This window comes from Heptranchias perlo, chromosome 11, assembly GCF_035084215.1.
Source record: "Heptranchias perlo isolate sHepPer1 chromosome 11, sHepPer1.hap1, whole genome shotgun sequence".
In the NCBI taxonomy this organism is placed as follows: Eukaryota; Metazoa; Chordata; class Chondrichthyes; order Hexanchiformes; family Hexanchidae; genus Heptranchias; species Heptranchias perlo.
The window spans coordinates 13832499-13904587 of record NC_090335.1 but is presented as its reverse complement, the minus strand read 5'-3'; positions in this window follow the sequence as shown (position 1 = coordinate 13904587).

Below are 72089 nucleotides of genomic sequence, written 5' to 3'. Positions count from 1 at the left end.
AGAAGGAACGCACACGGGAGTCACAAGGAACGCACACTGCAGTCACAAGGAACGCACACTGCAGTCACAAGGAACGCACACTGCAGTCACAAGGAACACACATGACAGTCACAAGGAACGCACCTGACATTCACAAAGAACGCACACGGCAGTCACAAGGAACGCACACAGCAGTCACAAGGAACGCACCTGACAGTCACAAGGAACGCACACGGCAGTCACAAGGAACGCACACGGCAGTCACAAGGAACGCACATGACAGTCACAAGGAACGCACACGGCAGTCACAAGGAACGCACATGACAGTCACACAGAACGCACACGGCAGTCACAAGGAACGCACACTGCAGTCACAAGGAACGCACACTGCAGTCACAAGGAACGCACTCTGCAGTCACAAGGAACGCACTCTGCAGTCACAAGGAACGCACACGTCAGTCACAAGGAACGCACTCTGCAGTCACACAGAACGCACACGGCAGTCACAAGGAACGCACACTGCAGTCACAAGGAACGCACACTGCAGTCACAAGGAACGCACACGGCAGTCACAAGGAACGCACACGGCAGTCACAAGGAACGCACACGGCAGTCACAAGGAACGCACACTGCAGTCACACAGAACGCACACGGCAGTCACAAGGAACGCACTCTGCAGTCACACAGAACGCACACGGCAGTCACAAGGAACGCACACTGCAGTCACACAGAACGCACACGGCAGTCACAAGGAACGCACTCTGCAGTCACAAGGAACGCACACGGCAGTCACAAGGAATGCACATGACAGTCACAAGGAACGCGCACGGCAGTCACAAGGAACGCACATGACAGTCACAAGGAACGCACACGGCAGTCACAAGGAACACACACTGCAGTCACAAGGAACGCACTCTGCAGTCACAAGGAACGCACACGGCAGTCACACAGAACGCACACTGCAGTCACAAGGAACACACACTGCAGTCACAAGGAACGCACACGGCAGTCACAAGGAACGCACATGACAGTCACAAGGAACGCACACGGCAGTCACAAGGAACGCACATGACAGTCACACAGAACGCACACGGCAGTCACAAGGAACGCACACTGCAGTCACAAGGAACGCACACTGCAGTCACAAGGAACGCACTCTGCAGTCACACGGAACGCACACGGCAGTCACACGGAACGCACACTGCAGTCACAAGGAACGCACATGACAGTCACAAGGAACGCACTCTGCAGTCACAAGGAACGCACACGGCAGTCACACGGAACGCACACTGCAGTCACAAGGAACGCACATGACAGTCACAAGGAACGCACATGACAGTCACAAGGAACGCACATGACAGTCACAAGGAACGCACTCTGGAGTCACAAGGAACGCACATGACAGTCACAAGGAACGCACATGACAGTCACAAGTAACGCACTCTGCAGTCAGAAGGAACGCACACGGGAGTCACAAGGAACGCACACTGCAGTCACAAGGAACGCACACTGCAGTCACAAGGAACGCACTCTGCAGTCACAAGGAACGCACTCTGCAGTCACAAGGAACGCACATGACAGTCACAAGGAACGCACTCTGCAGTCACAAGGAACGCACACTGCAGTCACAAGGAACGCACATGACAGTCACAAGGAACGCACACTGCAGTCACAAGGAACGCACATGACAGTCACAAGGAACGCACTCTGCAGTCACAAGGAACGCACACGGCAGTCACACGGAACGCACACTGCAGTCACAAGGAACGCACTCTGGAGTCACAAGGAACGCACTCTGGAGTCACAAGGAACGCACACTGCAGTCACAAGGAACGCACACTGCAGTCACAAGGAACGCACATGACAGTCACAAGGAACGCACATGACAGTCACAAGGAACGCACTCTGCAGTCACAAGGAACGCACTCTGGAGTCACAAGGAACGCACACTGCAGTCACAAGGAACGCACACAGCAGTCACAAGGAACGCACATGACAGTCACAAGGAACGCACATGACAGTCACAAGGAACGCACATGACAGTCACAAGGAACGCACTCTGGAGTCACAAGGAACGCACATGACAGTCACAAGGAACGCACACTGCAGTCACAAGGAACGCACTCTGCAGTCACAAGGAACGCACTCTGCAGACTCTGCAGTCACATGGAACGCACATGACAGTCACAAGAAACGCACATGACAGTCACAAGTAACGCACTCTGCAGTCAGAAGGAACGCACACGGGAGTCACAAGGAACGCACACTGCAGTCACAAGGAACGCACACTGCAGTCACAAGGAACGCACTCTGCAGTCACAAGGAACGCACTCTGCAGTCACAAGGAACGCACATGACAGTCACAAGGAACGCACTCTGCAGTCACAAGGAACGCACACTGCAGTCACAAGGAACGCACATGACAGTCACAAGGAACGCACACTGCAGTCACAAGGAACGCACATGACAGTCACAAGGAACGCACTCTGCAGTCACAAGGAACGCACACTGCAGTCACAAGGAACGCACATGACAGTCACAAGGAACGCACACTGCAGTCACAAGGAACGCACATGACAGTCACAAGGAACGCACTCTGCAGTCACAAGGAACGCACACGGCAGTCACACGGAACGCACACTGCAGTCACAAGGAACGCACATGACAGTCACAAGGAACGCACTCTGCAGTCACAAGGAACGCACACTGCAGTCACAAGGAACGCACATGACAGTCACAAGGAACGCACTCTGCAGTCACAAGGAACGCACACTGCAGTCACAAGGAACGCACTCTGCAGTCACAAGGAACGCACACTGCAGTCACAAGGAACGCACTCTGCAGTCATAAGGAACGCACACTGCAGTCACAAGGAACGCACACTGCAGTCACAAGGAACGCACACTGCAGTCACAAGGAACGCACATGACAGTCACAGGGAACGCACTCTGCAGTCACAAGGAATGCACTCTGGAGTCACAAGGAACGCACACTGCAGTCACAAGGAACGCACACTGCAGTCACAAGGAACGCACACTGCAGTCACAAGGAACGCACTCTGGAGTCACAAGGAACGCACTCTGCAGTCACAAGGAACGCACACTGCAGTCACAAGGAACGCACATGACAGTCACAAGGAACGCACATGACAGTCACAAGGAACGCACTCTGCAGTCACAAGGAACGCACACTGCAGTCACAAGGAACGCACACTGCAGTCACAAGGAATGCTCATGACAGACACAAGGAACGCACATGACAGTCACAAGGAACGCACATGACAGTCACAAGGAACGCACATGACAGTCACAAGGAACGCACTCTGCAGTCACAAGGAACGCACTCTGGAGTCACAAGGAACGCACTCTGCAGTCACAAGGAACGCACATGACAGTCACAAGGAACGCACATGACAGTCACAAGGAACGCACTCTGCAGTCACAAGGAACGCACTCTGGAGTCACAAGGAACGCACACTGCAGTCACAAGGAACGCACACTGCAGTCACAAAGAACGCACACGGCAGTCACAAGGAACGCACACTGCAGTCACAAGGAACGCACACTGCAGTCACAAGGAACGCACACGGCAGTCACAAGGAACGCACACGGCAGTCACAAGGAACGCACACTGCAGTCACAAGGAACGCACATGACAGTCACAAGGAACGCACACGGCAGTCACAAGGAACGCACATGACAGTCACACAGAACGCACACGGCAGTCACAAGGAACGCACACTGCAGTCACAAGGAACGCACACTGCAGTCACAAGGAACGCACACTGCAGTCACAAGGAACGCACACTGCAGTCACAAGGAACGCACACGGCAGTCACAAGGAACGCACACGGCAGTCACAAGGAACGCACACGGCAGTCACAAGGAACGCACATGACAGTCACAAGGAACGCACACGGCAGTCACAAGGAACGCACATGACAGTCACACAGAACGCACACGGCAGTCACAAGGAACGCACACGGCAGTCACAAGGAACGCACACTGCAGTCACAAGGAACGCACACTGCAGTCACAAGGAACGCACACTGCAGTCACAAGGAACGCACACTGCAGTCACAAGGAACGCACACTGCAGTCACAAGGAACGCACTCTGCAGTCACAAGGAACGCACTCTGCAGTCATAAGGAACGCACACTGCAGTCACAAGGAACGCACATGACAGTCACAAGGAACGCACTCTGCAGTCACAAGGAACGCACACTGCAGTCACAAGGAACGCACTCTGCAGTCACACGGAACGCACACGGCAGTCACAAGGAACGCACACTGCAGTCACAAGGAACGCACTCTGCAGTCACAAGGAACGCACTCTGCAGTCACAAGGAACGCACACGGCAGTCACAAGGAACGCACACGACAGTCACAAGGAACGCACACGACAGTCACAAGGAACGCACTCTGGAGTCACAAGGAACGCACTCTGGAGTCACAAGGAACGCACACTGCAGTCACAAGGAACGCACACTGCAGTCACAAGGAACGCACATGACAGTCACAAGGAACGCACATGACAGTCACAAGGAACGCACTCTGCAGTCACAAGGAACGCACTCTGGAGTCACAAGGAACGCACACTGCAGTCACAAGGAACGCACACAGCAGTCACAAGGAACGCACATGACAGTCACAAGGAACGCACATGACAGTCACAAGGAACGCACATGACAGTCACAAGGAACGCACTCTGGAGTCACAAGGAACGCACATGACAGTCACAAGGAACGCACTCTGCAGTCACAAGGAACGCACTCTGCAGTCACAAGGAACGCACACTGCAGTCACAAGGAACGCACACGACAGTCACAAGGAACGCACATGACAGTCACAAGGAACGCACATGACAGTCACAAGTAACGCACTCTGCAGTCAGAAGGAACGCACACGGGAGTCACAAGGAACGCACACTGCAGTCACAAGGAACGCACACTGCAGTCACAAGGAACGCACTCTGCAGTCACAAGGAACGCACACGACAGTCACAAGGAACGCACATGACAGTCACAAGGAACGCACACTGCAGTCACAAGGAACGCACACTGCAGTCACAAGGAACGCACTCTGCAGTCACAAGGAACGCACTCTGCAGTCACAAGGAACGCACATGACAGTCACAAGGAACGCACACTGCAGTCACAAGGAACGCACTCTGCAGTCACAAGGAACGCACACTGCAGTCACAAGGAACGCACATGACAGTCACAGGGAACGCACTCTGCAGTCACAAGGAACGCACTCTGGAGTCACAAGGAACGCACACTGCAGTCACAAGGAACGCACACTGCAGTCACAAGGAACGTACCTGACATTCACAAAGAACGCACACGGCAGTCACAAGGAACGCACACTGCAGTCACAAGGAACGCACCTGACATTCACAAAGAACGCACACGGCAGTCACAAGGAACGCACACTGCAGTCACAAGGAACGCACACTGCAGTCACAAGGAACGCACACGGCAGTCACAAGGAACGCACACGGCAGTCACAAGGAACGCACCTGACAGTCACAAGGAACGCACACGGCAGTCACAAGGAACGCACACGGCAGTCACAAGGAACGCACATGACAGTCACAAGGAATGCACACGGCAGTCACAAGGAACGCACATGACAGTCACACAGAACGCACACGGCAGTCACAAGGAACGCACACTGCAGTCACAAGTAACGCACTCTGCAGTCACAAGGAACGCACTCTGCAGTCACACGGAACGCACACTGCAGTCACAAGGAACGCACTCTGCAGTCACAAGGAACGCACACGGCAGTCACAAGGAACGCACTCTGCAGTCACACAGAACGCACACGGCAGTCACAAGGAACGCACACTGCAGTCACAAGGAACGCACTCTGCAGTCACACAGAACGCACACGGCAGTCACAAGGAACGGACACTGCAGTCACAAGGAACGCACACGGCAGTCACAAGGAACGCACACGGCAGTCACAAGGAACGCACTCTGCAGTCACACAGAACGCACACGGCAGTCACAACGAACGCACACTGCAGTCACACAGAACGCACACGGCAGTCACAAGGAACGCACTCTGCAGTCACAAAGAACGCACACGGCAGTCACAAGGAACGCACTCTGCAGTCACAAGGAACACACACTGCAGTCACAAGGAACGCACACGGCAGTCACAAGGAACGCACATGACAGTCACAAGGAACGCACACGGCAGTCACAAGGAACGCACATGACAGTCACACAGAACGCACACGGCAGTCACAAGGAACGCACACGGCAGTCACAAGGAACGCACACTGCAGTCACAAGGAACGCACACTGCAGTCACAAGGAACGCACTCTGCAGTCACACGGAACGCAAACGGCAGTCACACGGAACGCACACTGCAGTCACAAGGAACGCACATGACAGTCACAAGGAACGCACATGACAGTCACAAGGAACGCACTCTGCAGTCACAAGGAACGCACATGACAGTCACAAGGAACGCACACTGCAGTCACAAGGAACGCACATGACAGTCACAAGGAACGCACTCTGCACTCACAAGGAACGCACATGACAGTCACAAGGAACGCACTCTGCAGTCACAAGGAACGCACACTGCAGTCACAAGGAACGCACATGACAGTCACACAGAACGCACACTGCAGTCACAAGGAACACACACTGCAGTCACAAGGAACGCACACGGCAGTCACAAGGAACGCACATGACAGTCACAAGGAACGCACACGGCAGTCACAAGGAACGCACATGACAGTCACACAGAACGCACACGGCAGTCACAAGGAACGCACACGGCAGTCACAAGGAACGCACACTGCAGTCACAAGGAACGCACTCTGCAGTCACACGGAACGCACACTGCAGTCACAAGGAACGCACATGACAGTCACAAGGAACGCACACTGCAGTCACAAGGAACGCACATGACAGTCACAAGGAACGCACTCTGCAGTCACAAGGAACGCACATGACAGTCACAAGGAACGCACTCTGCAGTCACAAGGAACGCACACTGCAGTCACAAGGAACGCACATGACAGTCACAAGGAACGCACTCTGCAGTCACAAGGAATGCACACTGCAGTCACAAGGAACGCACTCTGCAGTCACAAGGAACGCACTCTGCAGTCACAAGGAACGCACTCTGCAGTCACAAGGAACGCACTCTGCAGTCACAAGGAACGCACACTGCAGTCACAAGGAACGCACATGACAGTCACAGGGAACGCACTCTGCAGTCACAAGGAACGCACTCTGGAGTCACAAGGAACGCACTCTGCAGTCACAAGGAACGCACACTGCAGTCACAAGGAACGCACATGACAGTCACAAGGAACGCACATGACAGTCACAAGGAACGCACTCTGGAGTCACAAGGAACGCACATGACAGTCACAAGGAACGCACACTGCAGTCACAAGGAACGCACTCTGCAGTCACAAGGAACGCACTCTGCAGTCACAAGGAACGCACATGACAGTCACAAGGAACGCACATGACAGTCACAAGGAACGCACACTGCAGTCACAAGGAACGCACACTGCAGTCACAAGGAACGCACTCTGCAGTCACAAGGAACGCACTCTGCAGTCACAAGGAACGCACATGACAGTCACAAGGAACGCACACTGCAGTCACAAGGAACGCACTCTGCAGTCACAAGGAACGCACACTGCAGTCACAAGGAACGCACATGACAGTCACAGGGAACGCACTCTGCAGTCACAAGGAACGCACTCTGGAGTCACAAGGAACGCACACTGCAGTCACAAGGAACGCACACTGCAGTCACAAGGAACGCACCTGACATTCACAAAGAACGCACACGGCAGTCACAAGGAACGCACACTGCAGTCACAAGGAACGCACCTGACATTCACAAAGAACGCACACGGCAGTCACAAGGAACGCACACTGCAGTCACAAGGAACGCACACTGCAGTCACAAGGAACGCACACGGCAGTCACAAGGAACGCACACGGCAGTCACAAGGAACGCACCTGACAGTCACAAGGAACGCACACGGCAGTCACAAGGAACGCACATGACAGTCACAAGGAACGCACACTGCAGTCACAAGGAACGCACTCTGCAGTCACAAGGAACGCACTCTGCAGTCACACGGAACGCACACTGCAGTCACAAGGAACGCACTCTGCAGTCACAAGGAACGCACACGGCAGTCACAAGGAACGCACTCTGCAGTCACACAGAACGCACACGGCAGTCACAAGGAACGCACACTGCAGTCACAAGGAACGCACTCTGCAGTCACACAGAACGCACACGGCAGTCACAAGGAACGCAAACTGCAGTCACAAGGAACGCACACGGCAGTCACAAGGAACGCACACGGCAGTCACAAGGAACGCACTCTGCAGTCACACAGAACGCACACGGCAGTCACAAGGAACGCACACTGCAGTCACACAGAACGCACACGGCAGTCACAAGGAACGCACTCTGCAGTCACAAAGAACGCACACGGCAGTCACAAGGAACGCACATGACAGTCACACAGAACGCACACTGCAGTCACAAGGAACACACACTGCAGTCACAAGGAACGCACACGGCAGTCACAAGGAACGCACATGACAGTCACAAGGAACGCACACGGCAGTCACAAGGAACGCACATGACAGTCACACAGAACGCACACGGCAGTCACAAGGAACGCACACGGCAGTCACAAGGAACGCACACTGCAGTCACAAGGAACGCACACTGCAGTCACAAGGAACGCACTCTGCAGTCACACGGAACGCACACGGCAGTCACACGGAACGCACACTGCAGTCACAAGGAACGCACATGACAGTCACAAGGAACGCACACTGCAGTCACAAGGAACGCACATGACAGTCACAAGGAACGCACTCTGCAGTCACAAGGAACGCACATGACAGTCACAAGGAACGCACTCTGCAGTCACAAGGAACGCACACTGCAGTCACAAGGAACGCACATGACAGTCACAAGGAACGCACTCTGCAGTCACAAGGAATGCACACTGCAGTCACAAGGAACGCACTCTGCAGTCACAAGGAACGCACTCTGCAGTCACAAGGAACGCACTCTCCAGTCACAAGGAACGCACTCTGCAGTCACAAGGAACGCACTCTGCAGTCACAAGGAGCGCACTCTGCAGTCACAAGGAACGCACACTGCAGTCACAAGGAACGCACATGACAGTCACAGGGAACGCACTCTGCAGTCACAAGGAATGCACTCTAGAGTCACAAGGAACGCACACTGCAGTCACAAGGAACGCACACTGCAGTCACAAGGAACGCACATGACAGTCACAAGGAACGCACATGACAGTCACAAGGAACGCACACTGCAGTCACAAGGAACGCACTCTGCAGTCACAAGGAACGCACTCTGCAGTCACAAGGAATGCACTCTGCAGACTCTGCAGTCACAAGGAACGCACATGACAGTCACAAGGAACGCACATGACAGTCACAAGGAACGCACTCTGCAGTCACAAGGAACGCACAGGACAGTCACAAGGAACGCACACGGCAGTCACAAGGAACGCACACGGCAGTCACAAGGAACGCACACTGCAGTCACAAGGAACGCACTCTGCAGTCACAAGGAACGCACTCTGCAGTCACAAGGAACGCACTCTGCAGACTCTGCAGTCACAAGGAACGCACATGACAGTCACAAGGAACGCACATGACAGTCACAAGGAACGCACTCTGCAGTCACAAGGAACGCACAGGACAGTCACAAGGAACGCACACGGCAGTCACAAGGAACGCACACGGCAGTCACAAGGAACGCACACTGCAGTCACAAGGAACGCACTCTGCAGTCACAAGGAACGCACTCTGCAGTCACAAGGAACGCACATGACAGTCACAAGGAACGCACACTGCAGTCACAAGGAACGCACACGGCAGTCACAAGGAACGCACACTGCAGTCACAAGGCACGCACTCTGCAGTCACAAGGAACGCACATGACAGTCACAAGGAACGCACACTGCAGTCACAAGGAACGCACACTGCAGTCACAAGGAACGCACTCTGCAGTCACAAGGAACGCACTCTGCAGTCACAAGGAACGCACATGACAGTCACAAGGAACGCACATGACAGTCACAAGGAACGCACTCTGCAGTCACAAGGAACGCATATGACAGTCACAAGGAACGCACACGACAGTCACAAGGAACGCACATGACAGTCACAAGGAACGCACACGACAGTCACAAGGAACGCACACTGCAGTCACAAGGAACGCACACTGCAGTCACAAGGAACGCACACTGCAGTCAGAAGGAACGCACACTGCAGTCACAAGGAACGCACACTGCAGTCACAAGGAATGCTCATGACAGTCACAAGGAATGCACACGGCAGTCACAAGGAACGCACTCTGCAGTCACAAAGAACGCACACGTCAGTCACAAGGAACGCACATGACAATCACAAGGAACGCACTCTGCAGTCACAAGGAACGCACTCTGCAGTCACAAGGAAAGCACATGACAGTCACAAGGAACGCACACTGCAGTCACAAGGAACGCACTCTGCAGTCACAAGGAACGCACATGACAGTCACAAGGAACGCACTCTGCAGTCACAAGGAAAGCACATGACAGTCACAAGGAACGCACACTGCAGTCACAAGGAACGCACTCTGCAGTCACAAGGAACGCACATGACAGTCACAAGGAACGCACTCTGCAGTCACAAGGAACGCACTCTGCAGTCACAAGGAAAGCACATGACAGTCACAAGGAACGCACACTGCAGTCACAAGGAACGCACTCTGCAGTCACAAGGAACGCACATGACAGTCACAAGGAACGCACACTGCAGTCACAAGGAACGCACACTGCAGTCACAAGGAACGCACATGACAGTCACAAGGAACGCACACTGCAGTCACAAGGAACGCACATGACAGTCACAAGGAACGCACTCTGCAGTCACAAGGAACGCACTCTGCAGTCACAAGGAACGCACATGACAGTCACAAGGAACGCACTCTGCAGTCACAAGGAACGCACACTGCAGTCACAAGGAACGCACTCTGCAGTCACAAGGAACGCACTCTGCAGTCACAAGGAACGCACTCTGCAGTCACAAGGAACGCACACTGCAGTCACAAGGAACGCACACTGCAGTCACAAGGAACGCACTCTGCAGTCACAAGGAACGCACATGACAGTCACAAGGAACGCACTCTGCAGTCACAAGGAACGCACATGACAGTCACACAGAACGCACACGGCAGTCACAAGGAACGCACTCTGCAGTCACAAGGAACGCACACGGCAGTCACAAGGAACGCACTCTGCAGTCACAAGGAACGCACTCTGCAGTCACAAGGAACGCACATGACAGTCACAAGGAACGCACTCTGCAGTCACAAGGAACGCACACTGCACTCACAAGGAACGCACACTGCAGTCACAAGGAACGCACATGACAGTCACAAGGAACGCACACTGCAGTCACAAGGAACGCACACTGCAGTCACAAGGAACGCACATGACAGTCACAAGGAACGCACTCTGCAGTCACAAGGAACGCACTCTGCAGTCACAAGGAACGCACTCTGCAGTCACAAGGAACGCACTCTGCAGTCACAAGGAACGCACACTGCAGTCACAAGGAACGCACACTGCAGTCACAAGGAACGCACATGACAGTCACAAGGAACGCACACTGCAGTCACAAGGAACGCACACTGCAGTCACAAGGAACGCACACTGCAGTCACAAGGAACGCACATGACAGTCACAAGGAACGCACTCTGCAGTCACAAGGAACGCACTCTGCAGTCACAAGGAACGCACACTGCAGTCACAAGGAACGCACATGACAGTCACAAGGAACGCACACTGCAGTCACAAGGAACGCACTCTGCAGTCACAAGGAACGCACACTGCAGTCACAAGGAACGCACACTGCAGTCACAAGGAACGCACTCTGCAGTCACAAGGAACGCACATGACAGTCACAAGGAACGCACTCTGCAGTCACAAGGAACGCACATGACAGTCACACAGAACGCACATGACAGTCACAAGGAACGCACACGGCAGTCACAAGGAACGCACACGGCAGTCACAAGGAACGCACTCTGCAGTCACAAGGAACGCACTCTGCAGTCACAAGGAACGCACATGACAGTCACAAGGAACGCACTCTGCAGTCACAAGGAACGCACACTGCACTCACAAGGAACGCACACTGCAGTCACAAGGAACGCACATGACAGTCACAAGGAACGCACACTGCAGTCACAAGGAACGCACACTGCAGTCACAAGGAACGCACATGACAGTCACAAGGAACGCACTCTGCAGTCACAAGGAACGCACTCTGCAGTCACAAGGAACGCACTCTGCAGTCACAAGGAACGCACTCTGCAGTCACAAGGAACGCACTCTGCAGTCACAAGGAACGCACACTGCAGTCACAAGGAACGCACACTGCAGTCACAAGGAACGCACATGACAGTCACAAGGAACGCACACTGCAGTCACAAGGAACGCACACTGCAGTCACAAGGAACGCACACTGCAGTCACAAGGAACGCACATGACAGTCACAAGGAACGCACTCTGCAGTCACAAGGAACGCACTCTGCAGTCACAAGGAACGCACACTGCAGTCACAAGGAACGCACATGACAGTCACAAGGAACGCACACTGCAGTCACAAGGAACGCACATGACAGTCGCAAGGAACGCACTCTGCAGTCACAAGGAACGCACATGACAGTCACAAGGAACGCACTCTGCAGTCACAAGGAACGCACATGACAGTCACAAGGAACGCACTCTGCAGTCACAAGGAACGCACACTGCAGTCACAAGGAACGCACTCTGCAGTCACAAGGAACGCACTCTGCAGTCACAAGGAACGCACTCTGCAGTCACAAGGAACGCACATGACAGTCACAAGGAACGCACATGACAGTCACAAGGAACGCACTCTGCAGTCACAAGGAACGCACACTGCAGTCACAAGGAACGCACATGACAGTCACAGGGAACGCACTCTGCAGTCACAAGGAATGCACTCTGGAGTCACAAGGAACGCACACTGCAGTCACAAGGAACGCACACTGCAGTCACAAGGAACGCACATGACAGTCACAAGGAACGCACATGACAGTCACAAGGAACGCACTCTGGAGTCACAAGGAACGCACATGACAGTCACAAGGAACGCACACTGCAGTCACAAGGAACGCACTCTGCAGTCACAAGGAACGCACTCTGCAGACTCTGCAGTCACAAGGAACGCACATGACAGTCACAAGGAACGCACATGACAGTCACAAGGAACGCACTCTGCAGTCACAAGAAACGCACAGGACAGTCACAAGGAACGCACACGGCAGTCACAAGGAACGCACTCTGCAGTCACAAGGAACGCACATGACAGTCACAAGGAACGCACACTGCAGTCACAAGGAACGCACACTGCAGTCACAAGGAACGCACTCTGCAGTCACAAGGAACGCACTCTGCAGTCACAAGGAACGCACTCTGCAGTCACAAGGAACGCACTCTGCAGTCACAAGGAACGCACTCTGCAGTCACAAGGAACGCATATGACAGTCACAAGGAACGCTCACGACAGTCACAAGGAACGCACATGACAGTCACAAGGAACGCACACGACAGTCACAAGGAACGCACACTGCAGTCACAAGGAACGCACACTGCAGTCAGAAGGAACGCACACTGCAGTCACAAGGAATGCTCATGACAGTCACAAGGAACGCACACTGCAGTCACAAGGAATGCTCATGACAGTCACAAGGAACGCACACTGCAGTCACAAGGAACGCACACTGCAGTCACAAGGAATGCTCATGACAATCACAAGGAACGCACACTGCAGTCACAAGGAACGCACACTGCAGTCACAAGGAACGCACATGACAGTCACAAGGAACGCACACGGCAGTCACAAGGAACGCACATGACAGTCACAAGGAACGCACACTGCAGTCACAAGGAACGCACTCTGCAGTCACAAGGAACGCACACTGCAGTCACAAGGAACGCACTCTGCAGTCACAAGGAACGCACACTGCAGTCACAAGGAACGCACTCTGCAGTCACAAGGAACGCACATGACAATCACAAGGAACGCACTCTGCAGTCACAAGGAACGCACACTGCAGTCACAAGGAACGCACATGACAGTCACAAGGAACGCACTCTGCAGTCACAAGGAACGCACATGACAGTCACAAGGAACGCACTCTGCAGTCACAAGGAACGCACATGACAGTCACAAGGAACGCACACTGCAGTCACAAGGAACGCACATGACAGTCACAAGGAACGCACTCTGCAGTCACAAGGAACGCACATGACAGTCACAAGGAACGCACTCTGCAGTCACAAGGAACGCACACTGCAGTCACAAGGAACGCACACTGCAGTCACAAGGAACGCACTCTGCAGTCACAAGGAACGCACTCTGCAGTCACAAGGAACGCACATGACAGTCACAAGGAACGCACTCTGCAGTCACAAGGAACGCACATGACAGTCACAAGGAACGCACTCTGCAGTCACAAGGAACGCACATGACAGTCACAAGGAACGCACTCTGCAGTCACAAGGAACGCACACTGCAGTCACAAGGAACGCACATGACAGTCACAAGGAACGCACTCTGCAGTCACAAGGAACGCACATGACAGTCACAAGGAACGCACTCTGCAGTCACAAGGAACGCACTCTGCAGTCACAAGGAACGCACTCTGCAGTCACAAGGAACGCACACTGCAGTCACAAGGAACGCACACTGCAGTCACAAGGAACGCACTCTGCAGTCACAAGGAACGCACATGACAGTCACAAGGAACGCACTCTGCAGTCACAAGGAACGCACATGACAGTCACACAGAACGCACATGACAGTCACAAGGAACGCACACGGCAGTCACAAGGAACGCACTCTGCAGTCACAAGGAACGCACTCTGCAGTCACAAGGAACGCACATGACAGTCACAAGGAACGCACTCTGCAGTCACAAGGAACGCACATGACAGTCACAAGGAACGCACACTGCAGTCACAAGGAACGCACACTGCAGTCACAAGGAACGCACATGACAGTCACAAGGAACGCACTCTGCAGTCACAAGGAACGCACATGACAGTCACAAGGAACGCACACTGCAGTCACAAGGAACGCACTCTGCAGTCACAAGGAACGCACTCTGCAGTCACAAGGAACGCACACTGCAGTCACAAGGAACGCACACTGCAGTCACAAGGAACGCACATGACAGTCACAAGGAACGCACTCTGCAGTCACAAGGAACGCACTCTGCAGTCACAAGGAACGCACACTGCAGTCACAAGGAACGCACACTGCAGTCACAAGGAACGCACACTGCAGTCACAAGGAACGCACATGACAGTCACAAGGAACGCACTCTGCAGTCACAAGGAACGCACTCTCCAGTCACAAGGAACGCACACTGCAGTCACAAGGAACGCACACTGCAGTCACAAGGAACGCACATGACAGTCACAAGGAACGCACTCTGCAGTCACAAGGAACGCACACTGCACTCACAAGGAACGCACACTGCAGTCACAAGGAACGCACATGACAGTCACAAGGAACGCACACGGCAGTCACAAGGAACGCACACTGCACTCACAAGGAACGCACACTGCAGTCACAAGGAACGCACATGACAGTCACAAGGAACGCACACTGCAGTCACAAGGAACGCACATGACAGTCACAAGGAACGCACACGGCAGTCACAAGGAACGCACACTGCAGTCACAAGGAACGCACATGACAGTCACAAGGAACGCACACTGCAGTCACAAGGAACGCACATGACAGTCACAAGGAACGCACTCTGCAGTCACAAGGAACGCACACTGCAGTCACAAGGAAAGCACACTGCAGTCACAAGGAACGCACATGACAGTCACAAGGAACGCGCACTGCAGTCACAAGGAACGCACATGACAGTCACAAGGAACGCACACTGCAGTCAAACATCACGCAAGAAGAAGAGAGCCTCATAGACTGAAGAGCTGATCAACCTCCAGGCCAAATGAGCAAGATCCTTGGTTTAAGGTTGTATATATTACATGATTTGCCTGATGTGTGTATGAATTGTAAAGTCATTCCATAATAATGTTGCGAATTATTAAATGTATAACAGGATTTCACAGGGGAAAGTCTTATGTATGGTTTGATTTTGCTTCATGAATGCTCGTATGAATTATAACCTTAAATAATTACTTTTGATTAACGAAACTACCGTGAGTGAGGGTGACTTTCTTTGCTTGACTATTTGTCCTGTTCCAAGAATCACAGGAAATAAGGCATACCCTAAAAATGGTGGAATGCTTCTCTCTCAGTTTCTAACAGAATCTAGTTGGTTGTTTATCAAAATTATCAGAAGAAAAACTTGAAGGCAAACTTCAAAAGCTTTATTCAGCTGAACTTTTTTGAATGTTTTTCTTAACAGAAAGCTGTACGTGTGTTTGTATTTTGGAAATGAGAGTGTACTAATTATGTATTTGCTGTAACTTTTGTGTTGTGCTGTATAAATATTAGAAAACATATTAAATTGAAAGAGTTTGACAGTGTCAACCAGTCCTCCCCCTCACTCCACTCGCACTCCCCTCAGTCTTAAACCTCCTTGCACTCTCCTCACTCCCACTAGTATTTAAAAAAAACAAGTTGAATGTTGAAGCAAATAAAAAATGGTTAATTATTACACCTGCCTTTTGTTGACAGCAAATTGTTAACACCTGTGAGACAGAGAGGCAGGCAGAGACAGAGAGACATGGCTGGAGAGAAATAGTGTCTTTGCTCATCTTAATTTGATATATTTTATTTAAGAAAGTTAAATGTTGAGAGCCAGTGTAGCTTCTTTCAGGAAATGGATGACAAAAATGGAGGAGGCAATTGGGTTGAGGATGAAGGGATCTCTGGCCTCTCACCACTTATCCTGGGGGAATGATTGGGAGTGTTGGAGGAGTGGGCAGAAGTTTACGGGTGAAGTGAGTGCCAGTGTAGCAAGGAGCAGGGGAGACTTCAGTGATTGAACAGGTAGTCCAAAAAGGAATTAGTCGGGGTAGCAATGGGAGTCCATAGGCATATCAATGGGAGTGAAGGAATGGAAGTGTAGAAGGTAATGGGCAAGTGAAAGGGGTAGTGGTGAAACATGCATGAGGGGGAGAGGATGGAAAGGAAGGCACTGAGGGCCACATGTTTCAGCTATGGCTCAGTGGGTAGCACTCTTGCCTCTGAGTCAGAAGGTCATGGGTTCAAGCCCCACACCAGAGACTTCAGCACATAATCTAGGCTGACAATCCAGTGCAGTACTGAGGGAGTGCTGCATTGTTGGTAGTGCCGTCTTTCATATGTGATGTTAAACCGAGGCCTGTCTGTCCTCTCAGGTGGACATAAAAGATCCCATGGCACTTTTTAAAGGTGTCCTGGCTAATATTTAACCCTCAACCAACATCACTAAAACAGATTATTTGTTCATTATCACATTGCTGTATGTGGGATCTTGCTGTGCACAAATTGGCTGCCATGTTTCCTACATTACAACAGTGACTACACTTCAAAAGTACTTCATTGGCTGTAAAGCACTTTGGGATGTCCTGAGGCTGTGAAAGGTGCTATAGAAATGTAAGTCTTTCTTTTTTTCTTTCTATTTCCCCCTCAATTACCATTGGAAAATGCCACTGGCAGCCACAGTGACTCCTTTCTCCACCGCACCATAAATGCCTCCCAGAACCTCGCAGCTGAAAACAAAGAAGAAAAACACAGTGAGAGAAGTAAAAATAAGAGTTCGGGAGAGATAAGAAAAAGTGAGGGAAGCAGAAGAGGAGAGACTGAGAGAAACAGCAACACAAAGACAACAAGCACAAGTAAGAGAGGCAACTTATTGTGTGTGTGCAATGCCGCAGGAGATCGCCTCGTTTGATGTCTTGAGTCCGTCAGCTAAATTGCTTGCTTGAGGATCAGGGTGGCCGTGGTCATGGTAGGTAGCGAAAATTAGTTGTGAAAAGGGGTGTACCGGTACTATTTTTGGGGGGTATTGGCAGGATTTCTTTTCAGTCAGTTCACTTTTCTCCTGTAGCTGGGAGCAGATGATGGTGTGCTTCAGTCTTCTGTCTTGCAGCACCCTGCCCCTTTTGATGTAGGGGTTTGTTAGATCAGTAATGGGGGATTTGCTGAATGGGCCAGAGAAGGGGTCCAAACTGGCTGGTACCTTCGCAGTTCTGGATGGTGGCCGTACAACACATGGCCCAACTAGCATATGGCCCATAGATGCTCAATCCATATCTTTGTGATGGGAGGGGCAGGGCTTTAGCACAGCAGAGTGTCAGGTCATTTTGATGCTAGCAGGGAGAGTTGTGGCAGTTAGCACATCTGAGGTGATCCCTCAGCCCTCGGTGGAGGTAGGTAAGTGAATGCATCTGAAGGTCTTTGTGGTATCCTGAATTACTATCAGAATGATTACATTTGGTGACAGGATTAGATGGTAGTTAGGAAAGTACCAGTCTGGTCACATCCTCTCTAGTGTCATTGAAATAGTGAAAGGGGGAATCTAGAGCATCTTTGGTGTGTGAGTTTAAGTTGGCCCTCTTGCATTTTACTGCATGTAGTGATTGTAAGGTTTGTTCCCACTGCGGAGACTTGAGCACAAAATCTAGGCTGACACTTCTACTGAGGTAGTGCTGCACTGCCGGCACAAAAGCAAGGGAGTCATGCTAAATCTTTATAAACCACTGGTTAGCACTCAACTGGAGTATTGTGTACAATTCTGGGCACCACACTTTAGCAAAGATGTCAAGGCCTCGGAGGAGATTTACCAGAATGGTACAAGGAGGGAATTCAGTTATGTTGAGAGACTAGAGAAGCTGGGATTGTTCCCCTTAGAGCAGAGAAGGTTAAGGGGAGATTGAATAGAGATGTTGACAATTCTGTGGGGTTTTGATGGAGTTTCCATTGGCAGGAGGATTGGTAACAGATTTGAGATAATTGGCAAAAGAATCAGGGGGAGAAACATTTTTACGCAGTGCGTTGTTGTGATCTGGAATGCACGGCCTGAAAGGGCGGTGGAAACAGATTCAATAATAACTTTCAAAACGGAATTGGATAAATACTTGAAAAGGAAAAAATTTGCAGGGCTATGGGGAAAGAGCAGGGGAGTGGGACTAATTGGATAGCTCTTTCAAAGAGCCGGCACAGCCACGATGGGCTGAATGACCTCCTTCTATGCTGTATGATTCTATGATGAGGGCATTCTTTGTTGTACTAGTACAGGGAAAGGACTGACATATCTAGTGGAAGCTTCAGCAGAGCTCAAGCCTCTTTCTAGATTGATAACATGAGCAGAACTATGGGGTGTTTTTACAGACCTTGTGGTCTCTTGCAAGGGTCGATGGAAAGTAGATTGGATGGGTGGTGGGGGGAGGAAGTGGGTTGTGAGGCTTCAGACTCCAGATACAACCAGGGATTCTGTGGTGAAATTGTGATCCAGGCTGCAATTCCACAAGCTTGTTTACCCAGTAGTGGAGTCTAAAATATATGGGTCCTCTTGTGAACTTGGGAGTTTCAGGTTACCTGGAGCTTGCCTGCCAGAGGAACTTAGTGATTTGCCTTTCAAGGTCACAGGATTGTTGGGTCGGGACCCCGATAGGTAGCATTTCAAACTGGTAAGTAAGTTGGGAGTATTCGTCTTTATGGTCCTTGCGTACCATAAGAGGTACATAGTCGAGCTGTTGTGAGTGGGAGAGGTCATCCCTATCTGTGTAAGGTTGAAAGTGTTGGGGGTACTGTTGTACTCCAAAATTTGAAACCCTTCTCTGACCATGCAGAGAGCTAGGATTCCTGCATGAGAACATACCCATGTTTCGGAGTCGTTAAGTTTGTAACTTAGGAGCCAGTGAAAAGCCTTGATAATTTGATAAATGATGGATAATGAGGTAGTGGGCCTGGTAACATATGGATACATCCTCAGCATGCAGTGATATTAGGTGAGATGTGCCTGGGGAATCAGCATTCCATGAGCACAGAGCAGAGGACGAAGGGGTGGAGACCACTGTATCAAAAGCAAAATACTGCAGATGCTGGAAATCTGAAATAAAAACAGAAAATGCTGGAAATACTCAGCAAGTCAGGCAGCATCTGTGGAGAGAGAAAACAGAGTTAATGTTTCAGGTCGATGACCTTTCGTCAGAACTGGAAGAAGTTGCTGATTTAACAGTTTTTGAGCAAGTACAGAGCCAGGGAAAGAGGGGAGGGAAGGGGGGGAAAGAACAAAAGGGAAGGTCTGTAATAGGATGGAGGGCAGGAGCGATTAAATGACAAAAGGGATGAAGGTGCAAGGCAAGGAGGGTGGTAATGGGACAAGTAAAGAAACAAAAGATGGGTCTAGAGGAGCTGTAAATGGCAAAGTCAGAACCATTTCCAACACCCGCTGTCTGGAAAAAATGGGAGCAGCGGTTATGATCTGAAATTATTGAAATCAGTGTTGAGTCTGGAAGGATGTAAATTTCCTAATCGAAAGATGAGGTGCTATTCCTCGAGCTTCCATTGAGCTTCATTGGAACAGTGTAAGAGGCCGAGGACAGAGAGGTCAGAGTGGACCGAGTGGACAGAGTGGGACAGTGACCACTATATTAGGTCTCTGCCTTATCACACTGTCCCAGGACTACACCACTGGCCGCATCCATTGCTCCAGGCACTACACCCCCCAATCACCCACATACCAACAAACTCTTTCCATCAGTACTCAACCCTCTCACCCTTACACATTACCACTGTTGCAAGCCGCCCACCCACAACTCACAGGCCACACACACTGGCAGCTATTCCACCATGATAGGCACATCACCCAGACACACATCCCGCTTTCTTGCAGGAGAAGCTGGCACATATCAGGAGGCAGCAAGTGGCAGTGGCATTTAGCCCCTCGAGCCTGTTCCGCCATTCAATGAGATTATGGTGGACCTGTGACCTAACTCCACATACCCGCCTTAGCCCCATATCCCTTAATATCCTTGGTTCACAGAAATCTATCAATCGCAGATTTAGAATTCTCAAGTGAGCTAGCATCAACTGTCGTTTGCAGAAGAGAGTTCCAAACTTCTCCCACCCTTTGCGTGTAGAAGCATTTCCTAACTTCACTCCTGCACACCCTGGCTCTAAATGTTAAGCTATGTCCCCGCGTCCTAGTATTCAAGTGTAATAGACCTCCAAAAACAGTTACAAATGTTTCGGCAGCCAGAAGCAATAAACCAGCAACTAACCTGTGGATCCTGCATGGTCCCTTTAAATAGCTCTGGTGGGGGGTCCTCCAGGCACTCTAAGACACGTTCAGATGGTCGGGTTTAAGACTGTGCGTTGAGTTGAACATTAAGTCCCAAAATGGTGTCTATCACTTTAAATCAGCATTGTACACTGATTGAAGCCATTTTCTCCCTACTTTACATGATTCCAGCGTTCGTTATCCACGCCTGCGCAAACTCCTATACCAAGATGGCGTCTGGCGCACGTCACGCTGGAAACGTGCGTGCGCATCCAAGACGCCATCTTGGATGTCGAGGAGGCCGTGTCGCACTGAAACAACAGGCGCTACACGGCCCAATTTAGCTCCCACTGTCTTTTAGATGAGATGTTAAACTGAGGCCCCATCTGCCCTCTCAGGCGGATGTAAAAGATCCCATGACACTATTCGAAGGAGAGCAGAGGAGCTCTCCTCGTGTCTTGGCTCATTTTTATCCCTCAACCAACATCACTGAAAATGATCTGGTCATTAGCACATTGCTGTTTGTGGGATCTTGCTGTGCACACATTGGCTGCTGTGTTTCCTACAACAGTGACTACACTTTAAAAGTACATCATTGGCTGTAAAGCACTTTGGGTCATGAAGGGCGCAGTATAAATGCAAGTCCTCACTTCCCTTAATAAAAACAGAAAATGCTGGAAAAACTCAGCAAGTCAGGCAGCATCTGTGGAGAAAGAAACAGAGTTAATGTTTCAGGTCGAAGACCTTTTGTCAGAACTGGAAGATGTTAAAATGTTAAAGCAAGTACAGAGTCAGGGAAAGGGAGGGAGGGAGGGGAAGAAAGAACCAAAGGGAAGGTCTGTGATAAGGTAGAGGGCAGGAGTGATTACATTTTTTTTTATTTGTTCATGGGATGTGGGCGTCGCTGGCAAGGCCGGCATTTAATGCCCATCCCTAATTGCCCTTGAGAAGGTGGTGGTGAGCCGCCTTCTTGAACCGCTGCAGTCCGTGTGGTGAAGGTTCTCCCACAGTGCTGTTAGGAAGGGAGTTCCAGAATATTGACCCAGTGACAATGAAGGAACGGCGGTATATTTCCAACTTGGGATGGTGTGTGACTTGGAGGGGAACGTGCAGGTGGTGTTGTTCCCATGTGCCTGCTGCTCTTGTCCTTCTAGGTGGTAGAGGTCGTGGGTTTGGGAGGTGCTGTCGAAGAAGCCTTGGCGAGTTGCTGCAGTGCATCCTGTGGATGGTACACACTGCAGCCACAGTGCGCCGGTGGTGAAGGGAGTGAATGTTTAGGGTGGTGGATGGGGTGCCAATCAAGCGGGCTGCTTTGTCCTGGATGGTGTCAAGCTTCTTGAGTGTTGTTGGAGCTGCACTCATCCAGGCAAGTGGAGAATATTCCATCACACTCCTGACTTGTGCCTTGTAGATGGTGGAAAGGCTTTGGGGAGTCAGGAGGTGAGTCACTTGCCGCAGAATACCCAGCCTTTGACCTGCTCTTGTAGCCACAGTATTTATGTGGCTGGTCCAGTTAAGTTTCTGGTCAATGTTGACCCCCAGGGTGTTGATGGTGAGGGATTCAGCGATGGTAATGCCGTTGAATGTTAAGGGGAGCTGGTTAGACTCTCTCTTGTTGGATATGGTCATTGCCTGGCACTAGTCTAGCATGAATGTTACTTGCCACTTATCAGCCCAAGCCCGGATGTTGTCCAAGTCTTGCTGCATGCAGGTTCGGACTGCTTCATTATCTGAGGGGTTGCGAATGGAACTGAACATATGACAAGAGGGATGATGGTGCAAGGCAAGGAAGGTGGTAATGGGACAAGTAAGGAAACAAAAGATGGGTGTAGAGGGGCTGTAAACAGCAGAACCATTACCAACACCTACTGTCTGAAAAGATGGGAGCAGTGGTTATGGTCTGAAGTTATTGAAATCAGTGTTGAGTCCGGAAGGTTGTAAAATGCCTAATCGAAAGATGAGGTGCTGTTCCTCGAGCTTCCGTTGAGCTTCATTGGAACAGTGTAAGAGGCCGAGGACAGAGAGGTCAGAGTAGGAGTGGGAAGGGGAATTAAAATGGCAAACGACCGGAGGCTCAGGGTCACTCTTACGGACTGAGTGGAGGTGTTCAGCAAGGTGATCACCCAGTCTGCGTTTGGTCTCCCCAATGTAGAGGAGACCGCATTGTGAGCAGTGAATACAGTATACTAAAGTGAGAGAAGTACAACTAAATCTCTGTTTCACCTGGAAGGAGTGTTTGGGGCCCTGGACGGTGGGAAGGGAGGAAGTAAAGGGGCAGGTGTTCCATCTCCTGTGCTCACATGGGAAGGTGCCGTTGGGAGGAGACTGGGTATTGGGGGTGATGGAAGAGTGGACTCACTTATTTGGAGGAAGTGAGTGGAGTCAAAGGAGAAGTTGTTCAACATAAGAACAAGTTCAGCCAGGTGGAGGAGGGTGGTGGTGGATGGGGACTGGTTGGGCCTCTGTTCAAGGAAGAAGCGGAGGGCCGCAAGCCGTCCTGGTGGGGAATGGAGGTGAACAGAGACTGGACGTCCATGGTTAAAAGAAGACAGTTAGGTCCGGGGAACTGGAAACTGTTAAAGTGGCGGAGGGCCTCGGAAGGTCGGAAGAGACTGGACAAGGGGAGAAAAAAGAGTTGAGATAGGAAGAAATAAGTTCCATGGGGCAAGAACAGGCTGAAAGGATGTGTCTACCATGGCAGTCCTGTTTATGGATCTTGGGAAGGAGGTAGAAGCGGGCTGTCTGGGGTTGGGGGTCTATGAGGTTGGAGGCCGTGGGGGGAAGATCTCCAGAGAAGATGAGATCAGTGATGGTCTGGTAAACTATGGCTTGATGTTCGGCGGTGGGGTCACGGTCCAAGGGGAGGTAGGAGGAGGAGTTGGAGAGTTGGCGTTCAGCCTCTGCAAGGTAGAGGTCTGTTCGTCACACAACAATGGCGCCACCATTGTCAGCTGGTTTAATAACAATGTCAGGGTTGGACCTGAGAGAATGGAGTGCTGCAAGTTCAGAGGGAGATAGATTAGAGTGAGTAAGGTGAGTAGAGAAATTGAGACGGCCGATGTCACGCCGGCAGTTCCCAATGAAAAGATCAAGAGAGGGTAAGAGGCCAGAGGGAGGGGTCCAGGTGAAACGAGGATTCTGATGGTGGGAGAAAGGGTCCGCTGTGCGGAGGGTTGACTCTTGGCCAAAAAAGTGGGCACAGAGGCAAAGGCAACAGAAGAAGAGCTCAGCATCGTATCGAGCTCGAAATTCATTGAGGTCGGGTCGTAAGGGGATGAAGCTGAGGCCTTTGCTGAGGACTGATCGTTCGGGGTCAGAGAGGGGAAGTTCAGAGGGGATAGTGAAAACACGACAAAGGGTGAGATTGGAGTCAGTGGAAATAAAAATGGGAAGAGATGTGAAGCGAGCTGCCAACTCGCTATCACCTGTTTTACACTATCGCACAAGGTCACAATCTACCCCCGGTGAGCCCAAACAAGGTGCTGGAAACATTTGCTCCATTAAACCCAGTTACAGTGCTGCCCATTTCATGCCATAGGGCTTTGGGTGGGCCCACACATGTCATCATCACAACTTTTAATGCTTGAATTCAAAGCTGTTTTTATTTCAGTCAATTTTTACTGGAATCCTAGAAGGGACAATAGTTTAAAAAAGAACAATGAGGGAGAAATTCAAAATTCAGCGGGGTATTAAAATGGGCGGGTAAAGGAACAGCCAGCCATTACACCCTGGCTGATTTACCCAATTGAAGTCATTGGAAGGGAAAGGCGGGCGGGGTGGAGGTGGAGGGAGGGTGGGTGGCAGGGGGAGGGCGGGGGGCGGGGGGGAGGAGGGGGAGGGGGGAGGGCAGGGGGTGGGGGAAGGGCGGGGGTCGTGGGGAGGGCGGGGTTCAGGGTGAGGTTGGGTGGCGGGGGGGGAGGGTGAGGGGGAGGGGAAGGGCGGGGGTCGTGGGGAGGGCGGGTGTCGGGGGGGGAGGGTGAGGGGGAGGGCGGGTGGCAGGGGGAGGGCGGGTGGCGGGGGGGAAGGGTGAGGGGGAGGGGAAGGGCGGGGGTCGTGGGGAGGGCGGGTGGTGGGGGGGAGGGCGGGTGGCGGGGGGGAGGGTGAGGGGGAGGGGAAGGGCGGGGGTCGTGGGGAGGGCGGGTGTCGGGGGGGGAGGGGGAGGGGGAGGGCGGGTGGCAGGGGGAGGGCGGGTGGCGGGGGGGGAGGGGGAGGGGGAGGGGAAGGGCGGGGGTCGTGGGGAGGGCGGGTGTCGGGGGGAAGGCGGGTGTCGGGGGGAGGGTGAGGGGGAGGGGAAGGGCAGGGGTCGTGGGGAAGGCGGGTGTCGGGGGGAGGGCGGGTGGCGGGGGGGAGGGTGAGGGCGGAGGGCGGGTGGCGGGGGGAGGGTGAAGGGGGAGGGCAGGGGTGGGGGAAGGGTGGGGGCGGGGGGAGGGTGAGTGGAGGTGGGGGGAGGGCGGGGCTGCACCATTGGCGATTGATCGGCTACCGCTCGATTTGTGCCCCCGCGAAGTCGAATTTCACCCCAAATATATATATTTTCGTTCATGGGATGTGGGCGTCGCTGGCGAGGTCAGAATTTATTGCCCATCCCTAATTGCCTTTGAGAAGGTGGTGGTGAGCCGCCTTCTTGAACCGCTGCAGTCCGTGTGGTGAAGGTTCTCCCACAGTGCTGTTAGGTAGGGAGTTCCAGGATTTTGACCCATGCTCTCCTACTCTCCTCATTGAACCAGGGTTGATCCCCTGGCTTGTTGGTAATGGTAGAGTGAGGAATATGCCGGGCCATGAGGTTACAGATTGTGCTGGAATACAATTCTGCTGCTGCTGATGACCCACAGCACCTCATGGATGCCCAGTTTTGAGCTGCTAGATCCGTTCTGAATCTTTCCCATTTAGCACAGTGGTAGTGCCACACAACACGTTGGATGGTGTCCTCAGTGCGAAGACGGGACTTCGTCTCCACGAGGACGGTGCGGTGGTCACTCCTACCAATACTGTCATGGACAGATGCATGTGTGATAGGTAGATTGGTGAGGACGAGGTCAAGTAGGTTTTTCCCTCGTGTTGGTTCGCTCACCACCTGCTGTAGGCCCAGTCTAGCAGCTATGTCCTTCAGGACTCAGCCAGCTCGGTCAGTAGTGGTGCTACCGAGCCACTCTTGGTGATGGACATTGAAGTCCCCCACCCAGAGTACACTCTGTGCCCTTGCTACCCTCAGTGCTGCTGATTACTTCTGGTACCTTGCTAATGTTCAGGGGTGTCAGCCATGACTCACATAAAGCCAGCCCTGGCACAAAGCAAAAATCCAACAAGTGGAGTGGGTGATGATGAATGAGACCAAACTCGGAAGGGTCTATTTCAAAATCGAGCCAGGCACCGCGTTCAAAAGTTACCGCCGCATGTGAAATCGTTTTGTTTGATAATTATACTGCTACTGCAGTAAGAACCTTGGCCTGTTCTAAACTTGCACGAGTAGATGTGTGACCGATTGTTAATATCGAGAGGCTTTACAATCAGCCAGAGGCTCAGTCTTGCTTCTTAAAGCTGCGTTCCCTACACTTGTTTTCATTCATTTCAAAAGGATGCCTCAAAAAACTCTCTAACTTGTAAATTATTGGTAAATTTGATTCCATTGTAAAGATATAAGCTGTTTGGACAGTACAAGGGATGTACTGACTCCATGTGAAGCTGGCCATCATCCCTCAGGGCCAGACGCAGTCCGCAGCCTGCTGTCTGCTTAGGAACGACACAAATTTAAATGGATATCGGCCCCAAACCTTGACTTTGGGAAAGTAACTGTTATTTTCAAGTTAGTTGGGTTGATTGTCAGAACTTGCAGATTTATTTGTCAGTTGCGTGCTGGGTGGAGAGAGACTTGGAGAAAGATTTATGCTGGGTCGATGAAAAGAAAATCAGATTCTGTAATAAAGATGATGTCTGCCATTACTGCTTTTAAAATTGTTTTACTTGGCATCTCCTGAAGACATTTTTTTCGGGAATGTTAGAAAAAAACAGCAGATCTAACTTAGGCCAGAATTTAATGGGGTGGAAATTTGATAGCATCGGCCTGTGATGGTGAAGACAGGGGCTCGGGGATTGCGAGAAATTGGTCCTCGAGCCTCGGCTGAATATTCAGGGTGAACTGTCAGTCGCACCTCCACAGGCAGCTCTCCCGACTGAAGCCTCACAGCCCTCAGGTGGGAAAGAGGAAAGAAAGGAAGATTTGCATTTATACTGCGCCTTTCACGACCTCAGGACATTCCAGAGCACTTTACATCCAATGAACTGTTTTTGAAGTGTAGTCACTGTTGTAACGTAGAAATCACGGCATTCAATTTGCACACAGCAAGATCCCACAAATATCAACAGAATAAATGACCAGATCATCTGTTTAGTGATGTTGGTTGAGGAATAAATATTGGCCCAGGACACCGGGGAGAACACCCCATGTCCTCTTCTAAATAGTGTCATGAGATCTTTTACGTCCACCTGAGAGGGCAGATGGGGCTTTGGTTTAACATCTCATCTGAAAGACGGCATGTCCGACAGTGCAGCACTCCTTCAATACTGCACTGAAGTGACTACTTAGATTTTAGGAACATAGGAACAGGAGTAGACCATTCAGCCTCTCTAGCCTGTTCCGTCATTCCATTAGTTCATGGCTGATCTGTATCTTAACTCCGTCTACCCATCTTGATTCCATAGCCTTTAATACCCTTACCAAATAAAGATCTATCAATCTCAGTTTTTAAATTTTCAATTGACCCCCAGCCTCAACAGCTTTTTGGAGAGAGAGTTCCAGATTTCCACAACCTTTGTGTGAAGAAGTGCTCCCTGACATCACCCCTCAACAGCCTAGCTCTAATTTTTAGGTTATGCCCCTTATTCTAGATTCTTCCACCAGAGGAAACAATTTCTCTCTACCTACTCTATCAAATCCTTTAATTACATAGAATTACATAGAATGTACAGCACAGAAACAGGCCATTCGGCCCAACAGGTCCATGCCGGTGTTTATGCTCCACACGAGCCTCCTCCCTCCCTACTTGATCAAACCCTATCAGTATATCCTTCTATCCCTTTCTCCCTCATGTACTTATCGAGCTCCCCCTTAAATGCATCTATGCTAGTCGCTTCAACTACTCCTTGTGGTAGTGAGTTCCACATTCTCACCACTCTCTGGGTAAAGACGTTTCTCCTGAATTCCCTATTGGATTTATTAGTGACTATCTTATATTAATTAGTACTGGTCGCCCCCGCAAGTGGAAACATCTTCTCTGCGTCTACCCTATCAAATCCTTTCATCTTAAACACCTCAATTAGATCACCCTTTAATCTTCTTTACTCAAGGGAATACAAGCCTAGTCTACGCAACCTGTCCTCGTAAGTTAACCCTTTTAGCCCCAGTATCATCCTGGTGAATCTACGCTGCACCCCCTCCAAGGCCAATATATCCTTCCTGAGGTGCGGTGCCCAGAACTGAACACAATGTTCCAGATGGGGTTTGACCAGAGCTCTGTACAGCTCTAACTTCCACCCCTTTGTATTCCAGCCCTTGAGATAAAGTCCAACATTCCATTAGCCTTTTTAATTATTTTCAGTACCTGTCCACTAGCTTTTAGTGATTTCTGTACCTGGACCCCTAAATCTCTCTGCTCATCCACAGTTCCTAGCTTCTCGCCATTTAGAACATATTCTGATCTATCTTTCCTAGGTCCAAAGTGGATGATCTCACACATTAAACTCCATCTGCCACAGTTTTGCCCACTCACCTAATCTATTAATGTTCATTCACAACTTTCTGCTCCCATCTACACTATTTACTGGGCCACCTAATTTAGTGTCATCAGCAAACTTAGATATACAGCTCTCTATTACTTCATCCAAGTTATTTATAAATATAGTGACAAGCTGAGGCCCCAGTACAGGTCCCTGGGGCATATCACTGGTCACATCTGCCAATTTGAGTACATACCCATTATCCCTACTCTCCGTCTCCTACCTCCTAACCAATTCCCTATCCAAGCCAATAGGTTGCCTCCAATTCCATGTGTTCTCACTTTTCTTAACAGTCTCTTTGTCTAATGCTTTCTGGAAGTCCATATAAATAACATCCGTGGACACTCCCTTATCGACCATGTTAGTTATCTCCTCAAAAAATTCAACTAGGTTCATTAGACATGACTTACCCGTTACAAATCTATGCTAACTCTCTCTGATCAGCTCATATTTATCCAACTGCTCAACTGCTCTGTCCCTAATAATAGATTCTAGTAACTTCCCCACAACAGGTGTTAGACTAATAGGCCTGTAATTTCCTAGTTTATCTCTCCCACCCTTCTTAAATAGTGGAGTGGATTGGCAATTTTCCAATCCAAGGGGACAGTTCTTGAATCAAGAGAGTTTTGGAAGATCATGACCATCAACAATTTCCTCACCCATTTCTTTTAATACCCTGGGGTGGACGCCATTGGGTCCTGGAGATTTGTCTATCTTTAATAACATTAGTTTCTCCATCACCGTGTTATTACTTATATTGAATCTAGTTAGCTCCTCCCATTGATTTAATTTTACTTTGCCTTTTTATCTCTGGTTTGCGCCCAGTGTGTATCTATCTTCGGCTTCTTTCTCTCTCTCCCCCTCTCTCTGTCGCTTTATCTGTGGTCCTATCTCTCCCCCATGTGTATCTGTGGTTCTCACTCCCCCTTTTCCTGCCCAGTCTGTATCTGTGATTTACTTCTCTCTTTCTCCTTCTGTCCCAGTGTGTACCTGTTGTTTCTTTCTCTCTCTCTCACTCTCTCTTTCTCTCTCACTCTCTCTTTCTCTCTCTCTCTCTCTCTGTCCCCCCACCCATATATCTTTGGTTTCTGTGTTTGTGAGTATGACTGGGACAAATATGGTGTCCCACTGCTGCTCATCAATGGTGACCTGGTGACTTGCCTGCTCCATTTGCCTTGTGTGTACAGGGTCATGCGTTCTACCTGCCATTACTGCCAGCATCTTGGGATCGGCGCTGGCTGTCCCTTTCTCACACCTGCCTCTTCTTCAGTTCCCTGGGGTGAGGAGGGCCAGCTGGGAGAAGCGGATGGGTCGGCACTGTGAGAGGTGAGGTCATCATTTAGTTCTCTTCTTGCAATGCTTCTCCTCGCTGGCCCTAGTAGATGACCAGGGATCTGTGTGGGGACAGGCCACTAAAAAGTCTGAGGCTTGCCATCGAGATCCTCTCAAGCTGACACCCGAGCCCCAGGACACCCAAAAGTAAGAACCTCCCGTAAGTTGGAGCCCAAGGTCTCAACAGAGGCAGATGCAGGGTTGACCACCAAAACTGCACCAGCACTTGGGCCCTCTGTTCTCTAGATCTCCCTCACAGAGCTCCATAGCATTCTGCAAGTTCCACAAACCCTCTTGTACTGCTGCATCTGCTCCACCATTCCATGCAGGGAGCCGTGAAGATTCTCAGCCGCCCCCCCCGCACACCCCAGAGAACTAAAGACGAGTCAGGTAGGAGAGCGGGACAGTCAGCGCAGAACCCAAGATGCTGCCAGTAAAGGCAGGGCCAACTCATGACCCTGCACAAACCGGGCAAATGCCATAGGCAAGTCACCAGTTCCCCATTGATTGCATGAAAAGCTTCTGTTGATTAATGAGCATAACTCAGCGTGCAGCCCTTGTAAGGTGTGACTTAATCGATATTGCAGTTCAGAAAACCATTGCTCAATTACATCGTAAATGGGAGAGCCTCTGCTCTGATGGCCCCATTATTGAATTCAGTGCTGATACTCCCACCTGGGGTTCATCCATGAATATTAGCTATTTAGGAGAACTGCAGGAGGCCCCTCACTACCTATGGAACCATAGCCTAGCATGAGTCACCATCTTCAGGAAGGGAGGGGAAGGCAGGCAGTCGGAAGCAAAGTGGAACGAGAAATCTTTAAAAGGTGTACGGCTTGTGAATAAGCAACTGGAGTTTGAAATCTACAAATCCAGCCCGTTTTATTTGCACTGCACTAGTTTTAGGAGAAGGCGAGTGCCTATTTCTTTATAAAGTCAGGAGTATGCTTTCTGAACAGTTTGGATTAACTAGGATAAAATGTAACCTTTTGTTGAGCATTATACCATGGTTGGATATTAGGGAGTAGATTAACCAAGGCTGAGAAATAGAAAGTCAGTGATCCTGCATTCACAGAGAGGCGGCTCGAGGGAGCATTGGTCAGAGGTACGGTTACAACATCACAGCACGCTGATTCTACAGCCTGTACCAGTGCTGCTCCTTGCCAGTACTGAATTTGCCCTTAAGTTTACTGGCAGTTATAGCATCACCTGGCAGCCGCAGTAACCTAGGAAACAAGAGACTAATGTGGGGTTAATTTTAACCTAACCCGTCCAGTGGAAACGCAAGGTGTCGTGTGGAACACTGGTTTTACAATTGCACCCAATCCTGTTAGTTCCCTGACGGGCGGGTTAGGTTAAAATTGCCCCCTGAGTTTACATCGAAGAAAGGGGAGGTGGAGGGGACCAAAGATCGAAGAGATAAACAAAGCGCGGACTTGGCGATGGAGGTCGGTCCACTCTGATTTTCAGGCAGCCTGTCCTCCTGCTGGAAACAGGCGGAGGCCTCGTTGGGTCAACTCACGCTGTTGAGACCCTAACGCCAATTTCGTCTCTACATCCATTGCTACCAACACCTCCCATGCTGAAGCCATTGAGGGAGCACCTTGTAGCAGCACTAAAGTAGGTAAGAGAGCACTGAAAACAGTGATATTTAGTGTAGAGGTATTTTTGTAAAATGATAAAGTTTTGAAATCTTTGTGTGCAGAGAGTGTTCCTGCAGCAGCTGGTGACCCTCCAGTGTTAGTTGACATGAATATCAATGTTGGGCACATGCAGTTTATTTGAGGGTGGAAGGACTGGGAGAGATGTTGGACATGATTGTTCATACAGAGTGTACGGGACCAGGACAACCTGTCTGCAGTTCTGTGAGGAGCAGTGCATAAGGAGCTTGCTGTTCTCTAGGGAGGCTGTCACCGAGTTGTTTCACCTCCTGTAACAAGATCTACAACCATTTGCCCGAGCTAGCACGGCACTGCCTACTGCAGTCAGCGTCCCTGCTTATCTTCTTTGCCTCTGACTCCTTCCTGGCTGCCATAGGGGAATCAGTAACCTCAGTCAGTCTGCAGTTCATGCTTTACAGTAAGCAGGAGACCAGTGCCATGTTTGTTAGAGGAAACACTTTCATCACTTTCCCCGTGGACAACCGTAGAATCATAGAAAGGTTACAGCACGGAAGGAGGCCATTCGTCCCATCGAGTCCATGCCGGCTCTATGCAAGAGCAATCCAGCTAGTCCCACACCCCCGCCCTATCCCCGTAGCCTGCAAATTATTTTCCTTTCAAGTACTTATCCAGTTCCCTTTCGAAGGCCATGATTGAATCTGCCTCCACCACCCCCTCATGTAGCGCATTCCAGATCCTAACCACTCGCTGTGTAAAAAAGTTTCTCCTCATGTCACCTTTGGTTCTTTTGCCAATCACCTTAAATCCATGTCCTCTGGTTCTTGACCATTCTCAGCATGTTAAGGGGGAGGACACTGATCATAGAGGATGGCGAGAAAGTGGGAGAATTCCAACACCAGGCTGTGGTCAGAGATGTTTGAACCACAAGCAGCATCATAGGGCCCAGGGGTTTTCGAGGATTGTAGGCTTCCCCCAAGTCCAGGGCCTTATTGACTATTCCCACATCGCCCTGCAAGCTCCATCACATGACCCCAACTGTTTTGGGACTCGCAAGAGCTTCCACGCCATTAATGCGCAATTGGTGTGTGATCACCAACAGGACACTATGCAAGTCTGTGCCTGAGTTCCTGGCAGCTGCAATGATGCTTTTATACTGTGTCCAACCTGCCATCTCCCACTCTTGATCCCTGCATGGCAAGTGGGAGGCTGGCTGATTAGGGAAAGGGATATCCCCTGCACACTTGGCTCATGTCTCCTCACAGGAACCCATGCTTGGCTACAAAATGCGCTACAACCAGATCCATGGGTCAACTAGTGACTTCATTGAACAGACCAGTGGAGCCCTCAAACAACGATTATACTGCCTGGATAGGTCATGCAATGCACCCACAGTGTCCCATATCATTGTATTTTTGTGTGATGCATAACTTTGCCCTGCAGTGGGGACAACACATGGAGCCACCATTGGATGAGGAGCTTCAGTGTGGTAAGAGGATGTGTGATCATAGAGGATGGGAGAACTCCAACACCTGGCTGTGGTCAGAGATGTTTGACAGCAGCTCACTGCAGAGTGTTTCAACAAAACGTTACATTTTGTCTTAGTTGATCCAAACTGTTCAGAAAGCATACTCCTGACTTTATAAAGATACGGGCCCTCGCCTTCTCCTAAAACTGGTGCAGTGCAAATAAAACGGGCTGGATTTGAAGATTTCGAACTCCAGTTACTTATTCACCAGGAACTCCCAGCCAAAGGTTTGTCTGAGAGAACTGATTGCCCTGCTGCAAAAACTCACCTTTTATTCCCATGTGTCAATCACTGGTTTAAAGGTCCAAATGAGGGTCAGCTGTAACTCGCCTCCATTTCCATGGTGTGTTTCAGAGGCGACGGGAGTCACGTTCAGGAGAAGTTAAAATGGTTTGTGTAACTCAATGCACAAAAAGTTAATCGCATTAAGTGCTTTAAAGAACTAAATTGGCCCTTTAACTATCCGCCAAAGCCGGCGGGACTTCTGGGTGTCAGAAGTGCACACGCATCCAAACCCGTCTGGAAGTGGGAATGTTGGAGTCGGGATGCGGTCCTGCTCTGAAAATGGTGTATTTTTACTGTCCACCTGTCCCCGACCCACCTGTTCTTGGGGGTTAAAATTTACCCCCTTGTCTCTTGTAAAAGATTTTATTAGATTAAAAAGGCCAGAGTTCTTGGCTAACTTTGATTAGTTTATACACAAATAAATAAAGCACAATGGAAATTAATGTTGATCTTCAAACCCTGCTTTAAATTCCTTTCACTGGCCTTTGATAGGTTTGTGATTAACCCCCACCACCTTTGTTTGAAATCGGCCCACATTTGTACAGCCGGTTTGTCTGCATCTAATCTTTTATGTGCTGCATTCTAATCTGCATTCTTAAAAGCTTTGTGTTGTGAATATAATTCATGTTGAGCTGAACTTAACTTAATTGCATCGTCCCAATGTAAATTGATCTGAACTAGCCTCCCAGGCCAAAAAGGCAAAAATCCCAAACTGTGACAAACAGGTGGAAGTCTCTTGAATTTATTTAAATCGGGCTCTTGTGGAGTGTTCAGGACCTCAATGCAACTTTGGCCTGACACTGCATCTCTGGTCCTTAAAGGGTCCGCAGGAGACCACTCCGAAAACGCAAATGGTAAGCTTTTCAAACGATGCTCCTCCTGACCCCCACAACAATCTTCCCACGTGCTGCCAGCTCCGCTAGGGCTCCCTCCTCTCCTGCTGTCACCTCCCCCTCCTCATCAAGCTGACCCTGCCCGATGGGCTTCGCGGAAGAGCCACTGGGTTCGTCACTGCCGGTCGGCGCTCGTTTAGCGCTGGCAGCTCGCCGCATTGATTGCAATGAGATCACCAAAATTGATTGGGTCTCCTGTCGGCAACATTGGGTGGTACCATTGCCTTTGCCCGTTTGCGCCTGAATCAAAAATCGCACCCCCCGCAGTTGTCTGTGCTTTCATTTCAGAGGATGCACTGCTTTGAGTTGCCATCACCACAGGGACTGATCAGACAGCCTTTTCAAGGTGTTCCAAGAATGAGTGTAGTGGTAGTCCAGATGACCAACTATCTTGTTACTAGAAAGACGGAAAGAACTTGTATTAATATAGCGCCTTTCACAACCTCAGGACTTTACAGCCAATGAAGTCATTTTTTAAGTGTGTAGTCACTGTGGTAATGTAGGAATCATGGCAGCAACTGAGATAGTGAGCAGATAATCTGTTTTTTAGGTGTTCGGTGAGGGAGAACTCCCCTGTTCTTCTTCACATAGTGTCACATCATGGATCTTTTACATTAAACCTGAAAGGGCAGACAGGGCCTCAGTTTAACTTCTCGATTGAAAGACGTCACCTCTGACAGTGCAGCACTCCCTCAGTACTGCACTCAAGTGTCAGCCGAGATTTTGTGCTCAAGTCTCTGGAGGGGGATTTGAAGTGAGTGTGGTGTCACTGAGCCACGGCTGACACGATTGACATGACAGATCTCTGCCCCATTTTCCAGTCGTTAACACTCACTCTCACCTGACAATCGGGGATTAATGATCCGAATTTCTAACCTCTAGTATTTTGAAAATCTGAAAAATAGGGGACCTAGCAAGGATGCACAAGAAAGCAAGTAAAATGGCTCTTGGTGCAAAGTCTTTAAAAAAATTTAATAGAGCTGAAATTCAATAACTGAAAAGGAAGAAATATTACAGGAAATAGTATTTAAAACTCTGACAAGATAGAAGTTGGGTTGAATAAAGAGCTGGGGCTCACCATGGCTGACATAGGAAACTAGGAACTTGGGGCACGATTTTATCCCCGTCCGGGTGCGTTGGGGATGCACGGATTTCCGGAGTGGGAAGGAATCCCGGTTCCAACCTGCCGAAAAACGCACATGACCCGGAAGCATCTGGGTGCGCACACAAAGGGCAGCCGGATGGCCCACCAGCAATTAAAGCCGGCTGATGATATTTAAACCATCGATCAAGGTAGTTAAAGTCATTGAGGAAATGGTGATTTACATTTTTATTGATGCAGGGAAACGATTTCAATGCTGCCTCAATATGTTTCCCGTGCTGTGTGAAGCACGCCATGGAAAACTAGCCGGGTTGCAGCCGGCAGCCATTTGGCTGCATTCACTAGTACATCCGAAGAGGAGACGCATCACCATCCTCGCCAGGCACAGCGTGCAGTTCCGCCACTTGCAGCTCCACAAGACAGAAGTGTGCCACAGGGACCTGCACAAGAGCAGAGAGGGAAACAACAGAGAGCCTGACATCACAGGAGGCACTACCCTCATGAGAGGGTCTACAGACAAAGGTTGAGCTTCCTGGACCACTCTGAGGAGCAGTGCATACTAAGGCTCAGTGAGTCGTCAGGTGGTCGCAGACATTAGCACACTCCTTCACGCAGAGCTGCTCCCGGCTGGGCCTCGTGGCATCACATTGCCCGTGGCAGTTAAAGTGACCACTGCCCTCAACTCCTTCGTTTCCAGATCCTTCCAGGGCGCCACTGGTGACATTGCCGGGGCCTCTCAGTCGTCTGCCCACAAGCGCATACGACAGGTCACCGATAGTTTGATTTGCAGGGCATCAATTTCCCCATGGATGACCTCAGCCAGACGGAGAGGGCAGTGGGTTTCCACTCTCTGACTGGCTTCCCACGGGTACAGAGTGCAATTAATTGCACACAGGTAGCAATCCGAGCACCTCCACATGAGCCAGGACTGTTCATCAATAGGAAGGGATATAACCCCATCAACGCGCAGCTCGTTTGTGACCGTCGGAAAAGATTTCTTCACGTTTGTGCCAGATTCCCTGGCAGCTGCCATGATTCCTTCATTCTACGGGAATCCAACACCCCGGCCCTCTTCCACGCACCAAACAGACTTTAGGGCTGGCTCCTAGGGGACAAGGGATATCCCCTGCAGGCATAGCTTATGACACCTGTGAGAAACCCCATCAGCGAGGAACAGCATCAATACAACGACAGTTACATCACCACCAGGTCTGTCATTGGACATGTGATAGGACTGCTCAAGATGTGATTTCGGTGCCTGGATCAATCTGGGGGAGCGCTTCAATACGCACCAGCGAGTGGGTAGAATTATAGTTGTCAGTTGCGTCCTGCACAACATCGTGCAATAGAGAGGGTTTCTGGTGGATGAGGCCCCATGCCCTCATCCAGCATCCACATCTACCTTCAACATTGAGGAGGAGGAGGAGGAGGAGGAGGATGGGTAACCCACCTGACTGCTTGTGAGGCCAGGGAGTCACTAATATTTGACCGATTCTCATAAGGACATCTGCAAAGTGAGGATAATCCAGTCCTCAGACCACCTAGAATGAGCACCGCCAACACCAGCAACCCCCCCCCCCCCACCGACCCCGCATTGCACAAAACACAGTCCTACAACTACACATATACCCACTGTAAATGCACCCACTGGGTGGCATCAAGTCTCACCATTCATGATGAAGGTCATGAAAGGGCACTATCACAAAAAAGACCCAAGAATGGGCAAGACGTGGCAGTTGTGGTGAGAATGAGAACATTTAATTTGAATTTAACAAAAAATAAATATAAATGAAAAACATGACAGTCTGTCAGACACCCTTGTGCACACCCTTGGTGATCACAAAACCTTAGCCTTTCTCTTCCTACTACTTCTATGTGGTGCTTCCCCTGTGGCTGTAGCAGAGGTAGTGGCAGGTTTCTCATGTTCATGCCCTGACTGAGATGCTCTCGGCCTACACCCTCTGGGTTTTGGGGCCTGTGAGGGCCCCTCCAAAGACTGCTCCACCTGCACCTCTGCAGGGGCAGACTCGGCCACCCTGAGGGTACTGGTTGAGGGGGGATAACGGGTGAGACGTGGGAGCGCTTTGAATGGAGTCCCCACTTCCATGTCTCCTTTCGCCATGATCCCTCTCCTGGCCCAGAGCCAAATCACTTCTACCACCCTGCTGGACAACAGCTTGGAGGACGTGTGTGATGCCTTGGAAGGCCAGTCCTAATGTATCTGTCTGCTTGTTTAAGGCGGCAGAATGTTGTTCGTCCTGAGTCCACATGGCCGTTGTCAGGGCCTGAATGGACTCATTTGTGAGCTGTGTTTGAAACTCAATGGAGGCTAGCCTTCCCTCCATTACAGACATTCCAGCACTTACCTGTGCCACCATTCCACTAGTGTAGGAGTTGAACTCCTCCATCCTCTCCACTGTCATGGAGAGTGCTTGTGGCACCTGTTCCAGCACCTCGTAAATATGCTGCTGTCCTTCGATCATTCTCCTTTTAAAGGATGGCCCCCGGGGATCAGCATCTGTGTCCAGCTGAGCAGAGCCTGGAGAGGAGTGCACCCACCGACGCAGACTCTCCACAGCTGCCCCTGCCCCTGCCACCAGTGTCTGCTCGTGCTCACTTGTGTGTGGTGACTCACCAGGTGCCAACCCAACTAACTGAATATTAGGACCCACCGAGGTGTGAGTATCTGCGCTGGTGGATGGCTCACTAAGATGTGCACCCTCAGAGGCCGGGAGCTCCTCTGAGGAATCGTCCTCTGCCGTCACTGCAGTTGTTGAAGGGCCTAGAAGAGAACAGAAGGCAATATTAAGAATCATCACCGATGTGTCATGTTGCGATGAGCATACTGAGGTGTTCAACGTGCCAAGCATTGTTAACATCAATTCATGTTGTGTGTGATGAATGTTAAAGTTGTATCACCAGACGTTTGCGGGGCGCCAGTCTGGGTGTCCCCGACGGACAGGCACTCGAGGGTGCGGCTGATCTCCAGGGCCTCCTCTTCCGCCTCTGTGAGGACCACTACTTGTTGTGGCCCCCCCTCCAGTCCTCACTTTCTCCCGTTCATTCTGAGCTCTCTCCTCCTACAAGGGGAGAAAGTACAGGCGTGTGCATGAGTGAGGGTGAAGTGGCCAACCAATGAAGCATTACTTTGGGTGAGGCTGACCATGAAAGAGATGCATCAGAGGGTGACTATGACAGAGACATCACATTGGATCAGGATTGGGGTGAGTGGTAGGTTCACAAATGGGGAGGTGAGGAAGTGCTCAGGAAGTGAAGGTAAGTTGATGATGAGCCTTAAGTGGGTGTGAGGAGTGATGTGATGGAGTAGTCTTGGCAGGGCAGAATGTGAGGGGGGGGGAAATGGTTGATGTGCACCACAGAATGCAGGAGAATCAGTTACTATACTCACTTTTACTGACCTGGTTAGGTCATTGAAGCGCTTTCTACGCTGCACTCAAGTGCAGGAGGTGTTGCTCCTGCTGGTCACCTCCTCAGCCACCTCGAACCAGGCCTTCTTGGTGGCAGAGGCAGGGCGCTTCCTCCTGTCCACCAGGTAAAATATTTCCCTCCTCCTCCTCACTCCGGTCAGCAGCACCTCAAGTGAGGCGTCACTGAATCTTGGAGCTGGCTTGCCCCTCTGCCACTCCATTCTGCCCGGTTCCTCGTTTGTCCAGCAAAAGCCATTGATGCAATGGCCCTTTAAATACACAGACATTCCAGCTGACAGCAGGTCATGTGGGTGCGCAGTCCATCTGCTGCGTAGCTTTCAGACGGCAATACTGGAAGCCACGTTAAGGGCCATCAATTAAGTTGCGATCGCGTGGGGAAAGGTAGGGATTTTTTTCGGGTTTCCCGCGTGCCGATTGACCCTCCCCCCACTGCTGCCATCCCACCAGCATATTAAAATCATGCCTCTGATCTCACTTAGTTTATTTGTGACTGAGACGGAGGAAGGTCATTGCATCAATATAACATTTACTGATAAGACCAAGCCAAGAGGCCGGTTGACCAGTTTAAGTGACACTGATAGCATTTCAAAGGATGTTGGCAAATCTTTGAATTTAATAGATAGTTATTTCAATTCTGCTTGGCTCCAGTTACTGTTTTGAAAGGGATTTATCAGCCTACTATTTTCAAACCGAGTTAGGTTATCCTGAGCTTTCAAAAAGGCTGTCTCTAAACTTTGAAATCAATCTGTTCAAACTTCCAAAGAGCTAGATACTTTGTAGCAGATGAGAAGATGGAAAATATGTATAAAAATGTTAAAATTTAGCTTAATATAGAAGTTGGAGATTATTTATTATGTTCGATTACAGTGACGAGCTAGTTAACCCTAACTATGACTAAAAATATGGTATGTTATACTCATATTTACTTAGTCTATTACTATCTAATAATTTATTTGGCAGTTAAATCAGAGTCTGGTGTAGTGTTATTCTGCTAATTTTTGAAGAACCAGGAAGCACAGGATAGATAATAACTAGTTTTGTAAAAAAAGGTTCTTTGTTCACTATCCTGGCATGACGTGAAGCTCATTTCAACATCAGGGCAAGTGAAAACATTCCAAGCATATAGGGAGCCAAAAATATCGAGAGTAAAAACCCAAACACATAACAGTCATGGTAAAGAAAATCTTATTTTTTGTCTAATTTTTTTTGTCCCTTGATAGTCCAAATCCAATTACCACTGTGAATTGAAATGCTAGTCCTGTACACTTTCTGGAATGTTCTGACATTTCTGCCTTAGGTTTAGCTTTTGCTGCTCATTTTCATAATATATGCACACAGAATGCGGCTTGACTCATGCAAGTTTTTCACAGAAACAGTTGGAGAGTGCAGTTCCTACTGATGTCATCTCTGTTATTTGTCCCTATTAGTAAACTACGTAATATGATGTAATTGCAGCAATTGGATCTGAAAAATTATAATTCCTTTCAGATCTGCAAAATTATATGGGAAATAAATGTGAACAGCTCAGTTTAGTTGTGTAAAACACAGAAGATTTAATTTTAGCAGAAAATATATGGAAGATTTGTGATTAATCATTAACAATGTAATCAAGATTGATACTTAGACTTCTACCAGTTTAAACAATAATATTAAAACAAAAAGGCTACTCAAACATCCAAATAGTCTTATTGCTGTAAAATTAAGTTAAGCATTTAAAACACAATTTGATCTGTGCTGTTCCTCTCACTCTTGAATTCTCATGTTACATCGAGTTACATCGAAACTACAATACAGAAACAGGCCATTCGGCCCAACTGGTCTATGCTGGTGCTTATGTTTCACACAAGCCTCCTCCCTCCCTTCTTCAGCTAACCCTATCAACATATCCTTCTATTTCTTTCTCCCTCATGTGCTTAACTAGCTTCCCCTTAAATGCATCCATCCTATCGTTCATCCATCCAAATGTTCAATCCTATTATAGTTAAGGAGGAGGAGTGTGAAATATTGGATGGGATGAACATAGTGAGAGAGGAAGTATTAAGGGGTTTAGCATCTTTGAAAGTGGATAAATCGCCAGGCCCGGATGAAATCTATCCCAGGCTGTTACGAGAAGCAAGGGAGGAAATAACAGAGGCTCTGACCGTCATTTTCCAATCCTCTCTGGCTACAGGTGTGGTGCTGGAGGACTGGAGGACTGCTAACGTTGCATCATGGTTTAAAAGGGGAGAAAGGGATAGTAATTACAGGCCAGTCAGCTTAACCTCGATGGTGGGCAAATCATTGGAAAAAATTCTGAGCGTCAGTATTGATCGTCATTTAGAAAGGCACAAGGACAGTCAACATGGATTTGTTAAGGGAAGGTTGTGTTTGACTAACTTGATTGAATTTTTTGAGGAGGTAACAAGGAGGGTTGATGAGGGTAACAGATTTGATGTAGTCTACATGGATTTTAGCAAGGCTTTTGACAAGGTCCCACATGGCAGACTGGTCAAAAAAGTACAAGCCCATGGGATCCAAGGGAAAGTGGCTAGTTGGATCCAAAATTGGCTCAGTGGCAGGAAGCAAAGGGTAATGGTCGATGGGTGTATTTGTGACTGGAAGGCTGTTTCCAATGGGGTTCGGCGGGGCTCAGTACTAGGTCCCTTGCTTTTTGTGGTATATATCAATGATTTAGACTTAGATGTAGGGGGCTTGATTAAGAAGTTTGCAGATGATACAAAATTTGGCCATGTGGTTGATAGTGAGGAGGAAAGCTGTAGACTGCAGGAAGATATCAATGGACTGGTCAGGTGGGCAGAAAAGTGGCAAATGGATTTCAATCCGGAGAAGTGTGAGGTAATGCGTTTGGGGAGGGCAAACAAGGCAAGGGAATACACAATAAATGGGAGGATACTGAGAGGTGTAGAGGAAGAGAGGGACCTTGGAGTGCATGTCCACAGATCCCTCAAGGTAGCAGGACAGATAAGGTGGTTAAGAAGGCATATGGAATACTTTCCTTTATTAGCAGAGGCATAGAATATAAGAGCAGGGAGGTTATACCAGAACTGTATAAAACATTAGTTAGGCCACAGCTAGAGTACTGCGTACAGTTCTAGTCACCACATTACAGGAAAGAAGTGATTGCACTAGAGAGGGTGCAGAGGAGATTTACGAGGATGTTGCCAGGACTGGAGAATTTCAGCTATGAGGAAAGATTGGATAGGCTGGGGTTGCTCTCTTTTGAACAGAGGAGGCTGACGGGAGATTAAATTGAGGTATATAAAATTACGAGGGGCCAAGATAGAGTGGATAGGAAGGACCTATTTCCCTTAGCAGGGAGGTCAATAACCAGGGGGCATAGATTTAAAGTAATTGGTAGAAGGATTAGGGGGGAGTTGAGGAGAATTTTTTTCACCCAGAGGGTGGTGGGAGTCTAGAACTCACTGCCTGAAAGGGAGGTAGAGGCAGAAACCCTCAACTCATTTAAAAAATACTTGGATGTGAACTTGAAGTGCCGTAACCTATAGGACAATGGACCAAGTGCTGGAAAGTGGGATTAGGCCGGATAGCTCTTTTTCGGCCGGCACAGACACGATGGGCCGAATGGCCTCCTTCTGTACTGTAAATTTCTATGATTCTATTATTTTTTTTAACTTTATTCAACTTTTTTCTACCTACTCAAGCTATTTTCTTCATTTTATTATCTTTTAATGTTTTATTTAAGTTTAAAGTCTTTTATTGACTTTTCTTGTTCTACCTTCCTGCTCTTCACCATCCATTTTGGAGGTACAAGCAACTTGTTTTTTTAAAAAAGAAAATGCTTTCCCTTTGGCTTTAAACCAATTTTAAGGATTGCTTTTCCGGCCAACAAACAGTCTATGGTGTGAAACGGTCTTCGATACTTCGTAGGTGGCAATATTGACATGGAAGTCAAATATCAGGAAGCATTTGCCACTGATGGGTAAACCCCACTGATGGGTAAACCCCACTGATGGGTGAACCCCACTGATGGGTAAACCCCACTGATGGGTGAACTCCACTGATGGGTAAACCCCACTGATGGGTAAACCCCACTGATGGGTAAACCCCACTGATGGGTAAACCCCACTGATGGGTAAACCCCACTGATGGGTAAACCCCACTGATGACCTCCATAAAGGACCCAGACAAATAAACCCATGCCAGGCACCGGCAATGTTAAATCCTAGGGTGGGACTTGTGGTTTTAAATTACAGAGTCCCTGATCTCGTAACCAAAACTACAGCAGAGGTTCCCGAGGATTATTTCTCCAGCTAAATGCAGCGCATGCCGGAGAATTACATAATACAAATTATGTGCATAAAATCAATCCCAGTCTCTTACAGCAGTGATTGACGGGGGAATTACCCAATCATCTCTATTTTGGCCGGAGATAGCGGTGTCACGACATACAGCCTTTAAATAATACTATAGGGTACACATTTTCTGCACGCATATAAAAGATAAGTGGATTAACAGTTAATGTAAGCACGGTCGCTGCGATCTCCTGGGCTGGTTTCGATCGCCTGAGGGGATCGGAGCGGAATAGTCCAGATTTTTCGGCCCTTTTTTGGCTCTGGGTTATTTTCTGATTTTTTTGCCTCTCCCAGGAGATTACATGGCTTGGGGGTGGGGGGGGTGGCAGAGAGGAGGTGGGGAGGGGGTGGAGGAGAGGAGGTGGGGAGGGGGTGGAGGAGAGGAGGTGGGGAGGAGGTTGGAGGAGAGGAGGTGGGGAGGGAGTGGAGGAAAGAGGGTGGAGGAGAGGAGGTGGGGAGGGGTTGGAGGAGAGGAGGTGGGGAGGGAGTGGAGGAAAGAGGGTGGAGGAGAGGAGGTGGGGAGGGGTTGGAGGAGAGGAGGTGGGGAGGGGGTGGAGGAGAGGAGGTGGGGAGGAGGTTGGAGGAGAGGAGGTGGGGAGGGAGTGGAGGAAAGAGGGTGGAGGAGAGGAGGTGGGGATGGGGTGGAGGAGAGGAGGTGGGGAGGGGGTGGAGGAGAGGAGGTGGGGAGGGGGTGGAGTAGAGGAGGTGGGGAGGAGGTTGGAGGAGAGGAGGTGGAGAGGGAGTGGAGGAAAGAGGGTGGAGGAGAGGAGGTGGGGATGGGGTGGAGGAGAGGAGGTGGGGAGGGGGTGGAGGAGAGGAGGTGGGGAGGAGGTTGGAGTAGAGGAGGTGGGGAGGAGGTTGGAGTAGAGGAGGTGGGGATGGGGTGGAGGAGAGGAGGTGGGGAGGGGGTGGAGGAGAGGAGGTGGGGAGGGGGGAGGGGGTGGAGTAGAGGAGGTGAGGAGGGGGTTGGAGGAAAGGAGGTGGGGAGGGGGTGGAGGAGAGGAGGTGGAGGAGAGGAGGTGGGGGGGGGATGGACGAGAGGAGGTGAGGAGGGGATTGGAGGAGAGGAGGAGGTGGGAGGGAAGTATTTGGTTATGATGCTCCAGTGTGGGGCAGGCTTGATGGACCTGCTTGTCTTTTCCTGCCCGTCAATTCCGTATGTTCTTAGTAAAATCAGGCTTGCCGTACAGTTGGTGTTTTAATTGGTGTTTTGCTCAATGTTCCAATCCAGTATGATTGAGTGTACATCAATAGAACAATCAGTAATCACGCTAAAAGTAAAAAAGCTCGGTCATTAGAAGCATCTGGTCACATTGCTGCATACAGGATGATCCTGGCCAAAGTCTCCAGGTTACACAGGTCGAATGAGAAAAGGCTATTTAACTCATCTTGCTCACATTGTCATTTCTATCCATGTTCAGGGGCCTGTGGAAATCATTTTACCTCCCTCCTGCCTTGAACTTATTGAATTAGGAATCTGTCATTTCCTTTTTGATTGCTTCATCAAAGTCTATGTTCACTGCATTGGGTTATATATTTCACACACTGATCCCTTGTGTCTGAACTACAGACCCCGTCAGCCTCTGGACATGAATGCATTGTGATGTGATGTCAAATTCAATGCTATACCATTTGCATGAGGCTAAGCATCACTATATACCCCTTTTTATTATTCAGTGACATCTTGTTTGCGTAATTTACTCAGGTCTGTGTAGTGTGATTACTTTCAGTCCAAATATACTTGTATATAAATAATTTGCTGTTTTAATTTTCTATTTCTATGATGCAGGGGGTATTGTAAATATATAACTAGATTAAACCTTAAACTGTTGGCATTCCAATCTCCCTGCACCAGTCATTTTGCAGCATAATCATTGCAAGTTTTGAACTAATAGTTTGTGACACTTAAACAAACCTTAATATTTCAGTAATCATACCATATAATGTGAGGAAATAATTCAAAATAAAAATAAAATTAAAATCTTAATGGCTTTACCCATCTTCCACCTTTCCCCAATCTCTCCTAATTTTATTAGTTGATCATTATTTTTACTTTTATTTCCAATTTCCCTCCTTCCCCATCTCTCTTCAAGATGTTGACTCCCTTATTGCGTGTGTTCCCTGAGTACGAGGCACTCTCCGGTACAGAGGGATAGTAGGAAGTGGAGTAGGCCATTTAGCCCCTCGAGCCTGCTCCGCCATTCAATTTAGATCATGGTTAATCTGGACCTCACCTCCATTTACCCACCTTTGCTCCATAATCCCTTAATACCCTTACCTCACAAAAGGTTATCGACCTCAGTCTTGAGATCTCCAATTGCCCTAGATCCCTCGATACTCCTTGGTACCTTTCCCAAGTGGCCATTACTCATGTTTGAGCTTTGATAGCAGGCTGTCTGACTGTGTGAGGCGTCACAGCTGACCTCAATCTGTCCTCACTCGGTGCACTTCTGACTGGGGCTACTGTATACCAATTGGGATGGGAACTGTAGCCTGTTCTCCTATCCTAACTCAATGACACTATTGCCGATTGTAGTGCTCGCACTGCGTCCCCCCACTGAGACCAGCTAACTCAACACACGTTGGCGATTGAGAACGGAACATTCCTATTCTGCATATCCCAGAAACGGAGCGAGGAATTTTAACATCTCTGCCTGCAGGAGCAGGGTAGGAGGGTGATTAAAATGGCGGCCAGACGCTTCCCGTTGCATTCCTGTTTGACCCTGCCGCCATTTTAATGGCTGGGTTTCCAGCAGCGTTGGAGCTTCCCATCGCAGGCAGGCGAAGGCCTGATTAATATTTAAATGTCGGGGTTCGATGATGTAATTCGGACCCCGATGGGATTCGAACTGCCGATCACGCAGTGATGCCCAGTGTCAGGGCCGCCAGTGAAAGCGGGAGACAAACAGAAGCAGGGGAGGAAAAGGACTAGGTAAGTTTACAGTTTACATGTTTTTAATGTTTCCTTGTGGTCTGGGAGAAACAGGAGTGCATCTCGGGGCTGTGAGGGAGATCGGGGGTCAGGGATCAGAGCAGGGGTCAGGAGATCGGGGGTCAGGGATCAGAGCAGGGGTCGGGAGATCGGGGGTCAGGGATCAGAGCAGGGGTCGGGAGATCGGGGGTCAGGGATCAGAGCAGGGAGAGGGAGATCGGGGGTCAGGGATCAGAGCAGGGGTCGGGAGATCGGGGGTCAGGGATCAGAGCAGGGTTCGGGAGATCGGGGGTCAGGGATCAGAGCAGGGAGAGGGAGATCGGGGGTCGGGGATCAGAGCAGGGGTCGGGAGATCGGGGGTCAAGGATCAGAGGAGGGGTCGGGAGATCGGGGGTCAGGGATCAGAGCAGGGAGAGGGAGATCGGGGGTCAGGGATCAGAGCAGGAGGAGGGAGATCGAGGGTCAGGGATCAGAGCAGGGGGAGTGAGATCGGGGGTCGGGGATCAGAGCAGGGGGAGTGAGATCGGGGTTAGGGGATCAGAGCAGGGGGAGGGAGATCGAGGGTCAGGGATCAGAGCAGGGGGAGGGAGATCGAGGGTCAGGGATCAGAGCAGGGGGAGGGAGATCGGGGTTAGGGGATCAGAGCAGGGGGAGGGAGATCGAGGTTAGGGGATCAGAGCAGGGGGAGGGAGATCGAGGTTAGGGGATCAGAGCAGGGGGAGGGAGATCGGGGTTAGGGGATCAGAGCAGGGGGAAGGAGATCGGGGGTCGGGGATCAGAGCAGGGGGAGGGAGATCGGGGGGAGGGGATCTCAGGGCTGGGGGGGAGATCGAGGGTCGGGGGTCAGAGCAGGGGGAGGGAGTTCGGGGGGAGGGGATCTCAGGGGTGGGGGAGATCAGGAATCGGGATCTCAGGGCTGGGGTGAGATGGGGGGTCGGGGATCTCAGGGCTGGGGGGGAGATGGGGGTTGAGGATCTCAGGTCTGGGGGGGAGATTGGGGGTCAGGAATCTCAGGGCTGGGGGGGAGATTGGGGGGTTGAGGATCTCAGGGCTGGGGGGGGAGATGGGGGTTGAGGATCTCAGTGCTGGGGGGGTAGATGGGGGGTTGAGGATCTCAGAGCTGGGGGGGAGATCAGTGATCAGGGATCTCAGGGCTGGGGGAGAGATGGGGGTTGAGGATCTCAGGGCTGGGGGTTGCTGGGAGTGGCAGTGAACGCGAGGGTCCTTTACTGTGGGGTCAGTATGAGCACCCGCTCATCGCGGCTCCATGTTCAGGTAAGTTATTTAACTTCTTGGTTGCAGGCGATCCCCAGGCCTGGTTTCCCCGAGAGTAGCCCGCGATGGCGCCGGCTGGCTCAGGGCAAACCAATGTTGGAGCGAGGACCTCAAGCAGGCATAAGGCCCCTTATTTGCATATACAAAGGATCTAACGTCTGCTTCAGGAGTGGGTAAAGGACGCTTCTTGTTTGTCTTTACCCAATATGGCGGGTGTCGCACTTCTGGCCAGATGTGAGCGTGTGCTTCCTACCCGCCATTTTGGGGCTTTTCTAGGCCGCATAGTGCCTGAGAAATGGGCTCCATGTGGCCCAATTTCTATGCCCTTGAGCCTTCCTTGCCCTGGGCTTGCCTACTGTCCTCCCCTGATCTCGATCACCTCTGGGCCCTCCCCTCACCACTTATCTTAGTGCCAAGAACCGTTCCCCCTGGGACCCTGGTGGCCTCCTGCCACGCAAAATCCCGGCCCCTCCCACCGGTCTCCTCGTTGTTCCCGCTGGGATCGGCCGGGCGTCCATCCAGCAAGATGGTAATGAGGCACAACTATTAAACTGGTCTGAGCCTCTCCGCTGTCGTTCCCGGAGGTACTGGTCATTCCCTCGGCCATGTTCCCACCCGGGACTTCAAAACGACCTTGGAGACTTTCGGTACAGTTTTATGAAACTTTACTCATATTCCAGATCTTAGCAGGTGGAGCTGCACCTGGGTTTGGAAAATTTCTCCCTTCAGTCTCCAGTACTTTGAACTATTTTACCTGCGATATCTTTTTAATCGGCTTTTCTGAAAAGTTTAAAATACTTTTACTTACCTGTTTTTAATTTTCAAAGTCTGGCATCAGTGCCAAAACAAATTAGCTTCTGATTGACTGAATCGCATTATTTTAAATAGGTAAGTCACATAAACATCATTAAAAACTGCAATGCAGCTGCTGTGACCATTTAGGACACAGTATTGAGTATAAAGATCTGCTCTGAGTCATTTGCCAGTTTTCTCCTCTGCTGTGTCTATTTCAACTCAGTTACTCCAAAAGTTGAAGAGTCTGCTTTACCCTGTTCTGACATTTCATACAAAAAAACAAATTCCAGTTACTCCTAAGAATGATTTCCCAAGGGGACGGGAGTTTCAGTAATATCTATCGAAGAGAATACAAGTTACAAGCAGCAAATCTAGGCACTCTTTGTGAATGGCCAGTCTCACTATCGAACTTAAACATTTCCAGAAGTTGTGAGAACAGATGCATGCTGGTACTGTAGCCTGCCAGCTTGTGTTTCTTCATTCTTCTTTTTTCTCGAGAAAAGAGCCCCAGCCTGTTCAAACTCTCTTGATAGTTATAACCTCAGTTCTGGTGTCATCGTAGTAAATCTTTTTTGCACCTTCCCCAGTGCCTCTATCCTTTTTATAATATGAAGACCAGAACTGTTCACAATACTCCAAGTGTGGTCCAACCATGGTTCTATACAAGTTCAACATAATTTCCCTGCTTTTCAATTCTATCCCTTTAGAAATGAACCCCAGTGCTTTGTTTGCTTTTTTTTAATGGCCTTATTAACCTGTGTCGCTACTTTTAGTCGTTTGTGTATCGATACCCCCAGATCCATCTGCTGTACTACCCCATTTAGACCCTTATTTTCCAAGGAGTATGAGGCCTCTTTATTCTTCCCACCACAATGTATCGCATGATAGAATTCTTCATGTTATGGTCACTATAGATAAGTGAAGTAATCCAATCCGAAACTCGGGTCCGAAATCTAAATAAAGGAAACTATGAAGGTATGAGGAGTGAGTTGCCTATGATAGACTGGGAAGCTTCATTAAAAGGCATGATGATAGATAGGCAATGGCTAACATTTAAGGAACAAATGCATGAATTGCAACAATTATACATTCCTTTCTAGCGCAAAAACACAAAAAGAAAAGTGGCCCAACCATGGCTAACAAAAGAAATGAAGGATAGTATTAGATCCAAAGAGGAGTCATATAAAGTTGCCAGAAAAAGTAGCAAGCCTGAGGATTGGGAGCAGTTTAGAATTCAGCAAAAAAGGACCAAGAGATTGATTAAGAGGGGAAAAATAGAGTATGAGAGTAAACTTGCAAGGAACATAAAAGTGGATTGTAAAAGCCTCTACAAGTATGTAAAAAGAAAAAGATTAGTGAAGACAAATGTAGGTCCCTTACAGTCAGAAACGGGAGAATTTATAATGGGGAACAAGGAAATGGCAGAGCAATTAAACAAATACTTTGGTTCTGTCTTCACGGAAGAGGACACAAATAACTTCCCAGAAATGCTAGGGAACCAAGGGACCAGTGAAGAGGAATTAAAGGAAATTAGTATTAGTAAAAAAATAGTGCTGGAGAAATTAATGGGACTGAAAGCCGATAAATCCCCAGGGCCTGATAATCTGCATCCCAGAGTACTAAAAGAGGTAGCCATGGAAATAGTGCATGCATTAGTTGTCATCTCCCAAAATCCTATAGATTATGGAACAGTTCCTGCAGATTGGAGGGTGGCAAATGTAACCCCACTATTTAAAAAAAGGAGGGAGAGAGAAAACAGGGAACTACAGACTGGTTAGCCTAACATCAGTAGTAGGGAAAATGCTCGAATCTATTATAAAGGATGTGATAACAGGACACTTAGAAAATATCAACAGGATTAGACAAAGTCAACATGGATTTATGAAAGGGAAATCATGTTTGACAAACCTACTGGAGTTTTTTGAGGATGTAACTGGTAGAATAGATAAGGGGGAACCAGTGAATGTGGTTTATTTGGATTTTCAGAAGGCCTTTAATAAAGTCCCACATAAGAGGTTAGTGTGCAAAATTAAAGCACATGGGATTGGGGGTAATATACTGGCATGGATTGAAAATTGGTTAACAGACAGGAAACAGAGAGTAGGAATAAATGGATCTTTCACGGGGTGGCAAGCAGTGACTAGTGGGGTACCGCAGGGATCAGTGCTTGGGCCCCAGCTATTCACAATATATATCAATGATTTGGATGAGGGAACCAAATGTAATATTTCCAAGTTTGTTGACAACACAAAACTAGGTGGGATTGTGAGTTGTGAGGAGGATACAAAGAGGCTACAAGGCGATTTAGACAAGTTGAGTGAGTGGGCAAATACATGGCAGATGCAGTATAATATGGATAAATGTGAAGTTATCCACTTCAGAAGGAAAAACAGAAAGGCAGAGTATTATTTAAATGGTGATAGATTGGGGAATGTTGATGTATAAAGGGACCTGGATGTCCTTGTACACCAGTCACTGAAAGCAAACATGCAGGTGTAGCAAGCAGTTAGGAAGGCAAATGGTATGTTGGCCTTCATTGCAAGAGGATTTGAGTACAGGAACAAGGATGTCTTACTGCAGTTGTACAGGGCCTTGGTGAGACCACACCTGGAGTATTGTGTGCAGTTTTGGTCTCCTTACCTAAGAAAGGATATACTTGCCATAGAGGGAGTGCAGGACTGTCGTATGAGGAGAGATTGGGTCAACTAAGCCTGTATTCACTAGAGTTTAGAAGAATAAGAGGGGATCTCATTGAAACGTGTAAAATTCTGACAGGGCTAGACAGACTTGATGCAGGGAGGATGTTTCCCTAGGCTGGGGGGTCTAGATCGAGGGATCACAGTCTCAGGATATGGGGTAGGACATTTAGGACTGAGATGAGGGGATATTTCCTCACTCAGAGGGTGGTGAACCTGTGGAATTCTCTACCACAGAAGGCTGTGGAGGCCAATTCACTGAATATATTTAAGAAGGAGCTAGATAGATTTCTAGACACAAAAGGCATCAAGGGGTATGAGGAGAGAGTGGGAATATGGTATTGAGATAAAGGATCAGCCATAATCATATTGAATGGTGGAGCAGGCTTGAAGGGCCGAATGGCCTACTCCTGCTCCTATTTTCTATGTTTCTATGTATATTGAAATTCATTTGCCAGTTACACTCCCATTCTGCAAGTTTATTAATGTCTTCCTGTATTTTGCCGCAGTCCTCCTCAGTATTAACTATAACTCCCAATTTGGTGTTGTCCGATCCTTGTGGAACACCACTTCCCAACTTTTGCCAGTCTGAGTAACAACATTTAACCTCTACTCTCTGTTTTTTGTTTTGTAGCCAGCTTGCTATCCGTTCTGCTACTTGTCCCCTGACTCTATATGCTCTGACCTTAGTCATGAGTCTACTTTACGGTACCCAGTACCTTATCAAAGGCCTTTTGAAAATCCAAATCATAGAATCATAGAATCATAGAATCATTACAGCACAGAAAGAGGCCATTCGGCCCATCGAGCCCGTGCCGGCTCTTTGTAAGAGCAATCCAGATAATCCCATTACCCCGCTCTTTCCCTGTAGCCCTGCAAATTTTTTACTTCAAATATTTATCCAATTCCTTTTTGAAAGACACAATTGAATCTGCTTCCACCACCCTTTCAGGCAGCACCTTCCAGGCCATGACTACTCTCTGCGTAAAAATGTTTTTCCTCATGTCGCCTTTGGTTCTTTTGCCAATCACCGTAAATCTGTCCCCTCTGGTTCTCCACCCTTCCACCAATGGGAACAGTTTCTCATTATTTACTTTATCTAAACCCATCATGATTTTAAACACATTTACCAAATCTCCTCTTAACCTTCTCTGCTCTAAGGAGAACAACCTATTCACAAATCCCAAATTTGAACCAATCAACTGTAAGGAATTTGCATATCCTAATATACAATGCTACGGCAAGTGTGACACAAGAAGTGTAACAAAATACACACTCAGTGCAATATTAGAGATTTGTAGTTTTCTATTGTGCTATTTTAACATTTTTAGGCAATTATTTAGCTCAAAGTACAGTTCATATTTAATTTGCACTCCCTTCAATTAAAACAGATTCCATTCGTGTTTAGTACTCTTGTCTTCTGGTATTTTTCCCTGGTTTCAACCTTCATGAGTTAAAACGGCAGTTTGGTATTTTTATCTTATTATCATATTCCTCGGCCTATGTCGCAGAGTTCTTTAACATTTAATACTGCAGTAATGCTTCACCATACTAAGAAAAGGTTGTCTAAGCAACAGGAATAAGAGGGAACAGTCTTAAATTGAAGCCTTCTCAGCGATTTGTGAGGAAGCCATCAACTTGGTTCAAGTCTGTCAAATAGAATCAATATTCTTTGGTATCTATTCAGATAGTTCGTCAGAATAATCACAGAATTAAATTGGAATTTTTTAACGTCATGGTGAGATAATTTAACGTCATTTAATGTGAGAGTTTATGTCTAATTGTGAAAACAATTTCAACAGCATCTCATTTGTCACAATGTGCAACATCTCTTTGAACAACTATATCCCATTTAATTTTAGTTTTCTTGGGGGTGAAATTGATCTTCGCAGTAGCGCAAAATGAGCTCATTGCGAATTGGCAGCTCCATTTACACCCAGTCCGATTTACACCCCGTCCGATTAACACCCGTCCGATTTACACCCGTCCGATTTACACCCTGTTCAATTTACACCCTGTTCGATTTACACCCGTCCGATTTACACCCTGTTCAATTTACACCCGTCCGATTTACACCTCGTCCAATTTACACTCAGTCCGATTAACACCCAGTCTGATTAACACCCATCCGATTTACACCCATCCGATTTACACCCGTCCGATTTACACCCTGTCCAATTTACACTCAGTCCGATTAACACCCAGTCTGATTTACACCCCGTCCGATTAACACCCAGTCCGATTTACACCCCGTCCGATTTACACCCCGTCCGATTTACACCGGTCCGATTTACACCCGTCCGATTTACACCCCGTCCGATTTACACCCGTCCGATTAACACCCCGTCCGATTTACACCCGTCCGATTAACACCCCGTCCGATTTACACCCGTCCGATTTACAGCCTGTTCAATTTACACCCAGTCCGATTTACACCCGTCCGATTTACACCCTGTTCAATTTACACCCAGTCCGATTTACACCCTGCCCCGATTAACACCCAGTCCGATTTACACACCGTCCGATTTACACCCGTCCGATTTACACCCTGTTCAATTTACACCCTGTTCAATTTACACCCGTTCGATTTACACCCGTCCGATTTATACCCTGTTCAATTTACACCCAGTCCGATTTACACCCCGTCCGATTTACACCCGTCCGATTTACACCCTGTTCAATTTACACCCAGTCCGATTTACACCCCGTTCGATTAACACCCGTCCGATTTACACCCATCCGATTTACACCCTGTTCAATTTACACCCAGTCCGATTTACACCCCGTCCGATTAACACCCAGTCCGATTTACACTCAGTCCGATTTACACTCAGTCTGATTTACACCCAGTCCGATTTACACACCGTCCGATTTACACCCGTCCGATTTACACTCAGTCCGATTTACACCCGTCCGATTTACACCCGTCCGATTTACACCCGTCCGATTTAGACACTGTCCGATTTACACCCGTCCGATTTACACCCTGTCCGATTTACACCCCTTTTGAATTACACCCTGCCCCGATTTACACCCTGCCCCTATTTACACCGCACCACAATTTACACCCTGCCCTGATTTGCACCCTGCCCCTGATTTACACCCTGGCCCGATTTACACCCTGCCCTGATTTACATCCTGCCCCGATTTACACCCGTCCAATTTACACCCGTCCGATTTAGACACCGTCCGATTTACACCCAGTCCGATTTACACCCGTCCGATTTACACCCAGTCCCATTTACACCCGTCCGATTTACACCCAGTCTGATTTACACCCGTCCGATTTACACCCGTCCGATTTACACCCAGTCCAATTTACACCCGTCCAATTTACACCCGTCCGATTTACACCCAGTCCAATTTACACCCGTCCGATTTACACCCGTCCGATTTCCACCCCGTCTGATTTACACCCGTCCGATTTAGACAACGTCCGATTTACACCCGTCTGATTTACACCCGTCCGATTTACACCCTGTTCAATTTACATCCAGTCCGCTTTATACCCCGTCCAATTTACACCCGTCTGATTTACACCCGTCCGATTTACACCCGTCCGATTTACACCCGTCTGATTTACACCCAATACGATTTACACCCGTCCGATTTACACCCGTCCGATTTACACCCGTCTGATTTACACCCAGTACGATTTACACCCGTCCGATTTACACCCGTCCGATTTACACTCAGTCCGATTCACACCCAGTCCGATTTACACCTAGTCCGCTTTACACCCCGTCCAATTTACACCCGTCCGATTTACACCCAGTCTGATTTACACCCAGTCCGATTTACAACCCTTTCGATTTACACCCTGCCCCGATTTACACCCTGCCCCGATTTACACCCTGCCCCGATTTACACCCTGCCCCTGATTTACACCCTGCCCCAATTTACACCACGCCCCGATTTACACGCTGCCTCTGATTTACACCCTGCCCCGATTTACACCCTGCGCCCCGATTTACACGCTGCCTCTGATTTACACCCTGCCTCTGATTTACACCCTGCCTCTGATTTACACGCTGCCTCTGATTTACACCCTGCCTCTGATTTACACCCTGCCCCCGATTTACACCGCGCTGATTTACACCCTGCCCTGATTTACACCTTGCCCCGATTTACACCCTGCCCCGATTTACACCCTGACCCGAGATACACCGCGCCCTGATTTACACCCTGCCCCTGATTTACACCCTGCCCCGATTTACACCCTGACCCGATTTACACCCTGACCCGATTTACACCCTGCCCCGATTTACACCCTGACCCGATTTACACCCTGCCCCTGATGTACACCCTGCCCTGCTTTACACCCTGACCCGATTTACACCCTCACCCGAGATACACAGCACCCTGATTTACACCCTGCCCCGATTTACACCACGCCCTGATTTACACCCTGCCCTTGTTTTACACCCTGCCCCGATTTACACCATGACCCGATTTACACCCTGGCCCGATTTACACCCTGACCCGATTTACACCATGCCCCGATTTACCCCCTGACCCGACTTACACCCTGCCCCTGATTTACACCCTGCCCCTGATTAAGACCCTGCCCCAATTTACACCCTGCTCCTGATTGACACCGCGCCCTGATTTACACCCCACCCCTATTTACATCGCGCCCTGATTTACACCCTGTCCCTGATTTAGACCCTGTCCCGATTTACACCCTGCTCCTGATTTACACCCTGCCCCGATTTACACCCTGCCCCTGATTTACACCCTGCCTCAATTTACACCCTGCCCCAATTTACACCCTGCCCCTGATTTACACCCTGCTCCTGATTTACACCATGTCCCAATTTACACCCTGACCTGATTTACACCCTGCTCCTGATTTACACCCTGACCTGATTTACACCCTGCTCCTGATTTACACCCTGACCCGAGTTGCACCCTGCTCCTGATTTACACCCTGCCCCTGATTTACACCCTGCCCTGATTTACACCACGGACCGATTTACACCACGGACCGATTTACACCACGGACCGATTTACACCGTGCCCCTATTTACATCCTGCCCCTGATTTACACCGGGGACCGATTTACAACGCGGACCGATTTACACCAAGGACCGATTTACACCACGGACCGATTGACACCACAGACCGATTTACACCACGGACCGATTTACACTGCGCTCCGATTTACACCACGGACCGATTTACACCGTGCCCCGATTTACACCCTGCCCCGATTTACACTGCGCTCCGATTTACACCACGGACCGATTTACACCGCGGACCGATTTACACCCTGCCCCGATTTACACCTTGCCCCGATTTACACCCTGACCCGAGATACACCGCGCCCTGATTTACACCCTGCCCCTGATTTACACCCTGCCCCGATTTACACCCTGACCCGATTTACACCCTGACCCGATTTACACCCTGCCCCGATTTACACCCTGACCCGATTTACACCCTGCCCCTGATGTACACCCTGCCCTGCTTTACACCCTGACCCGATTTACACCCTCACCCGAGATACACAGCACCCTGATTTACACCCTGCCCCGATTTACACCACGCCCTGATTTACACCCTGCCCTTGTTTTACACCCTGCCCCGATTTACACCATGACCCGATTTACACCCTGGCCCGATTTACACCCTGACCCGATTTACACCATGCCCCGATTTACCCCCTGACCCGACTTACACCCTGCCCCTGATTTACACCCTGCCCCTGATTAAGACCCTGCCCCAATTTACACCCTGCTCCTGATTGACACCGCGCCCTGATTTACACCCCACCCCTATTTACATCGCGCCCTGATTTACACCCTGTCCCTGATTTAGACCCTGTCCCGATTTACACCCTGCTCCTGATTTACACCCTGCCCCGATTTACACCCTGCCCCTGATTTACACCCTGCCTCAATTTACACCCTGCCCCAATTTACACCCTGCCCCTGATTTACACCCTGCTCCTGATTTACACCATGTCCCAATTTACACCCTGACCTGATTTACACCCTGCTCCTGATTTACACCCTGACCTGATTTACACCCTGCTCCTGATTTACACCCTGACCCGAGTTGCACCCTGCTCCTGATTTACACCCTGCCCCTGATTTACACCCTGCCCTGATTTACACCACGGACCGATTTACACCACGGACCAATTTACACCACGGACCGATTTACACCGTGCCCCTATTTACATCCTGCCCCTGATTTACACCGGGGACCGATTTACACCGCGGACCGATTGACACCACAGACCGATTTACACCACGGACCGATTTACACTGCGCTCCGATTTACACCACGGACCGATTTACACCGTGCCCCGATTTACACCCTGCCCCGATTTACACTGCGCTCCGATTTACACCACGGACCGATTTACACCGCGGACCGATTTACACCCTGCCCCGATTTACACCCTGCCCCGATTTAGACCGCGCCATGATTTACACCCTGCCCCGATTTACACCCTGCCTCTGATTTACACCCTACGCCCCGATTTACACCCTGCCCCTGATTTACACCCTGCCCCGATTTACACCCTGACCCGAGATACACCGCGCCCTGATTTACACCCTGCCCCCATTTACACCCCACCCTGATTTACACCCTGCCCAGATTTAGACCGCACCCTGATTTACACCCTGACCCGATTTACACCCTGCCCCTGATTTAGACCCTGCCCCGATTTACACCCTGCCCCTGATTTACACCCTGCCCCCGATTTACACCCTGCCCCTGATTTACACCCTGCCCCCGATTTACACCCTGCCCCTGATTTACACCCTGCCCCCGATTTACACCCTGCCCCTGATTTACACCCTGACCCGATTTACACCCTGCCCCGATTTACACCACGGACAGATTTACACCACGGACAGATTTGCACCCTGCCCCGAGATACACCGCACCCTGATTTGCACCCTGCCCCAATTTAAACGGCGCCCTGATTTACACCCTGCCCCTGATTTACACCCTGCCCCAATTTACACCCTGACCCGATTTACACCCTGCCCCAATTTACACTGCGATCCAATTTACACCACGGACTGATTTACACCACGGACCGATTTACACCGTGGAGCGATTGACACGAAGGACTGATTTATACCACGGACCGATTTACACCACGGACCGATTTACACTGCGCTCCGATTTACACCAAGGACCGATTTACACCACGGACCGATTTACACCGCGGACCGATTTACACCCTGCCCCGATTTACACTGCGCTCCGATTTACACCACGGACCGATTTACACCCCGCCCCTATTTACACCGCACCCCGATTTACACCCTGCCCTGATTTACACCCTGTCCCTGATTTACACCCTGCCACGATTTAGACCGCGCCATGATTTACACCCTGCCCTGATTTACACCCTGTCCCGATTTACACTCTGCCCCTGATTTACACCATGCGCCCTGATTTACACCCTGCCCCGATTTACACCCTGACCCGAGATACACCGCGCCCTGATTTACACCCTGCCCCGATTTACACCCTGCCCCGATTTACACTCTGCCCCTGATTTACACCATGCGCCCTGATTTACACCGTGCCCCGATTTAGACCGCACCCTGATTTACACCCTGACCCGATTTACACCCTGCCCCCATTTACACCCTGCCCCGATTTACACCCTGCCCCTGATTTACACCCTGCCCCCATTTACACCCTGACCCGATTTACACCCTGCCCCGATTTACACCCTGACCCGATTTACACTGTGCCCTGATTTACACCCTGCCCCGATTTAAACGGCGCCCTGATTTACACCCCGCCCCTGATTTACACCCTGCCCCAATTTACACCCTGACCCGATTTACACCCTGCCCCGATTTACACCCTGACCCGATTTACACTGTGCCCTGATTTACACCCTGACCCGAGTTACACCGCGCCCTGATTTACACCCTGCCCCTGATTCACACCCTGCCCCTGATTTAGACCCTGCCCCGATTTACACCCTGCCCCGATTTACACTGCACTCTGATTTACACCCTGCCCACGATTTACACCCTGACCCGAGTTACACCGCGCCCTGATTTACACCCTGCCCCTGATTTACACCCTGCCCCTGATTTACACCCTGCCCCTGATTTACACCCTGCCCCGATTCATACCGTGCCCCAATTTACATCACGGACCGATTTACACCGCGGACCGATTTACACCGCGGACAGATTTACACCACGGACAGATTTACACCGCGGACCGATTGACACGACGGACCGATTTACACTGCGCTCTGATTTACACCCTGACCCGATTTACACCCTGCCCCGATTTACACCCTGACCCGATTTACACTGTGCCCTGATTTACACCCTGCCCCGATTTACACCGCGCCCTGATTTACACCCTGCCCCTGATTCACACCCTGCCCTGATTTACACCCTGCTCCTGATTTACACCCTGCCCCTGATTTACACCCTGCCCCGAATTACACCCTGCCCCTGATTTACACCCTGCCCCTGATTTACACCCTGCCCCTGATTTACACCCTGCTCCTGATTTTCACCCTGCCCCTAATTTACACCCTGCCCCCGATTTACATCGCGCCCTGATTTACACCCTGCCCCTGATTTACACCCGGCCCCTGATTTACACCCTGCCCCGATTTACATCGCGCCCTGATTTACACCCTGCCCCTGATTTACACCCGGCCCCTGATTTACACCCTGCCACAATTTACACCACGGACAGATTTACACCACGGACTGATTTACACCACGGACCGATTACACCACGGACTGATTTACACAGTGCCCCGATTTACACCGCGGACCGATTGACACCGCGGACCGATTTACACCACGGACCGATTTACGCCACGGACTGATTTACACCCTGCCCCGATTTACACCCTGCCCCTATTTACACCGCACCACAATTTACACCCTGCCCTGATTTGCACCCTGCCCCTGATTTACACCCTGGCCCGATTTACACCCTGCCCTGATTTACATCCTGCCCCGATTTACACCCGTCCAATTTACACCCGTCCGATTTAGACACCGTCCGATTTACACCCAGTCCGATTTACACCCGTCCGATTTACACCCAGTCCCATTTACACCCGTCCGATTTACACCCAGTCTGATTTACACCCGTCCGATTTACACCCGTCCGATTTACACCCAGTCCAATTTACACCCGTCCGATTTACACCCGTCCGATTTCCACCCCGTCTGATTTACACCCGTCCGATTTAAACACCGTCCGATTTACACCCGTCTGATTTACACCCGTCCGATTTACACCCTGTTCAATTTACATCCAGTCCGCTTTATACCCCGTCCAATTTACACCCGTCCGATTTACACCCGTCCGATTTACACCCGTCTGATTTACACCCAGTACGATTTACACCCGTCCGATTTACACCCGTCCGATTTACACCCGTCTGATTTACACCCAGTACGATTTACACCCGTCCGATTTACACCCGTCCGATTTACACTCAGTCCGATTCACACCCAGTCCGATTTACACCTAGTCCGCTTTACACCCCGTCCAATTTACACCCGTCCGATTTACACCCAGTCTGATTTACACCCAGTCCGATTTACAACCCTTTCGATTTACACCCTGCCCCGATTTACACCCTGCCCCGATTTACACCCTGCCCCTGATTTACACCCTGCCCCAATTTACACCACGCCCCGATTTACACGCTGCCTCTGATTTACACCCTGCCCCGATTTACACCCTGCGCCCCGATTTTCACGCTGCCTCTGATTTACACGCTGCCTCTGATTTACACCCTGCCTCTGATTTACACCCTGCCTCTGATTTACACGCTGCCTCTGATTTACACCCTGCCCCCGATTTACACCGCGCTGATTTACACCCTGCCCTGATTTACACCTTGCCCCGATTTACACCCTGCCCCGATTTACACCCTGACCCGAGATACACCGCGCCCTGATTAACACCCTGCCCCTGATTTACACCCTGCCCCGATTTACACCCTGACCCGATTTACACCCTGACCCGATTTACACCCTGCCCCTGATGTACACCCTGCCCTGCTTTACACCCTGACCCGATTTACACCCTGACCCGAGATACACAGCACCCTGATTTACACCCTGCCCCGATTTACACCACGCCCTGATTTACACCCTGCCCCTGATTTACACCCTGCCCCGATTTACACCATGACCCGATTTACACCCTGGCCCGATTTACACCCTGACCCGATTTACACCCTGCCCCTGATTTACACCATGACCCGATTTACACCCTGGCCCGATTTACACCCTGACCCGATTTACACCATGCCCCGATTTACACCATGACCCGATTTACACCCTGGCCCGATTTACACCATGACCCGATTTACACCCTGGCCCGATTTACACCCTGACCCGATTTACACCATGCCCCGATTTACCCCCTGACCCGACTTACACCCTGCCCCTGATTTACACCCTGCCCCTGATTAAGACCCTGCCCCAATTTACACCCTGCTCCTGATTGACACCGCGCCCTGATTTACACCCCACCCCTATTTACATCGCGCCCTGATTTACACCCTGTCCCTGATTTAGACCCTGCCCCGATTTACACCCTGCTCCTGATTTACACCCTGCCCCCGATTTACACCCTGCCCCTGATTTACACCCTGCCCCAATTTACACCCTGCCCCAATTTGCACCCTGCCCCTGATTTACACCATGACCCGATTTACACCCTGGCCCGATTTACACCCTGACCCGATTTACACCATGCCCCGATTTACACCATGACCCGATTTACACCCTGCCCCGATTTACACCATGACCCGATTTACACCCTGGCCCGATTTACACCCTGACCCGATTTACACCATGCCCCGATTTACACCCTGACCCGAGATACACCGCGCCCTGATTTACACCCTGCCCCGATTTACACCCTGCCCCGATTTACACTCTGCCCCGATTTACACCCTGCCCCTGATTTACACCCTGCCCCCATTTACACCCTGACCCGATTTACACCCTGCCCCGATTTACACCCTGACCCGATTTACACTGTGCCCTGATTTACACCCTGCCCCGATTTAAACGGCGCCCTGATTTACACCCCGCCCCTGATTTACACCCTGCCCCAATTTACACCCTGACCCGATTTACACCCTGCCCCGATTTACACCCTGACCCGATTTACACTGTGCCCTGATTTACACCCTGACCCGAGTTACACCGCGCCCTGATTTACACCCTGCCCCTGATTCACACCCTGCCCCTGATTTAGACCCTGCCCCGATTTACACCCTGCCCCGATTTACACTGCACTCTGATTTACACCCTGCCCACGATTTACACCCTGACCCGAGTTACACCGCGCCCTGATTTACACCCTGCCCCTGATTTACACCCTGCCCCTGATTTACACCCTGCCCCTGATTTACACCCTGCCCCGATTCATACCGTGCCCCAATTTACATCACGGACCGATTTACACCGCGGACCGATTTACACCGCGGACAGATTTACACCACGGACAGATTTACACCGCGGACCGATTGACACGACGGACCGATTTACACTGCGCTCTGATTTACACCTTGCCCCGATTTACCCCCTGACCCGACTTACACCCTGCCCCTGATTTACACCCTGCCCCTGATTAAGACCCTGCCCCAATTTACACCCTGCTCCTGATTGACACCGCGCCCTGATTTACACCCCACCCCTATTTACATCGCGCCCTGATTTACACCCTGTCCCTGATTTAGACCCTGCCCCGATTTACACCCTGCTCCTGATTTACACCCTGCCCCCGAATTACACCCTGCCCCTGATTTACACCCTGCCCCAATTTACACCCTGCCCCAATTTGCACCCTGCCCCTGATTTACACCATGACCCGATTTACACCCTGGCCCGATTTACACCCTGACCCGATTTACACCATGCCCCGATTTACACCATGCCCCGATTTACACCATGACCCGATTTACACCCTGCCCCGATTTACACCATGACCCGATTTACACCCTGGCCCGATTTACACCCTGACCCGATTTACACCATGCCCCGATTTACACCCTGACCCGAGATACACCGCGCCCTGATTTACACCCTGCCCCGATTTACACCCTGCCCCGATTTACACTCTGCCCCGATTTACACCCTGCCCCGATTTACACTGCACTCTGATTTACACCCTGCCCACGATTTACACCCTGACCCGAGTTACACCGCGCCCTGATTTACACCCTGCCCCTGATTTACACCCTGCCCCTGATTTACACCCTGCCCCTGATTTACACCCTGCCCCGATTCATACCGTGCCCCAATTTACACCGCGGACCGATTTACACCGCGGACCGATTTACACCGCGGACAGATTTACACCACGGACAGATTTACACCGCGGACCGATTGACACGACGGACCGATTTACACTGCGCTCTGATTTACACCCTGACCCGATTTACACCCTGCTCCGATTTACACCCTGACCCGATTTACACTGTGCCCTGATTTACACCCTGCCCCGATTTACACCCGTCCGATTTACACCTGTCTGATTTACACCCAGTACGATTTACACCCGTCCGATTTACACCCGTCTGATTTACACCCGTCTGATTTACACCCAGTACGATTTACACCCGTCCGATTTACACCCGTCCGATTTACACTCAGTCCGATTTACACCCTGACCCGAGTTACACCCTGCCTCTGATTTACACGCTGCCTCTGATTTACACCCTGCCTCTGATTTACACCCTGCCCCTGATTTACACCCTGCCCCCGATTTACACCGCGCTGATTTACACCCTGCCCTGATTTACACCTTGCCCCGATTTACACCCTGCCCCGATTTACACCCTGACCCGAGATACACCGCGCCCTGATTTACACCCTGCCCCTGATTTACACCCTGCCCCGATTTACACCCTGACCCGATTTACACCCTGACCCGATTTACACCCTGCCCCTGATGTACACCCTGCCCTGCTTTACACCCTGACCCGATTTACACCCTGACCCGAGATACACAGCACCCTGATTTACACCCTGCCCCGATTTACACCACGCCCTGATTTACACCCTGCCCCTGATTTACACCCTGCCCCGATTTACACCATGACCCGATTTACACCCTGGCCCGATTTACACCCTGACCCGATTTACACCCTGCCCCTGATTTACACCATGACCCGATTTACACCCTGGCCCGATTTACACCCTGACCCGATTTACACCATGCCCCGATTTACACCATGACCCGATTTACACCCTGCCCCGATTTACACCATGACCCGATTTACACCCTGGCCCGATTTACACCCTGACCCGATTTACACCATGCCCCGATTTACACCCTGACCCGAGATACACCGCGCCCTGATTTACACCCTGCCCCGATTTACACCCTGCCCCGATTTACACTCTGCCCCTGATTTACACCATGCGCCCTGATTTACACCGTGCCCCGATTTAGACCGCACCCTGATTTACACCCTGACCCGATTTACACCCTGCCCCCATTTACACCCTGCCCCCATTTACACCCTGACCCGATTTACACCCTGCCCCCATTTACACCCTGACCCGATTTACACCCTGCCCCGATTTACACCCTGACCCGATTTACACTGTGCCCTGATTTACACCCTGCCCCGATTTAAACGGCGCCCTGATTTACACCCCGCCCCTGATTTACACCCTGCCCCAATTTACACCCTGACCCGATTTACACCCTGCCCCGATTTACACCCTGACCCGATTTACACTGTGCCCTGATTTACACCCTGACCCGAGTTACACCACGCCCTGATTTACACCCTGCCCCTGATTCACACCCTGCCCCTGATTTAGACCCTGCCCCGATTTACACCCTGCCCCGATTTACACTGCACTCTGATTTACACCCTGCCCACGATTTACACCCTGACTCGAGTTACACCGCGCCCTGATTTACACCCTGCCCCTGATTTACACCCTGCCCCTGATTTACACCCTGCCCCGATTCATACCGTGCCCCAATTTACATCACGGACCGATTTACACCGCGGACCGATTTACACCGCGGACAGATTTACACCACGGACAGATTTACACCGCGGACCGATTGACACGACGGACCGATTTACACTGCGCTCTGATTTACACCCTGACCCGATTTACACCCTGCTCCGATTTACACCCTGACCCGATTTACACTGTGCCCTGATTTACACCCTGCCCCGATTTACACCGCGCCCTGATTTACACCCTGCCCCTGATTCACACCCTGCCCTGATTTACACCCTGCTCCTGATTTACACCCTGCCCCTGATTTACACCCTGCCCCTGATTTACACCCTGCCCCTGATTTACACCCTGCTCCTGATTTTCACCCTGCCCCTAATTTACACCCTGCCCCCGATTTACATCGCGCCCTGATTTACACCCTGCCCCTGATTTACACCCGGCCCCTGATTTACACCCTGCCCCGATTTACATCGCGCCCTGATTTACACCCTGCCCCTGATTTACACCCGGCCCCTGATTTACACCCTGCCCCAATTTACACCACGGACAGATTTACACCACGGACTGATTTACACCACGGACCGATTACACCACGGACTGATTTACACAGTGCCCCGATTTACACCGCGGACCGATTGACACCGCGGACCGATTTACACCACGGACCGATTTACGCCACGGACTGATTTACACCGCGCCCCGATTTACACCCTGCCCCGATTTACACCACGGACCGATTTACACCGCGCCCCGATTTACACCCTGCCCCGATTTACACCGCGCCCCGATTTACATCCTGACCCTGATTTACACCCGGCCCCTGATTTACACCCTGCCCCGATTAACACTGCGACCCGATTTACACCACAGACCGATTTACACCAAGGACCGATTTACACCACGGACTGATTTACACTGCGGACCGATTTGCACCACAGACTGATTTACACCCGTCCGATTTACACCCTGTTCAATTTACACCCAGTCCGATTTACACCCCGTTCGATTAACACCCGTCCGATTTACACCCATCCGATTTACACCCTGTTCAATTTACACCCAGTCCGATTTACACCCCGTCCGATTAACACCCAGTCCGATTTACACTCAGTCCGATTTACACTCAGTCTGATTTACACCCAGTCCGATTTACACCCCGTCCGATTTACACCCGTCCGATTTACACTCAGTCCGATTTAGACACCGTCCGATTTACACTCAGTCCGATTTACACTCAGTCCGATTTACACCCGTCCGATTTACACCCGTCCGATTTACACCCGTCCGATTTAGACACCGTCCGATTTACACCCGTCCGATTTACACCCTGTCCGATTTACACCCCTTTCGAATTACACCCTGCCCCGATTTACACCCTGCCCCTATTTACACCACACCACAATTTACACCCTGCCCTGATTTGCACCCTGCCCCTGATTTACACCCTGGCCCGATTTACACCCTGCCCTGATTTACATCCTGCCCCGATTTACACCCGTCCAATTTACACCCGTCCGATTTAGACACCGTCCGATTTACACCCAGTCCGATTTACACCCGTCCGATTTACACCCAGTCCCATTTACACCCGTCCGATTTACACCCAGTCTGATTTACACCCGTCCGATTTACACCCGTCCGATTTACACCCAGTCCAATTTACACCCGTCCGATTTACACCCGTCCGATTTACACCCAGTCCAATTTACACCCGTCCGATTTACACCCGTCCGATTTCCACCCCGTCTGATTTACACCCGCACGATTTAGACACCGTCCGATTTACACCCGTCCGATTTACACCCTGTTCAATTTACATCCAGTCCGCTTTATACCCCGTCCAATTTACACCCGTCCGATTTACACCGTCCGATTTACACCCGTCCGATTTACACCCGTCTGATTTACACCCAGTACGATTTACACCCGTCCGATTTACACCCGTCCGATTTACACCCGTCTGATTTACACCCAGTACGATTTACACCCGTCCGATTTACACTCAGTCTGATTTACACCCAGTCCGATTTACACCCCGTCCGATTTACACCCGTCCGATTTACACTCAGTCCGATTTAGACACCGTCCGATTTACACTCAGTCCGATTTACACTCAGTCCGATTTACACCCGTCCGATTTACACCCGTCCGATTTACACCCGTCCGATTTAGACACCGTCCGATTTACACCCGTCCGATTTACACCCTGTCCGATTTACACCCCTTTCGAATTACACCCTGCCCCGATTTACACCCTGCCCCTATTTACACCACACCACAATTTACACCCTGCCCTGATTTGCACCCTGCCCCTGATTTACACCCTGGCCCGATTTACACCCTGCCCTGATTTACATCCTGCCCCGATTTACACCCGTCCAATTTACACCCGTCCGATTTAGACACCGTCCGATTTACACCCAGTCCGATTTACACCCGTCCGATTTACACCCAGTCCCATTTACACCCGTCCGATTTACACCCAGTCTGATTTACACCCGTCCGATTTACACCCGTCCGATTTACACCCAGTCCAATTTACACCCGTCCGATTTACACCCGTCCGATTTACACCCAGTCCAATTTACACCCGTCCGATTTACACCCGTCCGATTTCCACCCCGTCTGATTTACACCCGCACGATTTAGACACCGTCCGATTTACACCCGTCCGATTTACACCCTGTTCAATTTACATCCAGTCCGCTTTATACCCCGTCCAATTTACACCCGTCCGATTTACACCGTCCGATTTACACCCGTCCGATTTACACCCGTCTGATTTACACCCAGTACGATTTACACCCGTCCGATTTACACCCGTCCGATTTACACCCGTCTGATTTACACCCAGTACGATTTACACCCGTCCGATTTACACCCGTCCGATTTACACTCAGTCCGATTCACACCCAGTCCGATTTACACCTAGTCCGCTTTACACCCCGTCCAATTTACACCCGTCCGATTTACACCCAGTCTGATTTACACCCAGTCCGATTTACAACCCTTTCGATTTACACCCTGCCCCGATTTACACCCTGCCCCGATTTACACCCTGCCCCTGATTTACACCCTGCCCCAATTTACACCACGCCCCGATTTACACGCTGCCTCTGATTTACACCCTGCCCCGATTTACACCCTGCGCCCCGATTTACACCCTGACCCGATTTACACCCTGCCCCTGATTTACACCATGACCCGATTTACACCCTGGCCCGATTTACACCCTGACCCGATTTACACCATGCCCCGATTTACACCATGACCCGATTTACACCCTGCCCCGATTTACACCATGACCCGATTTACACCCTGGCCCGATTTACACCCTGACCCGATTTACACCATGCCCCGATTTACACCCTGACCCGAGATACACCGCGCCCTGATTTACACCCTGCCCCGATTTACACCCTGCCCCGATTTACACTCTGCCCCTGATTTACACCATGCGCCCTGATTTACACCGTGCCCCGATTTAGACCGCACCCTGATTTACACCCTGACCCGATTTACACCCTGCCCCCATTTACACCCTGCCCCCATTTACACCCTGACCCGATTTACACCCTGCCCCCATTTACACCCTGACCCGATTTACACCCTGCCCCGATTTACACCCTGACCCGATTTACACTGTGCCCTGATTTACACCCTGCCCCGATTTAAACGGCGCCCTGATTTACACCCCGCCCCTGATTTACACCCTGCCCCAATTTACACCCTGACCCGATTTACACCCTGCCCCGATTTACACCATGACCCGATTTACACTGTGCCCTGATTTACACCCTGACCCGAGTTACACCACGCCCTGATTTACACCCTGCCCCTGATTCACACCCTGCCCCTGATTTAGACCCTGCCCCGATTTACACCCTGCCCCGATTTACACTGCACTCTGATTTACACCCTGCCCACGATTTACACCCTGACCCGAGTTACACCGCGCCCTGATTTACACCCTGCCCCTGATTTACACCCTGCCCCTGATTTACACCCTGCCCCTGATTTACACCCTGCCCCGATTCATACCGTGCCCCAATTTACATCACGGACCGATTTACACCGCGGACCGATTTACACCGCGGACAGATTTACACCACGGACAGATTTACACCGCGGACCGATTGACACGACGGACCGATTTACACTGCGCTCTGATTTACACCCTGACCCGATTTACACCCTGCTCCGATTTACACCCTGACCCGATTTACACTGTGCCCTGATTTACACCCTGCCCCGATTTACACCGCGCCCTGATTTACACCCTGCCCCTGATTCACACCCTGCCCTGATTTACACCCTGCTCCTGATTTACACCCTGCCCCTGATTTACACCCTGCCCCTGATTTACACCCTGCCCCTGATTTACACCCTGCTCCTGATTTTCACCCTGCCCCTAATTTACACCCTGCCCCCGATTTACATCGCGCCCTGATTTACACCCTGCCCCTGATTTACACCCGGCCCCTGATTTACACCCTGCCCCGATTTACATCGCGCCCTGATTTACACCCTGCCCCTGATTTACACCCGGCCCCTGATTTACACCCTGCCCCAATTTACACCACGGACAGATTTACACCACGGACTGATTTACACCACGGACCGATTACACCACGGACTGATTTACACAGTGCCCCGATTTACACCGCGGACCGATTGACACCGCGGACCGATTTACACCACGGACCGATTTACGCCACGGACTGATTTACACCGCGCCCCGATTTACACCCTGCCCCGATTTACACCACGGACCGATTTACACCGCGCCCCGATTTACACCCTGCCCCGATTTACACCGCGCCCCGATTTACATCCTGACCCTGATTTACACCCGGCCCCTGATTTACACCCTGCCCCGATTAACACTGCGACCCGATTTACACCACAGACCGATTTACACCAAGGACCGATTTACACCACGGACTGATTTACACTGCGGACCGATTTGCACCACAGACTGATTTACACCCGTCCGATTTACACCCTGTTCAATTTACACCCAGTCCGATTTACACCCCGTTCGATTAACACCCGTCCGATTTACACCCATCCGATTTACACCCTGTTCAATTTACACCCAGTCCGATTTACACCCCGTCCGATTAACACCCAGTCCGATTTACACTCAGTCCGATTTACACTCAGTCTGATTTACACCCAGTCCGATTTACACCCCGTCCGATTTACACCCGTCCGATTTACACTCAGTCCGATTTAGACACCGTCCGATTTACACCCGTCCGATTTACACCCTGTTCAATTTACATCCAGTCCGCTTTATACCCCGTCCAATTTACACCCGTCTGATTTACACCCGTCCGATTTACACCCAGTCTGATTTACACCCAGTCCGATTTACAACCCTTTCGATTTACACCCTGCCCCGATTTACACCCTGCCCCGATTTACACCCTGCCCCGATTTACACCCTGCCCCTGATTTACACCCTGCCCCAATTTACACCACGCCCCGATTTACACGCTGCCTCTGATTTACACCCTGCCCCGATTTACACCCTGCGCCCCGATTTACACGCTGCCTCTGATTTACACCCTGCCTCTGATTTACACCCTGCCTCTGATTTACACGCTGCCTCTGATTTACACCCTGCCTCTGATTTACACCCTGCCCCCGATTTACACCGCGCTGATTTACACCCTGCCCTGATTTACACCTTGCCCCGATTTACACCCTGCCCCGATTTACACCCTGACCCGAGATACACCGCGCCCTGATTTACACCCTGCCCCTGATTTACACCCTGCCCCGATTTACACCCTGACCCGATTTACACCCTGACCCGATTTACACCCGCCCCGATTTACACCCTGACCCGATTTACACCCTGCCCCTGATGTACACCCTGCCCTGCTTTACACCCTGACCCGATTTACACCCTCACCCGAGATACACAGCACCCTGATTTACACCCTGCCCCGATTTACACCACGCCCTGATTTACACCCTGCCCTTGTTTTACACCCTGCCCCGATTTACACCATGACCCGATTTACACCCTGGCCCGATTTACACCCTGACCCGATTTACACCATGCCCCGATTTACCCCCTGACCCGACTTACACCCTGCCCCTGATTTACACCCTGCCCCTGATTAAGACCCTGCCCCAATTTACACCCTGCTCCTGATTGACACCGCGCCCTGATTTACACCCCACCCCTATTTACATCGCGCCCTGATTTACACCCTGTCCCTGATTTAGACCCTGTCCCGATTTACACCCTGCTCCTGATTTACACCCTGCCCCGATTTACACCCTGCCCCTGATTTACACCCTGCCTCAATTTACACCCTGCCCCAATTTACACCCTGCCCCTGATTTACATCCTGCTCCTGATTTACACCATGTCCCAATTTACACCCTGACCTGATTTACACCCTGCTCCTGATTTACACCCTGACCTGATTTACACCCTGCTCCTGATTTACACCCTGACCCGAGTTGCACCCTGCTCCTGATTTACACCCTGCCCCTGATTTACACCCTGCCCTGATTTACACCACGGACCGATTTACACCACGGACCGATTTACACCACGGACCGATTTACACCGTGCCCCTATTTACATCCTGCCCCTGATTTACACCGGGGACCGATTTACAACGCGGACCGATTTACACCAAGGACCGATTTACACCACGGACCGATTGACACCACAGACCGATTTACACCACGGACCGATTTACACTGCGCTCCGATTTACACCACGGACCGATTTACACCGTGCCCCGATTTACACCCTGCCCCGATTTACACTGCGCTCCGATTTACACCACGGACCGAT